The 72,089-nt window shown below is 34.0% G+C and overlaps 2 protein-coding genes and 1 pseudogene across 4 annotated transcripts; 2 read left to right on the top strand and 1 right to left on the bottom strand.

Annotated features, from left to right (window-relative positions):
- Window positions 1-24,361: 24,361 nt before the first annotated feature.
- Window positions 24,362-25,799, top strand: LOC108487901 (CAAX prenyl protease 1 homolog; annotated as a pseudogene).
- Window positions 25,800-26,496: 697 nt separating this feature from the next.
- LOC128282036 (uncharacterized) lies at window positions 26,497-28,366 on the bottom strand. The gene is made up of 6 exons (XM_053020257.1): window positions 28,189-28,366; window positions 27,951-28,072; window positions 27,308-27,474; window positions 27,130-27,218; window positions 26,975-27,067; window positions 26,497-26,891 (listed from the first exon to the last, which is right to left on the bottom strand). Exons 1-6 carry the CDS (start codon window positions 28,364-28,366, stop codon window positions 26,497-26,499), a joined length of 1,044 nt encoding a protein of 347 aa, XP_052876217.1.
- A 1,575-nt stretch (window positions 28,367-29,941) lies between these two features.
- On the top strand, window positions 29,942-43,381 carry LOC108489604 (signal peptide peptidase-like 5). Of its 3 annotated transcripts, XR_001872026.2 has the most exons (15): window positions 29,948-30,413; window positions 31,047-31,205; window positions 31,530-31,641; window positions 31,777-31,890; window positions 33,424-33,581; window positions 34,815-34,991; window positions 35,461-35,495; window positions 35,597-35,753; window positions 38,318-38,371; window positions 38,446-38,538; window positions 39,668-39,810; window positions 41,417-41,487; window positions 42,601-42,684; window positions 42,827-43,057; window positions 43,177-43,381. XR_001872026.2 is itself a non-coding variant. In XM_017794264.2 (14 exons), the coding sequence occupies exons 1-14, from the start codon at window positions 30,279-30,281 to the stop codon at window positions 42,925-42,927; spliced, it is 1,593 nt and encodes a 530-aa protein (XP_017649753.1). In that variant the 5' UTR covers window positions 29,942-30,278; the 3' UTR covers window positions 42,928-43,381. The 3 variants fall into 3 exon arrangements, 1 of the variants encoding a protein (XP_017649753.1); XM_017794264.2 differs by having other exon boundaries at window positions 29,942-30,413; window positions 42,827-43,381; XR_008272236.1 differs by lacking the exon at window positions 29,948-30,413 and having other exon boundaries at window positions 31,064-31,205; window positions 31,788-31,890.
- The last annotated feature ends 28,708 nt before the right edge of the window (window positions 43,382-72,089 follow it).

Genomic DNA, 72,089 nt, shown 5'->3' on the forward strand with positions numbered 1-72,089 from the left:
TTCACATGACATGTAACTTGTCATCTCCTGATGGATGATAAAAACTCTAATGGTTGGGTGTTGCTTTTATAGGAAAAGAGGTAAGATGAGTTTTACATAGATTGAAATTTTTAATTGCTTAACATTTTTTTTTTATCATCACAATGAGCAGTGGTATATGCCATTGAGATTTGGGTAACTATTTAGGGTTTTAAAAATTTGAGAGAAAATTGAAATTTTTAAAATTTTAAAAATTAATGAGAATTTAAAAATAAAAATTAATTAAAATTTTCAAATATTTATGAGGCATAGTTAAAAATTTTCAAACTCTTGGAGTGGCTTGCCCCCTCTAGTTCCAATGTAATTTTGCCATTAATTACAATATTAGAGGAGACGGAATGAGATGGTAATATTTAAAACCATATCATCTAAATGTCAAATAAAAATATAATTCACTATTCCAAATAAATCTTAACAATTGCTTAGAAATTTTAATTAAAAATCAAATTCAATTAAAATTAGAGTTTTTATTGATCACTTCTGAGTTGATATTCAGTTATTGCATGGGAAAAACGATGACGTGTATATCATAACGTGCATGGGCATGGAAAGTCATTCACATTACATTTACAACATATTAATTCAATGTGGCTCCAGACTTGCCATATATGAAGCGATTCAAAATAGTAGAAATGTTTGAGCCGTGTATAGCATCAAAATTTCAAGATTAGATTACTTGGGAAGATATTTGTAGATGAAATTTTTTTAAATTCAATTACAAAACATTTAACTGTCAAGCTAAAATTACAATGAGTAAAGTTGAAATTACTATGGATTAAAATAATTATTGTTGAGAAAGTTGTTATTGCTCGTTTCATGTTCTATTATGTTGGGTGTGTCTCATATTTTCAACTGAACAGACAGTGACATCACGACAAGAAGCTTCTCAACGTTGTGACGATAGATGACGTCGTGATGATGTGAATGTGGACGTTGAGATGTGGCGACGTGTTCCCCACATAAATTGGGTTTCTTCTCTTAGTTAAACTCCAGTTAAACTTTGATTACTTTAAGGATATTTTAGTATCTTAGCTAATTTAAAGAGGCCTTGTATCATTGTTTTGAGAGGCCAATTAAGAGGCAATTAAAGATGTAGAACTACAAGTCTTTTCTTCTAGGAGATGACAAGATGTAGTAGTAGATGAGTTTTGGTGAGAGCTTTCATAGTAACTATGGAGAGAATTTTGTACCTCTTTTGTAAGAATTTTATGAGAGTTAAAGTTTTGTTTTCGGGGTTTGAGTTTGTACATTTAGTACATTTAGGTTTATTTTTTCCATATTGTACTCTCGTTTGTTTACTCATTTTGTAAAAAGTCGAAGCCTCCTTTGCCCATTGTTTTTATCCTCTTTGGACGAGTTTTCTACGTAAATATTTGTGTTTGATCTTCTCTACATTTTCTATTTCGTTATTTATATCCCCAACAATCTAGTATCAAAGCTTGGTTCGAATTCTGTAATCGACCCATTTAGGGATAGCTACAACAAATTTCGACATCGAGAAGTTTAATGGAATCACAAATTTCAAATTGTAGCAGTTTCGGATAAAGTAGAATGTTTAAAGCAAGGTTGGTCACAAAGGGTGACATTCAAGTGGAGGGAGTTGATTTCCTCGATATTTTCTCTCCTGTTGTGAAGCACACGCCCATCTGTGTATCACTAGCTGTGGTTGCATTATAAAACCTTGATTTCAAGACTAGGAGTCTTTTGGTTTCCAAGTTTGAAAATAGTTTGGGCTTGATTGACATTCTGCAAAGATCGAGTTTGGCCCATGATGGGGCATAGAGAAGAAAGTTTGTAAATACAAGTTAAGGTGGAGATTTGAGGGATGTGCCTTGTATTTTTGACTGAACAGATGACGATGTCACAGCTAGAGGCTTCTCGACGTTGTGACGACGGACGACATCGTGACCACGCGAATGAGAATATTGCAAAGTGGCGACATGTTCCCCACATAAATTGAGTTTCTTCTCCCAGTTAAACTCTACTATCTTCTCCCAGTTAAACTCTAATTACTTTAGGGATATTTTAGTATGATTAGACCTCTAATCTTAGCCTATTTAAAGAGTCCTTGTATCCCTGTTTTGAGAGGCCAATTAAGAGGAAATTAAAGATGTAGTACTACAGGTCTTTTCTTTTGGGAGCGACAAGATGTAATCGTAAATAAGTTCGGTGAGAGTTTTCTTGATAACTATAGAGAGAAATTTCTACCTCTTTTGTGAGAATTCTATGAGAGTTAGGGTTTTGCTTTCAAGGTTTGAGTTTGTACGTTTAGTACATTTAGGTTTATTTATTACAAGAAAATAGACTTTTAGCGGCGCTTTTTTTATCCTTTAGCGGCGTTTTTAAGCGCCACTAATTTTGGCATATTTGCAATGCATTTTTTTCACCAATATCCAGCCCTTCCTGCATTAAATCCAACCAAATACAACAAATATATCATAAAATGCAGCAAAAAACAGCAAATTTTGCATAAAAAATACAACCAAAAACATTAATTCTAAATGATACTTCAAATTTAATGAAAGATATATGATGTAATTAATAAATAAAGTATAATTTAAAATATTCTTGCAATAATGTTAAACGTGACAAAGTTAAAAACATTCTTACAACGAGAAAACTAATGTCTAAGATGGCGGCTTTTACGACTCATCAAACATCTCGCATCATCTCGCTGAAGTCAGAGTGAAGGTCATCGTACTTTTGCTCTGCTCGCTACCATCGCTGCCGCCTCGCCTCCTCATTCTTTGCCTTGCCTCCTCTCTCTGCCTCCGCTCTAAGTTGTTCTTGGAGTTCTTCATATTTTCGTTGAACCTCGGTAATTTGCTCAACCGTGTTCGCTTGCATCCGAGCTATCTGGTCTCTTAACCTCTCGAACTTCACTTGAGCTTGACTTGAGAAGGCATGTATTGTTGGGAGCCGGATCCAAAATATTGGGTCAAGGTAACACCGGATCCTTGAAATCGAACCCGACCGTACTTTCAGGACCCAAAACTTCAAGGATAATTCATTATCAATGTTCTCAAGATTAACAGAACTATCGATCAAGCAATCGCTTCATATTCCACCTTCTTCTCCTTTAGTTTCTCCTAAAAAATCAATTAAAGAGTTAGAAACGAAATATATAATAAAAAAGAATGCAACATAACTTAACATTATTTAAAACTACTAATGATGAATTGAATTACACAATTATAATTAAACATTATAAATATTTAGAATAAATCAAATATTATTAAGTAAATATACCATAATTTCTCCAGCTTCGGATGTCATAGGAGATCCATCTTTCTTCCTATGCGTAATCTCAAAAAACTGAAGGCGTCCAACTTTTTGTCCAGATTTGACTTCCTACAATATAGTAGTAAAAATATTATTTAATAGTAGAAAGTTATTAATATTTGAAAGAATTAATAAATTCATAATACAGCGGCCTTAGCTACAGAAGCAAAACTTCTCGACCCTGCCGTGTGCGTGAATTTTTATTTTTGCCTGCTGCTTGTTCCAACTCACTCACGGTCCTACATAATGAAATTATTATTACGTATATAGTAAACACTATATATAAGAGTTTGGAAATACGTAGTACCTCTCCTTTTTTTGAATTCCAAAATCTAACCGCATCTTCCCATCGGTACCTCAGCATTCCCGGCGGGACATTTCTCAATTTTTCCTCGAGGCTTATGTCTTTCTTAAAATATTGTTTTTTTTAAAGTGCTTTTATTGTCTCTCCATTTTTTACCCAATGCCTTCTTGATATAATCATCGGAGACCTCTAAAGCAAATCTCTCCTAAAAAAACACAAGTTTAGAATGTAAATATAAATGAAACTTAAACCAAAGTATTATAAATTACATTCACATTCTGTTACCTTAATATTAGCGAGAGCCTGATTTTTGTTTCTATCAGGCATGTGATGCCATGATTCGTAGTTGATGGGCAACATATTGGCATTTCGTGCTAAAATGCCCAAATAGCCTGCTAAAAGTCGAGCTTTAGATCCAACAGGCTGACCATGAGTATTTCTACTTACTTTGACACGCTCGACATGATCTAAGTCGTATAAATCTCTAAGCAGCGTACGTCCTCGAACTCTGCGCGTCCCACCACTTTCAGCTGAAAAATGATATACTATTATTATATTAAAATTGACAAATAAATCAATAATAAAAGTCAACACATGTAAAATGAACTTAACATTACTTTGAAATTCTTCAAGCTCGTCAAGTGTCTCCGGCACATTCGAAGATCCAACAACTGTCTGCTGTTCACTAGTTGCTTCTTCTGAATTTGGAGTATTCTGGACAATACTTAAATCTCGTAATCTTCTTCTACGTATTTTTCCTGCAATACACATAAAATAGTTAAAATTTTAGTAACAAATTACAATAATAAGAGTACATATAAAATAGTTAAATTATATAACATGACCAAGATTAAAATTATAATATTACATATAATTAAAAAATCGTAAAATCGTACTACATCATTATTCGTAAATATCTTCATCCACATCATGTCGAACCCATTGATGTTGTGTACTAGTACTAGGGATATTTTCATCTAAGTTTTGTTCTGGAAAAGTTAATGTTTCTGATCTTTCGATGATGTCATCTCTACTTCCATTACCCATATCAAACAAGTCTCTAGGGGTGTTCCGGAGTACAACATACCAACCTTCATCAGTTGGATCTTTCGAATAAAAAACTTGTTTCACTTGAGAGGAAAATACATATGGCTCGTCCATCAATTGTTGTCCAGTGTGAATCAAGCGAAAGAAATTCACCATTGTAAAACCAAATTGATCTTTTTTAATGCCTCGAGCAGTATTAACATCAACCCAATCACACCGAAATAAGACAACTTTCCATCTGCCATAGTAATCCAACTCAATAATGTCGATAAGAAGTCCATAATACTCCACATTACCCTCAACCGGATTACTGTCCCTAGCACTAGCATAACTTGTAATTGAAAAATTAACAATAACTCCACAATTTTGAGTTCTCCTCATTCTCTCGCGATACTTTGTATGAAATTTGTATCCATTGATGAGGAAGGCATTATATCTTTTTATTACTCTGTTCGGACCTTGGGAAAGCCATTTAACTTCGTCATTGACGTCCTTCCCACTCCAAACCTATTAAATTGAAAGTAAATTGAATAATTATAAATGTATTATGTAAAAACATTCTTATTTGATTAACTAAATTTCGCGATTATATGTAACTTATTAACTTTAGTTACATACCGTTTGGCTTAACCATTTATGAAAAGATTCTGTGAATAACTTATTAATCTCTCGATGTTGTAATCTTCGAGAGCGTGCACGAGATCTCAAAATTTGTGTAATGAACCGAAAGTTACGGTATCGGAAATTGAGTCTTGAGTACTGTTTCTGTGAAATTTATTCATGAATATTTATTAGAAATATTTATGAATTATAGTTGAATGGTTATTTAGTGTTTAATTAAGTGAAGTAGCTTGAATTTAGTTTAAATGGCTAAATTGCATAAGGAATAAAAGTTTAATTATAGATTAAAGAAGTAAAAGGGACTAATCTAGTAATTAGACCCTAAGTGCCATGTGTGTGTTAATGAATAACATGTGTGATAGTTGGTATATATGTGTAATAGCTATAAGATATTCTATGTTATAGCTATTACATGTTAGTTTTATATTTATTATAGGTTAATAATAGTATAATAAGTAAAATTGATAAAATAGAAAAAAAAGATAGAAAGACTAACAGAGAGCAAACGTGAAAGAAAGAAAGAAATAAAAAAGGGAAATTTGAGGATTAAGGCCCTAAAGTTTGATTGGTAAGTTGTTTTAGCTCATTTTCTTATGATTTTTATGTTTATGGATGCCTAATTCAAAGTTCTACATGTATGAGGTTAAAATGAAGAAAAATAGAGAATTTTTAGATATTGATTTAGTTGAATAAATTGAGGTTTTATGGGTTAAATTGATAAAAATTGAAGTTAGAAGTGATTAGTTAAAGGAATTTCTAAGTTAGGTTTAAATAGGGACTAAGTTGAATAGAGCTCAAAATTTATGTTTTATAATGAATTTTATGAGTTAGAAATTGTTAATGAGTTGATTAAAAGAGAATATGAAGCTTAAGTTAAAGAAAAAAAGATTAGTAATGGAAAAATGACGAAATTGGAATTTTTGTAAAAGTTTGGTAGAAAGTGAAAATGTGTTTTATGAATTAATATATTGATGATTTTTAATTGTATGATTATTAGTAGCAAACATAGCACTGGATACGTCATCAAAGAAGGGAAAAGAGAAAGTGAACGAAGATATCGATTAAATTCGATAAATAGTGGTTTGTATTTATATAAAAACCGAGCTTAATCGTTATTGCTATATTTGATAGTTATATTGTATGAAAATGTGAATGAGGTAAGTATTTTTACCATATTGAAATGAATGTGATTTTGAATACTGTAATACCCCTACCCGTATTCATTGCCTAATAGGTGCGAGGCATTACCGAGTTTACTGAATTAATTTTTTTTATATTCAATATAGCCCTTTTATAAATATCTAACCTTCCTGTAATATTAAATCGAGACCAATCCACATCAACCAAATCAATTCAACATATTTTTATGATAGATTCATGCATTTATATAAAATAACGTCATCACATATCTATAACTGTGTTTGTTAACCATACTAATGGCTAACTTTACATTCATTTCACGTTAACATTTACTTTGTTAGCTTATACATGCCATTGATTTCCAAAATAAAGTTTCTTTATATACCAAAATCCTGAGGTTGACAGTGTGATGTGTCTCCGACCAAATCCGACCTCCGAGCTCTTAACACTACAAAACAGGGAAAAAGGAAACGGAGTAAGCACTTTGTGCTTAGTAAGCTCATGTAACAAGAATTATACTTACCTAATATTTTCAATACAATATAATAAACATTCATATATCCATTCAATGCATTATTACCCTAACATGCACAAACTCAACATTCAAGTTAGTACAATAATTTCCATGTATCAATAATATATATATATACCATGATTGATGTACTCATCAATACCATGATTTTCATTCCTTATTATTTTCATATTTATCCCGTTGAATTTATCGAATTTCAATGGATTTTCAGAGGTACACTTTTAGTGTACAATTCCGTCCGTCAATTCATATTCATGTGCGACATTTCCATTTCAGAGAGCACACTCATGAACCTCAACCTTGCGGCGGGATTACCATCGAGCTAAATCCTCGCAATATAAACTCATAGAGTATTGTCGGGATTACCATCCAGCTAAATCCTCAACGACAATTACTCTAATGAGCTTGGGTCCAATTACCAGTCGAGCTAAATTCAGACCTAATTGATTACCCGTCCGGCTAAATCCATTTTACACATATTCTTCGGAGGGCTATATCAGATAGGATCACCCGTCCGGCTAGATCCTTTTACCGTCAATTCCTTTTCGAAATCCATCGAATTTTCCTTTCATTCAAACGGGATTTCTTCCCATTTTATCAAATATATCAATGTTTCATAAATTTTCATACAATGAACATTCAAATCATATTCATATCAAAACATACAATCTCAAGTAATTTAAGAATATAATTCAAGTTACACGAACTTACCTTGATACTTGATTGTAAACAGTAAAAATCTATTAATCCCGAACTTTTTCCTTTCCTCGATCTAGCTTCGTATTTGAATCTTCTGGATCTAAATAAATAAATTTAATTATCAATTTAATACATTTCATGTTCATATGCAACATTCTCTATAATTCAACTATTATTTATAGTTCATTCAAAGCTGTCTACTTGAGTCATAGTCACTAAATTATTTATCACTTGAGCTACGGAACTCGAAATTAAGATTTGTTAATTTTCCCTGAAACTAGACTCATATATATTTTTACCATAAAATTTTCAGAACTTTTGGTTTAGCCAATCAGTACAGTTTATTCTTCAAAGTCACCCCTGTTCTGTTGTCTAACAGTTCTGACCCTTCTTCACTAAAAATAAATTATCTCTTTATACAGAATTCAAATGATGTTCTTGTTTGTTTCTATTAAAAATAGACTCATTCAGAATTCTAGACATATAAATTTAAGTCCCTAATTATTTTTATTCAATTTTTTATAATTTCTCAAAGTCAGAACAGGGGAACCCGAATTCATTCTGACCTTGTCTCACAAAATTCATTATATCTAAAAATTTACAAATCTATTGCTTACAATTTTTATTCTATGAGAAACTAGACTCAATAAGCTTTAATTCCATATTTTTTTCATCTTCTAATTCGATTCCTACAATTTTTGGTGATTTTTCAAAGTTAGTCTACTGCTGCTGTCCAAACTGTTTTAGTGCAAGCTGTTTATTACCATTTTTCCCTTAAAGTTTTAATAAATGATAATTTCGTCCCTACTCAATTAGCCTCTCAATTGAGCTGATTTTTCTCTATTAACATTTTATTCTATCACCTTAAACTAGTTTACAACCTTTAGGAATCAGAATTTCAGCAATAGACTTTAATTCCAAACATTTTCACAATTAGGTCCTAAAAATCAATTTCCATTGAAATTGCCTAATAAAATCATCTCATAAACAAATTAAAGCTTTAATTTCATTCTATTTCATCATAAGCTTACAGCACTCAACCATTGTGACTTTAAATTTCATCCATGAAATCAAAAACTAATGAATTTAATAGTAGGATCTAGTTGTAAAAGTCTTAGAAACACAAAAATTACAAGAAAAAGGCAAGGATTAACTCACTTGGTGCAAAAATTATGAAATACCAGCTTAGAGAACCCTCCTATGGCGTTTTTAGCTGCTGGAATTGAAGAGAAATGAAGAAAAATATAGATATTTCCTATTTAGTCCTAGTTTTATTTAGTTAATTTTGCAATATTCCAATTTTACCCTTAATTTATCAATTTTTCTGCTGATTGCATACCCTTGCCGTCCAGCCCAAATAAATTTTGGGTCTAATTGCCTTTTAAATCCTTTCTCATTAGACTAATAAGCTATTTAATCACTCTAGCAACTTTTACACCTATTACAATTCAGTCCTTTTCATTTAATTGACTACCCAAACATTAAAATTTCCTAACGAAATTTTAATACCACATTAATAACATTTCATAAATATTTATAAAATTATTTTCGACTCGGTTTTACGAGATAGAGGTCCCGATACCTTATTTTACCCAATTTCTTCAATAATTTCTTTTTCTAACTAATCACTAAATCGATAAAATTTTCCTAGCAATATTTTCATACGATTTTCCTATCATATAAATTTTCAAGCAAAAATATTGAAATAAATTTCTCTTTAAATCGGATCTATGGTTACGAAACCATTGTTCCGATAACCTTGAATTTAGACCATTACAAATACCCTATTAACAGTGTCGGGCTAGTCGGATATAGTTGACATGTCATAGGAATTGGAAGTATTGGGATATTCCGACATTGAGTCGATGAGACACTATGTGTCGACTACTGTTAAAGTTTCGGATTTGTTCCGATGAAATACTTTGTGTACTATAATGTTAAAGTTCTGGATTTATTCCGATGAAGCACTATGTGCTTATCCCGGAGTGTGGGTTGGATACATGTATCCGTCAGTGTCCGAGTTATGTTAATAAGGGTAAATAAAGTAAAGATTATTAAAGTAATGATTGATATTGAATAATAGCAATAATGTGTTTGAATTACCATGTTTTAAAGTTGATTAAGCTATTGTTTATAGAAATACCACTGAGAGTATTCTCAGCGTACGATTTGTTTCCGTGCACAGGCTAGGTACGAAAGTATAAGGACTCAGCATACAAGCCGATCCCCAAACACAAATTGGTGAAGTTTCTATCTTTTTGGAAAATGGCATTGTACCTAGGATGTCTTTTGGTCATTTTGAAAGTATCTAAGTTGTTAAGTGATATTTTGGTATGTTTTGTAAATGTTACCAAAAACTTAAGTATGGTATGTTTTGATATGTTAGTGAAGAGTAATAAGAGGAAGTGCTGGTAAATATTGTAGAGAGAAGAAATGAAGATGTTATAAACTTAGTTATCAACATTTTATACTAAAACAGATTTGGACAGTAGCGGTAGTCCAACTTTGAAAATATACCAAAAATAGTATAAAGTGAATTAGATAATGAATAAAATTTGTAACTGAAGCTTAATGAATCTATTTTTATGTGGAAGAAATAAAATAGGTAAAAGAGTTGTATTTTATGATATATTTACGTTTTGGTGAAATAGGGTTAGAACAATTTTTAGATTCCCTGTTCTGACTTTAGAAATTCACCATAAATTGTGTATTAAGAATTAGGACTCAAACTTTATTTGTATGGATTCCTTATTGAGTCTATTTTTTAATTAAAATAAATGGCATAGTCATTGGATTTCTGTACAGGAATAAATTTGATTCGTAGTGCACAAGGGTCAGAGTAGCTGAACCCTGAAACAGGGGAGACTTTTTCTAATAAACTGTACTAATTGGCCTAACTAAAAATTCTAGAAAAAAATTAGTAAGTAGATATATGAGTCTAGTTTCAGAAAAAATTTACGGAATTAGATTTCGAGTTTCGTAACTCGAGATATGATTTTTTTAGCGACCGTGATGCAGATGGATAGTTTACTACGAAAACTGTTTAAGTGCTAAGATAAGTTTTGTAATGTCTCCTGCTCGACTCCAGCGACGGTCTCGGGTAGGGGGACGTTACAATTTGTTTGTACTCACTATGTTAAAAACAAGTTTAATTGGTTAGAAGATAAACAAATCAAAACGACGAATATGTAAGGAAATTTTATAACTTACTTGCATAACGGTTCAATTGAATTGTGGTGAAAAAGTACATATCGATGTGCTTGTCAATTTTACCGATTGGTTCTCCATAACTTTGGAATAAATAAGTTTCGACCAAGTTATGATCATTGAGCCCAGCATTTCTACTTGGTCTATTCAATCGTGTTTTAGCATCTTCTAAATATCTAGAACAGAAGGTCATGCACTCCTCTGTCAAGTAGCCTTCAGCAATTGATCCTTCTGGATAATGCTTATTGCGACAATATGACTTCAATTTGCTTAAGAACCTAAACACGATATACAATATTTATCAAAAGCTGTAACTAAATGTATAAAGGTGAATGAATGAATACTTGAGAAATAAATTAGCACCTTTCTATAGGATACATCCATCGATAAAAAACCGGTCCACCAAGTATTGCTTCGTGAAGGAGATGGATTACCAAGTGCACCATAATAGTGAAGAAGGAAGGTGGAAAGATCTTCTCCAAATTGCATAAAGTCAAAGCCGCTCGATCCTGTACTTTCTCAAGTTCTTCAATATCCAAAACTTTGCCACAAATAGCTTTCATTATATTGGATAGTTCAATTATACAGGACGTTACATTTTTTGACATACAGCACCGTAAAGCAACTGGGAGTAAATCATGCATCAAGATGTGGTTATCATGTGATTTTAATGAATATAATTTTCAATCCTTGAAACTCACACATCGAGATATATTTGACGCATACGCATCTGGAACCTTTATATCCTTCAACACCATGCAGAACACTTCTTTCTCTTCCTTTGACATTGAAAAAATAGAAGGCGGCAACCGATATTTCCCATTCAGAAGTACTTGAGGATGAAGGTCACGCCGGATTCTCATGTCAACTAAATCAAGTCGGCTCTGAAGATTGTCTTTTGATTTTCCATCGACATTCAAAATTGTCCCAATTATGTTTTTGCAAACATTCTTCTTAATATGCATGACATCAAGATTGTGGCGTAAAATGTTGCGCTCCCAATAAGGCAACTAAAAAAAATACTCATTTTTTTTCCACAAGTCCGCCTCATTAAGATCATCCTCTCCATCAGATTCATCATCAGATTCATCCCTCGATCTTCTCTTTGTTTGCGTGTTAGGTGGTTGATTCATCTTCCCATAACTAAAATTGATATCTTTTAACATAAATAAGATTTCAGATCTAATGGTTTGCTCAGGAGCTCCTCTGCACTCTTCAGTACCTTCAAATACAGTCCTCTAAAATCTAAATTTATGATTTCCATCTAACCACCGACGATGGCCCATGTAAGAGAACTTCTTCCCATTGTACAACCACTTCGAACAAGTTTGTGCAGAAAAAAGGATAAGCATAACGTCCTTTAGTACTCCAACCTGATAAATTAGCATAAGCCGGGAAATCATTAATTATCCACAACAAAGCTGCACGTAAACTAAAGTTCTCCTTTCTCAATACATCATATGTCTCAACACCCGACGATAATTGTTTTAAATTTTCAATAAGTGGCTGCAAATAGATGTCAATATCATTTCTGAGACATTTCTCTCCAGGGATAATCATTGATAAAATAAATGAAGATTGCTTCATGCAAATCCATGGAGGCAAATTGTAAGGAACAAGCACTACAGGCCAAGTACTATACGAAGTACTCATGATTTTAAATGGATTAAAGCCATCAGCTGCTAGCCCAAGCCTCACATTCCAAGGATCGCTTGCAAAGCTTGGAAATTTACTGTCAAATGATTTCCAAGCTAAAGAATCCACAGGATGTCTTAATAATTCATCATCGGTCCATTGATTATTATGCCACCTCATAGATTCGGCTGTCTTTGACGACATGAAAAGTCTTTGAAGTCTTGCTATTAGGGAAAATATCGCAAAACCTTGACTGGCTTCTTTCTTAACTGTGCCCTACCTTTATCTGCATTCACATCTTCTGTATTACTATTCATCCAACGAGACTTACCTCAAACATGACAAGACTGTTGGTTTTTCTGATCACCCCAGTACAACATGCAGTCATTTGGGCAACTATGAATTTTATCATACCCAAGGCCCAAATCTTTTATTAGTCTCTTCATATCTTGACAAGACTGGGGGATTTTTGCAAATGGAAACATCTCTCTCAGAAACTCTAGCAGCATTGTAAAAGAGTTTATGGTCCACCCTCACAAACATTTTAAGTGAAATAGATGAATACAGAAGGACAATTTCGAATATTTTGATCCCTCGTAAAGTTTTTTGTTCATTTCGTTAAGTAAATTGTAGAACTTTGCCGCTTCTTCATTTGGCTCCTCATCAGGTGCACTTGTTCCCGTTTCGCCAAAAACATTTCCACCAATATTTCAATCGTCGGATGCAATAAAGTCAGGTGGAAATGATTGCTCACCATGACTGTGTGTATTAAATGCATCTCGCAACATACGTTCCATGTCATCTTGTCTAACATACTCATGGTAAGTAGTATCAGGATAAGTTGGATTAATTGTTGAAAAAGTTCCACTAGATGTACATTCTCTATGGAAAATCCATTTTTTATACCCCCGAATAAAGCCATCAACAATTAGATGTTCGTAGACAATTTCACGATAATGCCAATTGATGTTGTCACACTTCTTACACGGGCAAAGAATCATATTCTCTTGGCTTGCATTTTGAAATGAAAAATTTAGAAAAGTTTGTACTCCATTTCGATAGGCGTTGCTTACCCTTGACAATTTCATCCAACTCCTATCCATTTCGTAGTTCTTGAAATCTAAAATTTACAATAAATTACACAGGTAAGTTGTTTATTTATAAGTATAATTAAGTTATGTAAGTAAAGATATGATATATATTTATGTATTATGTAAGTTGTTTATCTTATGTAAATTATGTAAGATATGATATATATTTATGTATTATGTAAGTTATGTAAATTATGTAAGTTGTTTATCTTATGTAAATTATGTAAGATATGATATATATTTATGTATTATGTAAGTTATGTAAATTATGTAAGTTGTTTATCTTATGTAAATTATGTAGGATATGATATATATTTATGTATTATGTAAGTTATGTAAATTATGTAAGTTGTTTATCTTATGTACATTATGTAAGATATGATATATATTTCTGTTGATGGGATTGTGATTGTGTTCATGGGGAAACACAAGGAAAGTGAAGATTTGGTTATTAGATTAAAAATAAAATAAAAGTAGACAAAATATTTTTCGTGATTAAAATAAAATAAAATAACATATTAGAAATAAAACTTTAACTACAATTTAATTTAATTAGGTAATTTAAAAATAAAATAAAAGTAGACAAAATATTTTTAGTGATTAAATTAAAATCAAATAAAATATTTAAAATAAAACTTTAAATACAATTTAATTTAATTAGGTAATTTAAAAATAAAATAAAAGTAGATAAAATATTTTCCGTGATTAAATTAAAATCAAATAAACTATTAAAATAAAACTTTAAATACAATTTAATTTAATTAGGTAATTTAAAAATAAAAAAAGTAGACAAAATATTTTTGTGATTAAAATAAAATAAAATAACATATTCAAAATAAAACTTTAAATATAATTTAATTTAATTAGGTAATTTAAAAATTAAATAAAATATTTAAAATAAGGTTGGAGAAAAATCAGCCATTATTGTTATTTTAATAGAAACACAAGCTACTGAAATTAAATCAAGATTTTTAACTTTTAATTAAAAAAATTTAATCCAAATCCCATTACAATTTATGAATTTGGTTCTATTTTAGTCAACATTATATTTACTTAGCGTATGGCTGCTATATTGTCTTTGATTTTTGAAGGACCAAAATAATTTAATAAAAAGACATGGCAAATTGGATGCCAGATTATAATAGAAAACATAAGGAGTAAACTAGATAGCAAATGTAAAGTAAGTAAAATGATTCAAAAATTTTTACAAAAGGAAAACCAGTAATTAAATTTATACAAAATTGGAGCCCAAAAGATTAATTTTTCTAAAATCATCATCATAAAATATTATTGATTAGAATTTTGAACTAAAACTTACCTTAATAATTTCAACAACCTGGAAATGTACAGTCCACTTGCCTCCGTTAGCACAGACAGGGTCTTCCCACTTGGGCTCAATTTTATGTTTGAAACAATGGAAGTCCGCTCCCACAGCCAATTTACTTGGATGATGTATGTTATTGTAAAGACTGTAAAAAGAAAAGTTCAAACGTTTAACCCATAGCTGACATTCACTTGAGAAACAAATAGAAACTAACAAAATAAATTATTATAAACAGCAATAGTTAACTTCATTGTAGTGAGTGGACTAAATTAAAAAAAAAAATTGGAGTACCAAACACAAAATTAATTATAGATTATTTAAGGATTTGGTACTACAAATTCATCATGAAGCCCTATTTTAAATAAACCATATCAATTCATTAATTGATCAATAGTTCCACCAAGATAATAGAATAGATTAATGATATATTGTGTCGACAACTTACCCTAATTAATAATTATCACACACTTAATCATATAAGACCTGCATATAGATATTGAATTCACATTTGGGCAGTGAATTTAACATATTTACAGAAGCAATTAAATACAACAAAACATAAGTAACCAACCCCCTTTTGGACAGCATTTACACTCCAATTAAACAAGCATTAACAATATTCGGTAATCATAGGAAACATGTCCTGCTTTGGGCAGCTTCAATCTTCCAATTAACCATGCATTCTAACAACTTTTATTTCAAAAAAAATAAAATCAGCCAACATTTATTCACTGACTTTTTAGAAAAAAGAACTTACAGTATGGCAGATAACAGAAAAGTGGATGGCAGAAAATGCAGTAGCAGCAGTGGGTTGCCGATGGAGATGCAGCAGAGGGCTGCCAACAGCGATGCAGAGGGCTACTGAAGGCGATGCAGAGGGCTGCTGAAATTTACTTGTAATTAACGAAAAAAATTGAAAAAGCAGCCATTAAAATGGAAGCAGCCATTAAAATTTATTATTAGAATTTTCTAAATATAAAAATATACAATTTTAAAGATTCATATAAATAATATAACTTTATAATAAATAAAGTATATATAAATATATAATAATCATAAAATTAATTACTTTTAATTAAACTTAATTTAAAGTTATTTATCATCCACGAAAACAATTGGAGTGATCAATGAATCGAAATTTTTTTAAAGTAATCGCGAAATAGCACTTAAATTTTTATAAAGCGATAAATGTTGGCATCTCTGTCCCAAGTAAAATTAAAAGATGAAATGAAATTATTCACTCCCCCACTATCAGAAGCTAATCGGCCAGTTCAGAAAAGTAAAAAACAGATGAAAACCCAATAAAAAGCTTATTTTTGAAATGATTTACAAAGATTCTTGAAATTGTTTCTATTTATCAGCTAAGTAGAGGTTTAATACCAACTTTTTTAATTTACCAGTTCAATTTCATGACATAATAACATTACAATTCTGAATTTAAACACCATACTAACTTTGGAAGTTTGTGAAGAGGTTTAATATTAAGGCGCATTTAATTCGTTAATGTGAACTAAAAGGTTTCTATTAGCTTCAACAATACGTTTACTCCCCTCTAAGAGCCAGCCCAGTTTTTCTTTGACTTTCCATTTTTAATAATCTCACATAAACACACACATTTCAATTCAGTTCACATTCCAAACTATGGTCGCCGTATCATTATCCGGCAGATCAAAGCTTTGGGTTTTAATCAAAAGGTTCATAATGTTTTTTTTTTATTTGGTTTTTAGACCTAATATTTTCCTTTCTACATTTTTCAAACTTCTTGTTTTCGTGAACAGAATATATAAAGTCATTTGGTTTGCATCTTCTTTCCATAAGCAATTCTAAGACTAACAAAATAAAATGCAATCAAAATCATAAAATGAAATCAAACTTAATAACTTCGTAGCTTTTAAGAGTAAAATACCTCTACAAACCGAATTTCCAGCGGTAGCGGAGGAGAGAAGATGCGTCGGAGGAGAGAAGAGGCGAAAAGTTTCCTTCTAAAACTGAGAAGAGAAGATTGGATGTTGGGAAACTAGGGTAAAAAATTTGGGGGAGAAGTTGGGGGAAATTGGGGGGAAATCGGGGAAATTCACTTTGGCAGAGAGTAAAGCAAATTCGGGCCTCACAAAAATGATGTCGTTTAAGTTAAAAAACAGTAAAAGTTTGCGGCGCTTTCAGCAAACGCCACTAATACAAGCCTTCTGCGGCGTTTTAGAAAACCGCCACTAATAAAAAGAACAAAAAACGACGACGTTTCCCACCAATCCCCTAAAAGATATTCGTGGCATTTCCTTCAAAAATGCCAGTAATTCCAACTTTTTGCGGCGTTTGAAATAAAGCGCCACTAATAACAAAATACAAAACGACGCCATCTGCTGTCTCTTGACAGATATTTGTAGCGTTTTATAGGATTCGCCACTAAAAAAAGATAAAAAAGACGACGTTTCAATTGACAGAACTTTGTGGCGTTTTGGAAAACACCGGTGATTCATGCCTTTTGTGGATTTTTTACTAAAAGCGCCACTAATAACAAAGTTTCAAACGACGGTGTTTTGCTATCCATGGATATTTGTGGCATTTTTCTATAAAACGCCGGTAAATTTTAATATCATTTAGTCTTTATATTTTTATAATATTATTAATTAATCAAAATACTTAATATTATTAACACTAATTAATCAAAACTCTAAACCTTAAACCATTAAAATATATCCCCATAACCTTAAACTTTAAACTATATCCCCTAAACCCTAAACTATATCCCTTAACCATAAACCACAAAATAATAACCCCTAGCCTTAACCATAAAATGTATGAATTAATCATAACCCTAAACTATGTCCCCTGATCTTTAAACCACAAAATAATAACCCTAATTAATCAATACTCTAAACTTTAGACCATTAAACTATATCCCCTACTAAAGTACCCTAAACTATATCCGCTAAACCCTAAACTATATCCCCTAACCATAAACCACAAAACAATAACCCCTAAGCCTTAACCACAAAATGTATGAATTAATCATAACCCTAAACTATATCCGCTGATCCTTAAACCACAAAATAATAACACTAATTAATCAATACTTTAAACTATAAACCATTAAACTATATCCCCTACTAAAGTACCCTAAACTATATCCCTTAAACCTTAAACCACAAAATAATAACCCTTAAGCCTTAACCCCTAAACCATTAACCCATAACCCATAAACCCCTAACCACTAACCCATAACCCTTAAACCCCAACCCTTAAACCATAAGCCATAAACATAATCCCTAAACCCATAATCCATAAACCTTTAAATAGTAAATCTTAAACCTTTAACCTTAAATTATACACCCTAAACCATAAAATGGGCAAATAATGTAGTGTTTTAGTTTTTTTTTTTTAAATTGAGTTTTAAGCGGTCTAATTTCAATATTATTTGGGTCTAGTCGAGATTGATTTAAATAAAATTTGCCCTTCTAATATAATTACCAAAATACTTTTATATCTAATATTAGATTAAAATATATGATGATAAAATTCATATCATTATTTTCTCTAGCATAATGTTATAATTATAAAATGATTAATGGTATTGTTAAAATATAATAAAATTTTAAAATATTTGTTGTATTTTGATTAAAATATAAAAATTAGAATACATCATAACGTACTTATAAGTTATCTATTCTATTTTGATAAAAAGTATATATATTAAAAATTTAAAATTTTGACATAATTGCGGCGTTTATAACCCAAAACACCACTAACACGCATATATAAAAACGCTAACATTTTTGGTCAATCTTAAACATATTTGCGGCGTTTTAGAGGAAAACGCTGCTAAAGACAAATATATTGCGGCGTTTTTCAATAAACGCCGCTAATGCCAGTATAGCTCAACTACAAAACGACGTCGTCTTTCTCATCACTTTTGCGGCGTTTTCGACTAAGTGCCACTACTACTCGACATATAGCGGCGTTTTCCTGAAAGCGCCGCTAATTCCACGTAAGCTTAATTTAAATGACGTCGTTCACCTCAATATTTTAGCGGCGCTTTTCTAAAAACGCCGCTAATGCTGATCTTTTGTGGCGTTTTTGCCTAAGTGCCGCTAATTCCGTGGAAACTCAATGTAAACGATGTCGTTCTGCTGAATCTTTTAGCGGCGCTTTCTTTAAAACGTTGCTAATGCTAGATCTATTGCTGCGTTTTAGGGAAGCGCCGCTAATGTTCAACCTTTAGTGGCATTTTCTATTAAAACGCCGCTAAAAACGCCGCTAAAAACCTATTTTGCTATAGTGATTTTTCCATGTTATACTCTCGTTTGTTTACTCATTTAGTGAAAAGTCAAACCCTCCTTTACCTGTGGTTTTTATCCTCTTTGGAGGAGTTTTCCAATAAATATTTGTGTTCGATCTTCTCTACCTTTTTATTTCCTTGTTTATATGAGTCAATCCCCAACATGTTATAACAAAACTATTTCTTTGCTTAGGCCATCGTGTTAAGCCTTATACAGGTTTCAGTTAATCAAAATTCAACCCACTTGAGTGGGACATATTTGACAAAACAGAAGCATAGGTCGACTTGGATACTAAGTCTCCCAATCAACTTTCTTGACTTGAGGTGGTTTGATTAGCTTGAAAGTCTTATTATATCTTGATGATTAAATAGTTATTTTTTAAAGATAAATATCATATTTATTCAAGGGAGTTTTTCAAGGATTTATCTGTTGATTTAAAAGAGTTTATCTTGCTGTTATGATAGCCTATAAATAGGTTTCATTCTCTCTTGATAAATCACGACAAAGAGGGGTGAAAAATCTTTACTTTCTTGAGTTTTTCTCCTTACTAGCCTTTGTTTTTTTTATTACGTTGGGGTTGCAATTAATTTTTTTTTTTTGTATAATGATAGATTGGGCTTATTTAGATGATTGTAGATGATTATTGAATAAAATCATGAGCAAGGCTCCGCAGATGTAGGACCATTGTGTCTAAACTGGTTAACAAATATCGTGTGTTAATTTTTCCTCACTTTGCTTCTTGTGTTACTTTACATTTAATCTTTATACTCGTTTCTGTTCCAATGATAGTTGGAACGAAACTATTTTTCAAATGCAAATTGAGGACTTTTCAATTACATCACATATGATGTGATAATTCCTTTTCTCTAATTGGTTTAAAAATTGATTAAGAAATAAATAATAAAGTTATATTATCATTAGACCTGATCATGGACCAAGTCACCTGCCTAGGTCCAAAGGCTCACCCAAAAATTGGAAGGGTTTGAACAAAAATATAGGCCCCAAAAATAAGGCCCATTTTCTAAATAGGTCGAGCTACGAGTAAGATTTTTTAACCTAGCTTGGTCCGACCCGAATTTGCCTAATTTTTTTACTATTGTTTTGTCACTCTTTATTGCCATTTTGATGTTGTTTTGCAACCATTTTACTATTATATTGCTACTTTTTTATTGTTATTATTTGAATATTGTATAATTCTTATATTATTATTAATTTTGCTACTGTTTTAGAGATACATTTGTTTGCTAAGTTGTAACCATCTTAGTATTGTTTCAGTGTATTTTGATGTATTATATTTTTTAAATTTTTTTTTATATAAAAATAATATAAATTTTTTAATACGAGTGGGTTAGGCTGGGTTTGGGTTTAACATTTTTTTATCTGTATCGACTTGAATAAAATTTTAGACCCATTTTTCGTGTTGAGCTGAAACTTAGAAAACAAATCTGAAATTTTACATTAACCCGATCCAAACCCGAACCCAACTGATCCATGACTAAGTCTAATTATACTATTAAATTAAAATAATTAAGTGTTAATTAAAGTTGATAAATAAAATTAAAAAGGGTAAATTACACCAACAGTCACCCAACTTTGGGGTAGCTGACAAAACAATCACCTAGATTTCATTTCAGTCACTCAACTTTCAAAAAGTTACAAAACAGTCCCTTTTGCCGTTTTCTGTCACAGATGTCACGGCAAAGTATCATGGCAGGTGACGGGGTCTAACATTTTCTTCTTCCCTAAACCCGTTTCTCCCTCCCTCATTCTCTTTGTTCTTCCTTTAAAGAAATCCCTGTAATTTTCTTCTTCCCTAAACCCCACAAATTTCTTCTTGCTTTGAAGACAAAACAAACGCAATCCCGATAATTTACCTATCCCTTCTTTTATTTTTGCTTTTCAAATTAAAGTTTTGAGTTTCATTTCTCTCACAATCCCTCCTAAACTCTCTCCAATTGCAGTATACAATACTTGTTGTATACTTGTAAGTTGTAACGAGAAAATAGGCAATTCAAGCTTTTACAAAGATAAAATTTAATATGGAAATTAGGACTAAAAATCTCAATGAACGGTGCCTGCATTCAAACTTATAGCAGAGAAAAACACAGTGAAAGAAAGGACAAATTTCAAGCTTTTAATGGGAAAATTTTTTAAATGGCTGGTAAATGGCCATCAAGTTCTAATCCGGGGATGCTAATCAAGCAGCTGACAACTTGGCCAAATCTGGAATAAGAAGATCGTCTCACTCGCTTCTGCCAAATTCAACTTAATGCTTTAGGTTCTGCTTTCGTTCTTCGTTTTTACTTAAACTTTCCAACAGAAAAAAAAACAAAAGAAGAAGAGGAGGAAGAGAAGAAGAAGAAGGTTTAATGGTTAATATGTCGTGCACCTAGAACAAAAATTTCCCTCTTTTCAAGCTCAAGTTCTTTGTTTCTCCTCCTCTTTTTAATAACTTTTAATTCAATATTTTTAATATCTTCAAGCTTGTTCTTAACCAAAGCATCTCCAGTAGAGGTTTCAATCGCTGTAAATCCGGATAATTGCTCTTCAAGCAAAATTATCTGCCCCTTTATCTGGCTACCATTACTATTTTTCCTCTACAATTCCTCTATCAACTGCTTTGCCATGTCTAGCTGCTTTATTTCCATGTTACCCTACCTTATAATTTCTTGAAGATCCTTTATCTCAGCCTTAAGTGCAGAAATTGTAAAATTGAGCTTGCCAATTTCTGCAGTTTTGCCAGTTAAATCCTTCTGCAAATAAGCAATGCATGACAACTTCTCTTTTAGACTATGCAACTCAAGCAGTTTCCTTTCAAAGGTTAATTTCCTACTCTCCAACTCCTCAATGGGACTCTGTGAATGCTCTATTTCTATATTTGGGTTCAAATTCTTTGTGTTAACCACTTCAGTCCCCTCCTCATTTTGCATGTCCTCTTCCTGCAAGAACTTTGTTTTTTCATTAGACTTATGTATAAAAGTGAAAAATATTGAAAGGGATAAGATGAAGTAATGAAAATTAAAGAAATGGCGGAGGGAAATGGTGGAGCAAGAAAAGTGGTGATTAATGTTGCCGGTGAAGGGCCAAAAGGGTCTTCACCAAAAGATGCAGAGGCATTGAGGTGCACCCAACAAAGCTTCGATTGAATCTAGTGCTGGTACTACAAGTAAGCCACCAAAAGCCCCAGTTGCATAACCATGAAGCCACTTCACCAACGTGGCAAGTTAACTTGCCACATCACCTGGTTAACTTGCCACGTCAGCAATCCCGTTAACACTTTAACGGTAATTGTTAATCATGTGACTATTTTGTCACTTTTTTATAACGTTAGTGACTATTTTGTAACTTTTCGAAAGTTAAGTGATTGAAATGAAACCTAGGTGACTGTTTTGTCAGCTACCACAAAATTGAGTGACTGTTGGTGTAATTTACCCAATTAAAAATTGTCAATCTCAATTTATGCGTTCGAAATATATGATAAAAGATAATATATAGGAGATAAGATTAAGAAAAAAACATAAAGATAAATCTAGTCGTCATCAATTATATTTTCATCAATTAAGTTTTTATTTTTTAGTTAAATTTGGTTTTCAATATTTTAAAAGAGTTAAATTTAATCATTAATTATTAAAGAGGGTTGAATTCTTACTTTTAATAAAAATATCAACTAAAAGTTAAATTTTAAACATGAGAACCTTAATGGTAGTTCATATTATTATTTTTAAATTATAAACATTATATATATATATATATTATTTTTAAATATCTTTTATAAATTTTAAATTATTGATTAAAGTAACATATAAAATAAATTATGTTATATTAATATAAAGTATATATGAACTGTTATGATACTTGTGACACCAACCAATATCATAAAAAATAATATTTTAATTAATATTTTCGTAAAAAAACAAGGGTAAACTACAAAAATAGTCACTTTTGTTTGCCTCATGTTACATTTTAGTCACTTATGTTTGAAATGTTATGTTTTAGTCACTTATGTTATTATTTTGTTACGAAGTGATCACTCTTCCGTTAAGTTCTGTTATCTCCCTAACGGTAATCCTACGCGGCAGTCCAACTAGATATTAAGTGCCAACTTGGATTTCCAAATGGGATGAGAATAGATTTTTAATTAAATAAATTTAATTAATTTAAAATTTTAAACCCAAAATCTTAGTAGAAAAAACCGTTCATCTCCCCTATTTTTTTTTTAGCTTTCTTTTTCATTTGACTAAAAAAAATCTATTACCATCAGAATTTTTTACATGTACAAAAACAAAAAAGGATTCAATGGAGGTTCTAGGTATGTCTTCTTTACCGATAAATTTATGTTCTAAGACTTAAAATCAAGTGGCTTGTTTGTTCAATCCGATTTTTGTTTGTTTGTTTATTTGTTCTAAGACAAATTTATGTTTTCTTCACGTTCTTGAATAATTGATTTCTCAATCCGTTTGTTTTATCTGAACCGGCTTGTTTGTTCACAATCCCTTTGTGGGGATTCCATATTTTTCAAGTGTCCTGTTTAGTGATTATCAAAAGAGGACGGGGGTTGATCTACTAATTAAGTAGCTTACAAGTTGCAGGAAATTGGGCAATCATGATAATGAAAATTTTCACTCGAAAGTACCAAAACATGTACTTGCATTTATGCCACGTTGAGACGTTTTATGTTTTGTGTTTTTGCCCATGTGGGTACTTTTAGATATGATCGAAGGAGTATGTTTCATCATGCTTAAGTGGTTTGTATCTAGTTCTTTGGGGTTTATCTTCCTGTTGGTTGCTAAAAAAACACTGGAAACATAAGTAAAAGGATAATTCCAAATATTTAGATAGTCCTTGTTGTTGTAAACTGTTGATTAACTAAATATACCTTATTGGTTTTGAGGGTCCAATGATTTGTAAGATAATTTTAACCTGTTTATAAGTTTTATCTTTTGCATTTCAACCTCTTTGGCTTTTAGTTTTTTTTTTCTGCTTATTAAGGAATGTGTTGTGCAAAGTACATGACATAGGATGTGGGACTTGTTAATCACTCGGTTACTTATGTTCTTAAAGAAGTTTTTTCTCATTCTTGTACTAATTTGATGGTTATTTATAAGTTTGTAAGTGCTCTGTTCTTTTTCTCTCCCAACTTACCCTCTGTTATTTACAGGTTTTATGATATTAATGTACTTATTTGAAACTTATTTGGACTTGCGGCAACATGCTGTTCTCAAATTGACAACTCTTCCAAAAACATTGGAAGGAGTAATCAGCCAAGAGAAATTTGAAAAGTTTTGAGCCTATAGTCTCTATAAGAGGTTGGTTTGTTGTTTCTATTGATCATTTACTAGATTACATTGTTACATTAGGGAATAATCAAGCTTCCTTTTAACTTGATTTGACATAGTCCTTGATGCATCTCTCTTATTTCGTAGCCACTTCCATTTTGTTCATGAGTTTGTGACGATCCTGATAGATTCTGCAATTTTGTTCTTTGGCATATTGTCTTGGTTTTGGAATGTGAGTTGTTTGCTGTTTAATAAATGGATCATCCCTTTTGTTGATTGTCACTATCTTGTAAATTAATTGTTATTTATGGCAGAAATCAGGAATTTTCTTGCCTTTACTTGGTCTAAATGAAGAGAATGAAATATTACACACTCCTTCATTTTTGGCTGGTGTTATGATATGGCCACAAGTTAGTTCATGATCTTTTCTTTGTCTTCTTCATCCCTTAATACAATTATCATTTTGTGTAAGTTAACATAGACCATTTATTTGTGGTTTTATATTGCAGATCACTGACCTACCCTTTTCTCTTTATTCAACTTTTGTAATCGAGGCCCGCCATGGTTTCAATAAAGTTCGTATTCTTAATCGCTAAATCTCTTTCTTGTTTCTTTGTTTATTGTTATTTTTGGAACTTTTTTTTTAATTTTAAGATCACACTTATTTGCTGTTCCTAATTATTTTCTCATATGTTTGGCAGCAAACAATATGGTTATTCTTTAAGGACCTTATCAAAGGAATATGTCTTGCTATTGTACTTGGTCCACCCATTGTTTCTGCTATTATTGTCATAGTACAAGTAAAATTGTGTACATTTCTAGTATTTGGTCTCTCTGGTCAAATATTACCAGTCTTTTCTATTATAATCAGACAATTGTTAGTTTAACAATGAGATTTTATGGTCTTAATTACTCTCTAGTCTTTTTGCTATTATTGTTATCCTTTTTTTTACTATGGTGAATCTTTATTTTGTGATTACAGAGTGGAGGTCTTTATCTGTCTATCTATCTTTGGGCATTTATGTTTGTACTTTCTCTTGTAATGATGACAATTTACCCTGCTTTGATAGCTCCACTTTTTAATAAGTTCACCCCTATGAGTATTTCTTAACCATTGTGTCATAGTTTCATTCAAGCTTCCTCGTTTCCCCTAAGTCTAATTACATTTGTTTTGCTTTGGATGGCACTGTGGGAAATAGCTTCCTGAAGGAGAGCTCAGATTTAAGATTGAGAATTTACGTTTGTTGATGATCAAGCTGCTGCAGTCCCACCTACAAATACTTTTTATGCTTATGCATTGTCAATCCACTCCTACTAAGAACTGATTAGAAGAAGCTAACAGGGTCGAAGAGGACGAGGAAGAAATCATAGGTGTAAATAAAATATGAAACAGACATGTAAATTTAAAATTAATTACCAAATAATATGAGCAATTTCATACTAGAAAAATTAGAATCTTTTGTCTCGTAGTTAACAATTATTTTTACTTAATTAGCATTGTAAAAAGGAGAGAAAGAAATAAACAGGCACTGCATTACTTTGATCCTATATTTATATATTTTTTTTTACTTCAATTGGTTGTTGATTTGGTCTACAAAATGAAAGTAATCAATTTTAATTTCATATGTGGTTGCCTTTTCCATGAATACCTCACGTGTAGTTTATGAAAATTTTACTCTATAAGTTTGCTCTACAAGATATATATTTTAGTTTATCTATATATATTAGTGAGGATGAAAATAAACTTATGAGATATACAAATAAGATCCTTAAAAGAGTTGAACATAATGCATAGTAAGGCAAAAAATGGCATATAGATGATATCCTTAAAAGATGTAAGAAGAGTTGAACTATTTTGCTCCCCTTTGAGAGAATATGTATAATCTAACATTTCTCAAGTAATTTTCCAATAGTTTAACATTTCAAAAAAAAATTGTTTCAAACCCTCAATTAAGACAAAATGTATAATCTAACTATTGTTAACATGATTCAACAACCCTTCCAAAAAGATATAGTCTTTATTCACAAAACAAATTTCCTTTTGAAAGGTAATTTGGCCCTAAAATTTGCTGTAAGGTTTGAGCTTTGTTGGGTTAAGGGTGGTTGGCTTTGTTGGGTTAAGGGTGGTTGGCTTGATGTGTTATCCATTGAAGTGGCTTGGTTCGAAATTTGTAGGCTCGATGATTGGCTTGCCATTTGGTTACTCCCAATAATCCCTTTGCAAGTCCTTGTATTATGGCCCGGTTTGCCACATTTGGTGCAGTTAGCTTGCTGTCCTATCTTGCTTAATTTTGGTCCACTCTTTCTTTCTTCACCTACTTCCTTCCTCCTTGTTTGTTTGGGTCTTCCTAGGGGCCTTCTAATTATGGGAGGAAGAATGGGTTCCATGTCCCTCACATGTTCCCATTGCATAGGACCTATACACAAAAATTTAAAGATGTCAAACACATTTTATAAATAAGTAATATTTCATAAAGGTTTAGAGTTTTAAGGCTATTACCTTTTACAGGGTTAATCAAGTGGCTGTAAATATTCAACTGGGTAGTGACAGTATAACATGTATTGACGTAAGTTTCAGGGTTCATAGAAGTAACTGCATGCAAGAAACAACATGCTTACATGGGATTCCTGACAAGTCCCATTTTCTGCATGAACAGGAGGAGTTGAGGAGGTCAACCACATGCTTGTTGCCTAATCCACAGTCTACCTCATACTTCTCATTTCCAGCATATACCGGCCATATACTACAAACAAAGTAACATTTTAAAGTTAAAAAATTTTCCATCCAAGTAACAGAATTCAAGCTTAGTAAAAAAAAGTTAGCAAAACTTACTTATTGAACTGACTAACAATTTCAAACAACTTCTTCTGTATCCTTGGACATAAAGGTCCAGGATACTTCTCAGCAGCCTCTCTCATAGAAACCAACCTAGTTATGACTTTTCTTCTAATTATTTCCAACATCGTTAGGATAGGTTTATCTCTAGCTTCTAAAATGATCTGTAATGAGAGGAGAGTAAGTCCTTAAATAACTCTAACAATAATTATACAACATGAAGTGATAAATAGTCAGATTTAAAAAATAAATTTTAACCTTGTTGAAACATTCGTTGTTGTTGTTCAAGAGTAGATCGATTTGCATCTAGTTGAGAAGTGGGCTCTTGACCAAGTCATTGGATCCTTGTCACGCAGACCAAGCCTCGCAGATTCTCGACAAAGACCTCATTTCGGACATTGCTTCTTCAAATTGTCTTGGAAAAGTTGCTTTAGCGACTTTCCGATGTGAGACGCATAACTTGGCCTCTAAATCCTTCTATGTTTTTAAAATTGTTGTAAAGATGTCGGCACAATTTCTTGCTTCACATTAGGGAACAACAAAGATATCGCTTCTATTAAACCACGAAAAACAATTAAAACAACATGATAAGCAATCATTTTATATAAATAATTTAGCGTATACTATGACTTTATAATACCTTTTGTTTGTCAGACATGAAGCATATATTGTAGGAGTTGTCGATCTCCAAATCCCTCTGTAACAACTCGAGGAACCAAAACCATGATTGTTTGTTTTCACTCTCAACTGCAGCAAAAGCCACTGGATATACACAATTATTGGCATCAACCCCAACAGCAGCAAGCAAATGTCCACATAATATCCCTTAAGCCAACACCCATCTAACCCTATAATTCTCTTACAACCAGTTAACCAACCTGACTTGCATGCTTCAAGGCATATATAAAGCCTCTGAAATAGCCTACAGTCTAATTTACAGATGGTTGTTGTACCAGGGTTGCTTCTCCTTAACTCAAGTAAATAATCGTATATATTGGCATATTGGCCTTTGTGATTCCCTTGAACTAGTTCTAGAGCCCTAATCTTAGCCCTCATGCATTTAGTCCGAGACACTATTGTTCCAAAATCCACCCTAATATCATTTTGTAAAGATGTTAAGGAATAATTGGGATCAACTTGAAATTTGAGTAAATAATGTCTAGCCATCCACTTTGAAGTAATATTTTTATTTTTCATTACCTTGCCACACTTATGGTGGTTGACTAATGTCTTAATTTGCCAACTCCCATCCATTGGATCCTTGGGATTTAATTTGGATGCCCACAACGTCCATGGACAACAAAGTACACAGACTGCTTTCACCCTAAGCTTGTCATTCCTAGTTAGTTTGGTTACTACCCTATTTATCCTCCCATACTGTTTAACTGCATCTTTTAAAATGTCTCTACTAGGGAAAACCGAACCTTTTATCAATATAGGGTTCCTCATATCAGTTTGAGGATTGAATAGATGGTACTTTTTATTCCCATATTTATCATAATCCACATCATTATTCAAATCATCATCACTGTTACTATCAAAATCATCTTCTAAACCCTAACAACTTGAACCAAATAAGTGGTCTAACTCTTTCTGTATCATTTCACCTACTAGTTCAACCTTTGGTTCATCTACCCTATCACCATCAGACTCAAAATAATCAGAATAAGAAGTACTTGACTCATAAGCTTTATATGAACTATCATCTGAGTCAGACGCTTCTCCTCCAAAATCTCCCCTTAAAGTATTTTGTTCAACATCAAACCCTAAACCAAAAAAGGAAAATAAAACATTATACTAGTATCAACAAATTGCACAACAATTCAAACCTGAAAAAACATTATATCAATTTCAGTTCAATTTAAAAAAACACCACTAATGAATTCGTGAACATTTTAGGACATTCGGACAGCAGTCGATATTCACATTTAGACAGCATTAAAATACACAATCTAGAGCATGAAAATAATAGTCATTATTCACATTTTGACAACATAAATATGCGCATTAAGATACATTGTGACAGCAGCTGTAAGTTACATTTGAACAGCATAAATATGCACATTAAGAGACATTTTGGCAACAGCTATAAATTACAAGTGCAAATTGTTAACACATTGTGGCAAAATTGGGAAACTTCAATCTTTACTTCGACAATTAGAGTGAAGTTAACATTATATACATATTTAAATCAATTATTTTTTATACACTTGCATCAAACTACACCTGAGTTAAAATGAAAAGATGAAACATAAGCATAAAGGACTGACAAAAAATAAGGTTTGTTTTGCTAGAACAGCGACAAAAATTGAGCAATCACAGTTCATTACAAAAATTGAGCAACCATAGTACCTATAAATGATTAAGTTCAAGCTATAAAATTATATTAAAAATAAGATGATCATTGCAAAAAAATAAAAGGAAGGCTCTTTTCACTAGCAGTAACATGTAATTAAGTAAACCATGTATTTTCTACTAAGATTTAAGATTTAAATTTTTAATTAATTAAATTTATTTAATTAAAAATCTAGTAGTAAAACAATTTCACTCGAAAAGGTAATTATCAAATTTTGTAAAAACAAATTAACTAAATATGTGAAGGATAAATTTAAATAACATCAAATTTTAATTATGGTTGTTCTATACTTCTGTTACACCAGTTCTCCTTAATATTGTTGAAACAAGAATAAATTCCCCTAAAATTTACTGGTATAGTTGTCTTCCATACCCAACACCGGACCTTTCGCTTTTACTTGCGAAAGGAACGTGTTTTTCGGTAACGTGGTCGGAGAAAGAGAGAGAGAGAAAAAAAAATCAGCTAACAGAACAGAAACCAAACTTTATTTCTGCGGATGCATTCTCCTTCACCAATTTTCTTTAAGAAAGAGAGAGTAAAAAAGGAAGAATTTTTTAATTCCATTTTTCTTTCTCTTTCTCTTTCGCTTCAATCTATAGTCGCCACACCACCATGTCGTTTCCTCTGGGAAACCGACGCCGGGTTTCGGCGACTCTTCCGTTTTCGTTTCTCGTCGCTTTGTCATTTGCTGTTGCCGCCATCGCTGGTGGCTCCAAGTCTCCTTACTGTAACAATCCTGTTCAACTGGTAATTTCTTTTTTCTTTTCGATTATCATTAGTATTAACGGCATTGCTAAACTGGTTAATGTTTATTCTGAATTCCTTCATGATTTGCAACAGTTCTAATATCTATTAGCTCCATTAAGATTCTCTTTTTTTTTTTTTTTCATTTTGTGAAAGAAATAGGAAAAACGGAAATGTCCTTTTTCTTTAACCGGAGAGAACATTGGAAAGAAATGTTAGTGTACATAGATTAGATAGATTAAGTTTTGATTTCTGGAGGATTTGTCACTGACAAAGGATTAAATTTGGGGATACTTGTTGCAGCCAACTTGCATGCTGTTGGCGAATTCTATAGGCAAATTATTACAAACATTGTTCTGGGTAAAAGAATTCGAATAATCTGCTCGATTGGGATATCCTAAGTGGATAGGAGTAATCAGGGTTCTTTCAGGATTTGCATTTTGTATTAGTTTTGCAACCTTATGAAAGAAACTGATCGCTTTGTTGGTTGGTATTGAGGTGTATTCTAGAGAAATGTAGATACATAGAAGTAATGACTGAAATTTTTGACATGGTAGGCTCGTATGCAATTTATATGTGAATTGTAACAGTGTGTGTTTACCCGAATTCCTTAATAAATGAGTTTATATCTTCCAGGCCATGGTGAAGATCTGGGTTGATGGTGATGAAGGTGAATATTTAGCTGGGTTAACTGCAAGCTTTGGAGCAACATTGCCTGAGGAAAAGAATAAAGTTCCCAAATTGCCCGCTGTTTTCTCAAATCCCCTAAATGGCTGTTCTAGTTCTTCTTCAAAGGTTTTGTCTCAAGTTACCGGGTTCTCACAAAATTTTTGTTAACTTGCCTCCTCAATAATTATTTGGCTTTATTTTTATTATTATTATGAGTTAAGTACATCCTTGTTTGATTAAGTTAAATATAGTGAAGTGCATGGTTCATACCCTCTGAACTTCTCTAAGTTCCAGGAGGACCATTCCCACCTATGAAGTTGGGGACAGAGTTCAGATATAATACTTTATTAAAATTTTGAATAGTGTTTAATAGTTTCATAAGCACTGTACTCCAATGTAAGCCAAGTGAAAATTTTTAAAATGTCATGGTCAGAATTTTTTTGATTACAGCTATCTGGATCTGCGGCCTTGTCTGTACGAGGTGATTGTGACTTTGTAACTAAGGCAAAAGTTGCACAATCAGGAGGCGCTCAGGCCTTGCTGGTGATAAATGACAAAGAAGGTTATAATTTTTTTATTGATGGCATTTGTATTTGTATTTTAAAACGCCTTTCAAAGTTCAGTTGGATCATTTCATTAAAGAGTTGTAATGGTTTATTAGTCTCTTACTTAAGCTTCCTTTTTAATATTTATCTAGAGATTGAACAGATCGATTGTTCTGGTGATGTCAGTCCAAATATTTCGATACCTGTGGTGATGGTTCCAAAATCCGTTAGAGATGAACTTACCAAAACCATGGCAAACAAACGTGGTATGCTCTTGAGCTCGTATGATGTATTTTTTCCCCTTTTATTTTTGTTCTCCAGGTGTATGTTAGATAATTTCTAGCTTGTTAGGAACAAGATATCTTGTTCAAAAAATGGTTTATAATGTTATAGGGTGGAATGCACTTAAACCTCTAGATTGGATATGGGCGACCTTTATGGTGGAAGATTTAATCCTGCTAAATGCAACTATTTGGTTAAGCTGTTAAGGCTTAGTTGAGTGAGTTTAGTGTAAATATATGTAACAAGATATCTTGTTCAAAAAGTGGTTTATAATGTTATAGGGTGGAATGCACGTAAACCTCTAGATTGGATATGGGCTACCTTTATAGTGGAAGATTTAATCCTGCCAAATGCAACTATTTGGTTAAGCTGTTAAGGCTTAGTTGAGTGAGTTTAGTGTAAATATTTTTTTTAATGTTTTTTTGATAAAGTTTCCTTCTATATGACAAAACATTTCAAGAAACATTTTATCATCCTTTAATCGGGTAATAAAAAAATTAAGTGGTTCAAATCTAAGTGAAGAAATTAATTCCATTCATATAAGCTTTTCATTTGTAGTTATGTGTATGTCTTCCTCAATATGCAGGTTTTGTGTGACTGTACATGTATTTGTCTATGTATTGTGTGCCAGTGTAAGCAAACATTCAGCTTTAAGAAATATAAGAAAATTTGTTAGGGTTACTAAACAAAATTTCAATGTTATTTCTCTTATATATGGACTTTTAATATAAGAATCTTCAGTTTTCTGCTTTTTCTTGAAAGCAAACATCAGCATTATGTGAACTTTTAGTGAAATAGTTCTTTTTTGAATTTTCAAGCAGACAATAACATAACTGGGGATTTAAGAGTAGAATGCCTTAATAAGAAAGAGAATTTAGGTCTGATTAGAGTGTGGTACTTTTTCGGCAGAAGCTTTGAGACGCTGGAATTTTCTGCTTGCTAATAATTAAGCCAGGGAAAGTTAAGAAAAGAAGTAAAATACAGGTAGAAAGAATCTTATTTCTTGAATAGCTGTTGCAGGCTGTACTTCTTTGTGCTTCAGTTTGTACCATTTATAACAAAAAAGGTTCATGATTTTCATGTCTCTATCTTTATACTCATCTCTCTTTATTTTATTTTGTTTTTCCTGAATCCCTAATTCGACCCTCATTGAGTTTGACCTTAGTTGTTATTGAAACTTCTTTGCTTAAGGTTCACACTTTTGTTTAAGTTCTCTACTTGAGGTTTTAATTTTGCATTGGTTCTTTCTTTTTGGTTCACAATTTTGTTATTTCCCTGGAGCGATAGTCTACTTTTGAATTTTAGAAAGATAAAATTTTTATCTATGTATTTTACTTGAAAATGACATAACAATATATAGAAATAATGGTTTATCACATCTTCTAGAACCTATTGTTTGTTTATTTGAGTGTTAGTTTCAGCTTTGGGTATATTCACATGTGCGTTCTTTTGAATCTTTTAAGTTTATTTTCATTTGAAGATTCATATAAATAAAATCTTGCTAATTTCTGATGCAGTTGAACTTTTACTATATGCACCAACTCGTCCCATCGTGGATATCTCGGTGGTATTTTTGTGGGCAATGTCTGTTGGCACAGTTTTTACTGCTTCACTTTGGCAAGAGTTTGGTATTTCTGAGCAAACTGAGAAACGATTAAATGAATCATCTTCAAAGGTTTACCACAGTCTGGTTTCTATCATTGTTATGAAGCTCATAATTGCATTCTGTATATTGATGTGTCTTAGAGATATTTGTTGGTACCTGTTGATAGGGAATAATTGGTTATAATGTGCATGACTAACACGTCCTCTATGTTATCCTAAAACTTTTAGCTCCTATTAGTGTTCCTTTACAAATGGCTTTGACAGCAATTGCAGCTTTGATTTGTGCTCATAATCAGCTTGTGCTATTATAAAGTTCAGTTGGTTATTTGTATAACTGTTTTTCATCCAAAGTACATTCATAGAGGTCCTTAGTGTCTATTCTCTGATTGCTGGGTGGTGTCCTAGACATTATACAATTAGGTTTTTCTTTTTCTAGATATTTTTATATTATCCTATGAGTTGATGGTTCATGATTAGCATCTATACAGTTTCTACTTTCTCATATCTCTATAATGTTAGTTTGATGGGTTGAATGGTGTTTTCTTCCATTATTGCAATTAAATGTTTCATGTTCACGCATGACACTGCAACGAGATCTCTCGAGTTAAGGTCCTTTTCAAGGAATTAGGGAAATATATATGCAATTGACACTACATCGCAGCACTTATTGCACATATGCTTTCTCTTTTGAACTGATGAAGTCATAGTTTCTTTGATATAAAATAAGAAACTTTATTAGAGTTTTCTTGAATATTTGGTGTTGATATGTTCTCAAAGTACAATTTTTAAAATATAAATCTCGAAGCAGGTGTGAAAATATTTTAATGTTTAAATGTTCTAAGTGATCCATTAATGTTAGAATTGTGAAACTAAAGATGAAAGATGAAACTAGGGGTGTTGTAAGTTTTAATTATTGAAATTCATTTTGATATATCTAACTCGATAACTAATTACCTCTGAGTGAATTTTTTTGCATAAAACATCTTATTTTATGTTATATTATGGGTATTATAGATAGTTGATTAACCGGTCTCCTCATAAGCAATTACCCCTGGAATTTTTGAACTTAACTTTTTACTCAGAAATTATATCAGAAGACACCTCGGTTCTGCCAAAGAAAACTGGTTTATTGCCACTTGAATTGGTTGTATGTGAAGAAGCCATACCCATTTTATATTAATTTCTCCCTTCCTTCTCCTAGTATGCCTGAATCTTCAGTTGTCTTTCTGCTTCTACCATTTTAGCTTGATATCCCTGATTATTGAAGGAAATTGAGTGATGTCTTTTTACTTTTGTTGATTAGGAATCTTCCGATGCTGGAACGGACAGTGATAATGATCAGGAAACCATTGATATTAGTGTAAAAGGTGCTATACTTTTTGTGATATTAGCATCTGTTTTTCTGCTGCTACTCTTCTTTTTCATGTCTTCATGGTTTTTGTTGGTGTTGACTGTACTCTTCTGCATCGGTGGTGTCCAGGTAACATAGTTTTGCTTCTAATGTCTTTCTTTATAAGTTTATGTTTGTATGCATGTTTGAATCTGCCAATGATTAGACAGGAATCGTTAAAAACAAACTATACTTCTAAGTTATTGTTTTTTCTCTGTTCTATTACATTTTTGTTGCTGATGTTTGCAAAATGGAAATAAATGCACAAAATTTTAGCACCTCCAAATATATAGCCATGGCTAATAAATATATACAATTAACTTTTAGAAATGATGAGGGATAGGTTTAATGCTGTGCTTCTGCGTGTTTCTGTAGTAAAAACCCCAACTTCCATGTTATCTTGTTTCTGCACCATGCACATGAACAGAACTGAAGTAACTACCTTTCCTTTTGGTTAGAAAGGAAAAAGTAGCTATTTTCCTCCTTTTTTCTTTTCCTGTTTAATATCCTAGTGATATATTCTCTTATCAACCTCTGCGTTCTATTTTTTCCTTTCCAGGGGATGCACAATATCATTATGACTCCGGTAACAAGGTATGCTTGAAATTTGATTTTCACCACTAAACCTTTTAAATAGCTGTTTTACAAGATCTGGTTTCTTTTTATTGCTATTCCTAATATAAGTGTACAAGCAGAAAATGCAGAAATTGTCCTCAGAAGACAGTGAGATTGCCTGTCATTGGGGAGGTTTCTATTCTCTCACTTGGGGTTTTCCTACTCTGTGTGATATTTGCTGTTGCCTGGGCTGTTCATCGACGAGCATCTTATTCATGGGTGGGCCAAAATATTCTTGTAAGTCTTCTATACCACTACTTGCATTCCAGACTGATTATGGGGTCTTTTAGGAGTTGATCATTGCAAATATTTTTGCACTTTATGCAGCGGTAATATCTTGGCTTAATAATGTGTTAAGTATATGGAAGCCAATTGTTGTCGAGGAAAGCGCGTTGTATCAAATTAGCAACAAAATGTTGCGAGGGAAACAAGTAGGATTTTGAGATTAAATGTTAGGGTTAATGATGTAAGAGGATTGAACTTGCACGAGTATTACAAGAACTTTTAACAGTTAGTGTCCTAGGTGAAGGAATTGTTCTAAAGCAATATGTTAGGAACAATCGTGTTTTAAAAGACGTGGTATTTATGATCATATGGTTGCAATTTAGTTGATATCTTATTTGAATTCTTGGTGATATCTGTTGGAACTCCTTTTTATTGGCATTGTTGATGTTCCATCTACTTGTTTCTCTATTATTTTTAGTAACTTGAGACTACTATTAAGTTGATTCCTTTTGTTATTGCATAGAAATTGGTTCAAACTTTGTCTAGTATTGTTACGGTCTCGAGTTATGGATCAAGTCGCCAAACAATTTGTAGGAAATTCGTTTAACATAGTGGAGCTTTTCCCCTTGTTTTTGTTTCTTGCACACGATGCCCTATGGTGAATGTGTGAAACTCCTCAAAGGGAGTCCCTTACCTTAGACTCGTTAGAGAGTCTTAAACCTCTTAAAATTAAATTAATTTGATTTAACTTTATTGCTTGAATTAGCCTCTTAAAATAGAGATTACATAGGTTTACTTGTTTGAATAAAAGGCTTATAAGTTAAGGAAATTAAAACAATGACTCTAAATAAAGAAAGACACCTAATACCATAAAGATATTATGAATTATAGAAGATCTAATAAAACTAAATTCATCTCTCTAAAAATAATAATTAACATCTTCAATGTTAAGATAATAATTGACGTCTAACATTACTCCCCTCTTGGAACATGAGCATGTCCACAAGCTCATGATTGAATATGCATTTTTTTGGCCCATCATTGCATGCAAGGATATTTCAATTTCCCTACACCTCTTGATTCTGCGCAGCATCGACAGGATCTTTCATCTCCAACCAAAATAATTTTTTTTTACATTGGTGCCTAAACAAGTATGGTTTGTCACAATTGTAACAAACATCCTTGTCTCTTCGTTCTGCCATCTTTGCATGAGTCAACTTTTTAACAAAAGGAGGGTCTCTCTTGTTGGCACTGAGTCTCTTGTTGATACCCAACTCCCATCCAAATTGATTTTTGACGTTGATATGGGTGTTATGGCAGAAGTTCCCCATGATTTCAAAAGTGTATTTTGCCACGGTATTCTGCACAAGTCGGCAAGTTTGGTTAACTGTTGTTTTAATTTCAAAAGTTGTTGCCAAGTTTATTGCCTGAATTAAATTCAGAGGTTTTTGCATCTCCACATCTAACCAAATGGATTTGACAACCCTGTGGTAAATATGTCAAGTTGTTGGTCTACTAGCACAGATTTAGCACAGGCTAACAGCTTTTGAAATCAAAGTTGGTATTCCTTTGTCATTCCTATCTATCTCAACTCTATTAGTATGGTTGTATGGTACTCCTTGAAGGCAGCCCATGAGAGATTAGCTTCCTCCTTTTCCATCTGTTAAAACCACAACTGTGCTTCCCTCATCATGTGAAATGCTGCCAATCCCACTTTATCTACTTCAGCTGTTTTCTGATTTGAGAAAAAATTCTCAGACCTGTGTAGCCTAATCAAGGGATATTCCTTACCATCAAAGGTCAGAAAGTCTAACTTTGTATATGATGACACTATTCTTGACCCACCTGTTGACTCTGTCCTATTCTCTTGCCTATCCAGTCAACTACCATTTTGGTTGACACTGTCGTTTCTTCCCTCAAATCCTTTTTCCCTGTCACGATTCTGATCAGAAGCCATCAATTCTTGTATTTGCAATGACAATTGCTGTAATAGCTTATTACCCAACTTGTCAATGCTTTCAGCCATCCTAGACTCTACTTCTTCCAGTTTTGTTTCAAATTCCTGAGGTTTGAATCACTCATGGTGCCTGGTTTTGAGACCAAATTGATATGGTTCTGAGTAAGAAAATGGTTTAACTTAACTGGGCTTTCTCTTTGCGTTTGTTTCTTCCACGTGAATGGCCTATGGTGAATGTGTGGGACTCTTCAGAGGGAGCCCCTTACCTTAGACTTGTTAGAGAGAATCTTAAACCTCTAAAAATTGAATTAATTTGACGTAATTTTTATTGCTGCCAGTCAGCTAGGTTACATAGGTCTACTTGTTTGAATAAAAGACTTATATGATAAGGAAATTAAAACAAGGATATCTCCTACCTTAACTAGTGGTCGAGGGTTTGATCCTCGCCCTGGATATGGAGCGACTTTAAACCTCATGGCAAGCGTCTACCCCCTTATAAGCTAATATCTCTCAAAAAGTAATAATTAACGTCTACAATGGCAAGATAATAATTGATGTCTAACAATTATCTTTTGCTTTTCGTTTGTTGACTATCTTTTTTTTTTTTTTTGGTTTAAAGGGTATTTGTATGATGATAAATGTCTTACAGTTGGCTCGACTACCTAATATCAAGGTACTATGGTTTCTTTCATCATATATTTATGAATTGTGTTTCACTCCTTGCCCTGATTGTTCTTCATGATTCAGGTTGCTACGGTGCTTCTGTGTTTGGCATTTTTTTATGACATTTTCTGGGTCTTCATATCACCACTTATATTCCAGCAGAGTGTGATGATTGCAGTAAGTGCTCATCCCTTTGGTTGTCGAATTAAAATTTCTTGGTGTCTATTATTGTAAGGCATTGACTAGTCATTTGGTCTTGACTCCATTGAGAGGATTCAATATTTGTGTCTAATGGCAGAGCTGCGTCTTTTCTCATTATCACTGTCAGAGTACCAATCTTGGCAGTGTGTTAATTTAGGAAGGCCATGTTGTCATGATTTTCTTGTGATTAGCCATTCCAATAGTATTTATGAACATAAATAATAGCACACTGAAATATATGCTTATGGAACAAAGTATGGTTCCTTGCTTGGTTTGGTTGAAGCTATGGTTTTTGTTACATGTTTCTCATGTTTGACGTATAAGAAATATTTCTAGATTACAAAATAAGCACGGTTCTTACTGTTTGCATTGCAGGGCTCCTTCTTGGAGCTACTAAACTGATTTATTGTATTTTCCCTTTTTTTTTTTTTTTGTATGTCCTTAGCTACCTTTTTCTGGATTTTACATTCATTGTGTTCTTACTCTTTTATGTAAGACAACATTTCTATTCAGAAAGCATCTTGTTGATAATATAATTTATTGTCTTAATCTTTCCTGTAAAATAACTCTTTAGCCTGTGGTATTTGGTGACGGCCTGAGAACAAATTTTAACCTCAAACATCCTTATTGGCAAATAAGCCCCATGAAGTATAGGCCAAGCTATCCATCACATACTTTGTGCTGTGATTATTGATTAGTAGAAGCCTGTTTGAATTTAAATTTTAAACTGCTAGGTCGAGGAGGTTTGGATACCACATAAAAGAAACAATAGTGTTTGAGGGGTTACATATTCTATGTGAATTCGTTCAATTGGTAGGTCAATCTAGCTTTCTAATATTTTATTTTCAAAACATGCTAGAACTTGGCAATAGTTTATACTTAGTAAAATATAAGATCATACTGTTTGCCTTTCATTTAAAAAAAAGTGGTCTTAGCACATTGTAAGTTCCTAATTCATAAGCCAGGTTGACCCTCTTTTGTTTTCTTTTTCTTTTTTTAAAAAATAAGTGAACTAAACATTTAGTCAACCAAAATAAAGACTTGTAATATAAGTTCACAGTCCAAGGATGAGCTTTGATCTCTAACATTTTGCTCATGTTAATAGGTTGCTAAAGGAAAGAATACCGGTGGAGAATCAATTCCCATGCTCTTGAGAGTTCCTAGACTTATTGATCCTTGGGGTGGCTATAATATGATTGGATTTGGGGACATTCTCTTTCCTGGTTTGCTTATTACATTTACATACAGGTATTATGTTTCAAAATGCTGTTAGTTTCCGTCATCTGATACGAAGGGCAAAGTTTTCAGTTTTTTTATTGTAGTTCAGTATATTAAAAGGCTCTCCTTTTTTGGGTTTTCAGTATGCCCTCCCTAAATGGTACCATAGAAAACGAAGGAAAGAAGAAACATGTTTAACAGCATTCTAGTGTATATTCTATTTTCTTGGTTGTTATGCCTTTGAGAGTCTAGTTGGGTTAGGGCGCATCAGAATAGGTGAAATTTGTCTCTATTTGGACTTGTTAATTCTTTCCACTTCTAAAACTACGAAGTTAATTACACTCTTGTCTAACTGAAGCTTGACTAAGGACTATACCATGAATAAAGAAATTCTTAATGCTAAACACATGGTGTATTGACTGGACCATTTTTAGTATTGAAACCTTATGTACATGCGGGTGTGAAAATTTGTTTAATACAAGCAGCAGATAAGATGGTTGAAATTGTCTGAATTTTTATCACCAAAATCCCAGGAATTAGGAAAGCATTTATATTGCAGATTGAACAAGTTTGGGGTGTATAGCAGCATCTTTTTATTTAGGTTGCGAGGTAGCATATCTGGTTTGAAACATGGAATTGAACCGGATGTTTGTCAAGCTGTAACTGATCAAACACTCGGGTGCAGTGGTGAATTTTTATTATTATCATTTTTTTTTTTTGGCTGGCGGGTCTATAATTCTATTAATGCAGTATATTATTACTTTAATTTATGGTAAACTTATACTTTATCCCCTTGAATATTTTTCTTTTGATTTCATTCTTTAGATTTTTAATTTGATGTGATAAATTTAGTAACATTTTAATTTAAACCTCATTCATTTTATTAGCTTAATTTTGTCTATTTCCTTTACATAAAAACAAATAAAGAATGTAAATCATTACAATATATTTACATTGTACTTTATTTATGTATGTCATTTTATGTTTTCCTTTTATAATATGAAATAATTTTATGCTGCTTTTAATTATTTTAGTGTATAAATTGTTTAGTATCAAAACTTTATTTCATATTGAAATTTTACACATGCAGCATCAATAGCGATATTCAAATCTTAAAATTTTTATTTGATTAGAAGAAATTTATATATTGTGTACTATTTTAATACAACATTTAGTATTTAAATTTAACTATTTTCAAACTTAAGTTATTTACTGTTGAATCAAGCCAAAGTTGGATACCAAAAATTTAGTTCATCTGAAACTCGATCTAAGCCCTTAAGGCCTTTGTAACCATTTTAATATTAACAAATATTTTTTTTTTAGGTTTAGTATTTGGTACATTGACAGTGTACTTTTTTATTCCACAAGCAACCTAAAAAATTGTCACAAAATATTTTCCCTTTTTTCTTTTTATATAAATAGTTTTTAATATATTACGTCTTTTGTAATAATTTACCTTAAATCTCTGTGTGTGTATGGTAGAGTGGATTGGATTAGACTTTGACCAGTCCAGTATTTGAACCAGTTTTGGTGTTAAATAGCAGACTTGTCTGTTTCTTCTCTTATGCACTTGGTTTTGAAGGGTTTTTAATCTTTTTGTTGTATATGATTTATCATTATTTTTTGGATGTCTCAGATTCGATAGAGAAAGCAAAAAGAGTATGGGCAAAGGGTATTTTGTGTGGCTGATGGTTGGCTATGGATTTGGTGAGTGTGCATGCACCATCGTTCTCTAAGCTATTGTTTTTTTCTTTACTATAGTCAATAATAGTTTCATAGAACTTGCTCTCAAGTTTAAAACGAGATTGGCTGATTTTTTTGTTTTTCTTTGCAATTTCTGGTCGTCTAATTTACCTGCAAATGTTTTCAGTGATGCTTTTAGCCTGCATTGTTCTATGATTTCAGATCATGACATTTTTATCCAATGCAAATGCAAGTCTTCAGGCCAACATTGCTTAGTTATGTAATTATATTTGATTAGATTTTAATATCCGATTATAACATTACCTGCAAAGAGAGTTTTGTGATTTATTGGCATGTAAGTACGAGAAGTATTGGAATTACTTTTATTTGTTTCAAAATCATACCAAATTAAAACCTGAATATATTTGCCTGTTGAATTACCTACTTTATCATATCAAGTTGATTTTTTTTTTCTGGAATACATATGGTTTTATGCTGAAGAAGTTTCCTCTTGAAGGGAAAATTGGAAAAGGATCAGACCATCATTAACACACATGTAGACATGTAATGTTACCATTAGGTTCTAGTTTTTGAAATGTGATTGTTGATCTAGGGAAACGAATTTGTATATTTTCATGCATCATGTAGGTTGCTCGGTGTCATGGTCCTAAGAGGAGCAATGAATCCCATATCGATGTACTAGGGTTGGTCTTGAGATATGTGTGTTCATGCTACTTTCAACCTGTAAGGTGCCTTTTGTGGACAAAATTGTAAGGCCCAATGGGCCGAAGCAAACATTACCTTGCAAGTTGTGTGGGGGAGGATGTCATGGTTCTAGAGAGAAACCATGAATTTTGCATCCGCTGTATATTAGATTTGGTCTTGCAATATAAGTGTTTACACCACCTTCTTGAAGCCTTTTTTTAGGCAAAACCGTGAGGCCTAATGGATCGAATTGGACAATACCTTGCAGGTTGGTGTGGACTGTGACAACATGTTATATTCTGTAACTTGAAAGTACGAAATAACCTTGTTTTTGTGTGTTTTTGTATTTAGTTGGTTGGAAAGCTAGTTTGATAAGAACAAAATAACAAAGCTATATACTGGTACTTAGTAGTTTCAATTCACATATTGCAGGCCTCTTCTTTACATACCTAGGCTTATACCTGATGAACGGGAACGGTCAGCCAGCACTCCTCTATCTCGTTCCTTGTACACTAGGTAACGAAAGTTTACGATTCCACCCCAGCAGGCTACTTCTTGTAGCTTGCTTGTCTGAAAGGATGTTATATCCGTTCTTGTTTTAAACTCTTTTCTTTCCTTTCCCTTTCTCTTTCATGATTTGTTTCTTTTTCTTTTTCAGGAGTTACAGTTGTATTAGCTGCAATAAGAGGAGATTTGAAAGCGCTCTGGGGTTACAGCAGCAAGTCATCTGCCATGATAAATCCCACTGCAGAAGTTTGAAACCTGTAATTTTCTTCAAAGTGGCAATCCTGATCATCCAAAACTAACTAATGGTTTAAAAAGATGGTTACGGTGCTATCTATACAAGGAGTACAGGGTCGACGAAAAGTCACGGCTTAAGTTTTTTAAGGTCAACTTGCCATTCTAATTTACATTCCTGTCTCTTGTATTGTATATGTAGTGATGATCACATTGCTGCTAATGTTGTAATATTCTGGAATTTATAATGATTGTCATATTTTGTTTCAGCAAAAATTGTGGGCAGACAGATGTTACTTACATAACTTCCACTTTAAGGTAATTTGCCTACTTTTTTATTTTTTATTTTTTATTTTATTTTGTCAATTTATATTTAACTTATGCCATTGCCGACATGGAGTGGCATGTTGTACAAAGTTGTGATAAGAGAAGACTATAATTATATATATAAATATATTCATTTATGTTCCTTCGATTATGACGAGTATAAATTCAATTAGAGTTTATTTATTTAGAAAATGGGTGAACCAAACATAAATGTCTAAGAAATATAGTAAAAATCCAAGACGAAACTACAAGGATGCTAGTAATTTCGTTTAAAGAAATAGTAGATTAGAAAAGGCAGAATGAGAGAAAAGGGGAAGGTGAGGCCAATGGAACAAGTGGCAATGGCAATGCCTATTGAAGGTTCCAACACTGCATTAGAGCCTGCCCTGGAAGAAACAACCATGGCTGCCATTGTGAAAACAGTTAAGCCATCCGTCACTAGAATGCATTTTAGAACCAAGGAAAATGAAGACGCTGAGAAAGTGAAGGAAAATGGCTAGGAGTGAGGATACAAATGCCATCGCATTTGTCATAACGAAGGTTTTAAAGGCGGAGTTGTGACTCAATATTGCAGTGCCCTCAACGACAGTGCCCTTATCATCAGCCTTGTATACACCAGGTACGGCAATGGCAGCAGTGAATGCGACGGTTGCTACAAGCGCTGCCATCAACAAATGGGTTTCTCTCAATTTATCTACTACTTCCTTCAAGGTCGAGGGATTATTATCCTTCCCCATATTCTAACGGAAGGATTTGTGAGGTCGGATCCCTTCCACGCCTGCATTATTCCCTATTTCTTTCAATATTTCGCGCATCTGTTTCTGCAATATCAAATTATATGGAATAAAATATTTATATCAGTGACACTCTTTAAACACCACGGTAAAAACGAAACCAATTAAAAGGTTTTAATTTTCTTTTCAAGTATTTTCCATTTTGTCTGTATATATTCAGTAGACCCATTCACCTACTTATTTTCTTAATTGGGATCCGAATCGGCCATTGATTTTTCGAACCCTTTAAGTTCAAGGGAAGTTAACACATTAGACGAAGCAGCAGAGGGTCCAGAATGCAAAAACATGGAAAAGACATCCAACGGCGTGTTCCCATTGACATCCTTTTCATAGAAAAGATTCTGAATTGTGCTTCTGTGTCACATCGCTGCCCTGTAAAAGCGTACGAAATTCTCTCTTTCAAAGCCACCGCGGCATAGTGAAGGAAATTCCAGCCTCTTTCGTCCACGATTTCGCAGCTTGCGGGACAATGGGAGATTATGTGTTGCATGATGTTTGCGTTGCCTACCCAAGCTGCCATGTGAAGCTCCGTCATCTCTCTCTTTATCCCTTACGTAAGCTGCCGATGCATTCATTTCCAACAACTGTTCTACAGCTGAATAGCTGCCGAAATGCGCGGCGTAGTGAAACGGAGTCCGCCCTTTCTTGTCTGTTGCCGTTGTTAATTACTTTTTTGCTTTTACTAATCTTTCAATTGTTCCTATACCAAATTTTATATTGATACTTCAGTGTGTCTAATGCAAATGCTTTAAAAGAAACTCGATATTTTAGCTTACTTTTATTATCCCCGCCGCCTATGGCTGCATGCAAAGTGGTTATCTTCAGGGCCTCCATAATCTACAGATTTTCAATGATCCAATATCTCAGCCACCGCACCATAACTTGTCATGGCAGCTATGTAGAGTGGAGTCTCACCGCTTTTATTAGCAGACAATGAAAACTCAGGATCCAATTCCAATTCCTACACCAGCAGTCGCACCACATCAATGTCATCCAGAGGACATTCAACAGCCATATGGAAAGCAGTATTGTCCGCCTTATCCTTCATTCTCAGCATCGTCCTCCAACAGCTACCACTTGCTTCCGAATTCTCCAGGTCTTCATGTAGTTGTGGCATTACTTTGCCGCGTTCAATAAGGAATTTGACATTTTTGTAATGACCATGTCGAGCTGCAATATGCAATGGGATTTCTCCTGTTATCATTGGGTTCAAGCAACAGTGATGGGCACTTGTCCACCAGTTGTTCCGCGAAATGAAGGGAGAACTCTCCTTTGGGTTCCCAGTCCCGGTAACACAGGAACCTTATATAAGTTTTAAGTACTAGTTTGCATCCTACGGTTTATAGAGTAGATATGGAGAGCTGTGTTGCGCCTTCCGTCGAGCAGACAATGAAGATCGCCATGGTACTGTTAAAAAGTTCCATGTCACCATCTTCAGCGGCTTTTAATAAATCACAGTCCATAAAGGTGATAGCCTCTACTAGTGGCTGAGGCTGTTGAGAGGGAATAATTATGCATGAATCTTGCGCCATCATTGTACATTTAAAACTCTCTAACTATCCTGTAAGCCAAGGCAGGCACACCAATGTTTTTCTCAGGTAAACCATGGAATCCTCTTGCTTTTTTATACCTCTTCCTTCACTGCTATTTTTCCGATCACCTTTCTGTAAATTGCACTGTACAACTATTTGCCTGTAATATTTATCATTTTGTGGTTGGCTGAATAAGCCTTCGAGATGCTCCAATTAAACTAATAGGTTTAAGAGAAAAGCTGATGCATTAAGTGGAAACTTTGACAGAATTCTTTTATTATTATGTATCTCCTATCAGCTTTTAACTGTATATGGATATAAACCCAATCCATAAGTAGAATTTGATAAATGTGCTAGGAATTATATGAATCTCTGTAATTATTTTATATCTTCATTTAATAGTGGTCGTCTCGTTCTGTTGGTGTTATGAACAGAGTGCAAACAAGTTCAGCTTTGACTTGAGCAGCAAGACTCGAGACTTGAAGAAGAAACAAAAACAGAATTCAAGAACAGAATTGAAAGAAAAGGAAATAGTTGGAGTATATGGATGAAATCTGATAGATTTTCATTAAAAAACAAAGGCATTATGCCGTTACATACACCAGACAAGCTGGTCAATACAAACAAGTTTTCACCTAAACAACTACCTAACACCACTAAATTACATTGAAACTTGCTAAATTAACTTGTACATGTTGCTTTGCTGAATTTTCAGTCAATCAACACTTATTTACATCAAGAAAGAGTTACCAACTAAGTTCAATTCTAACTTAATTACAAAAATATGACTTGAAGTAACAAAACAAGTTCAAATTGGATAGCAACATTGAACTTCAGTTGCTGCATGCATGGCTCGAGTGCATGTGCTGCTCCTTGGCTGTGCTTCTTGGCTGTATGTGCTGCATGGAGACCAACTCCAACACTCCTCCTTGATTTCTGTAACACCCCCTACTCGTGTCTGACGCTGGGACCGGATACGAGGCATTACCGGACTTAAACATGTACACAAACGAAAATCGGCCCTAAAATTTCATTTAATTCAAAACTGTTCAGACACATGCATAACATCCCTTGTTTGGGTCTACGAAGCCCAAAACATACTTTGAAACGGTTTTGGGACTAAATCGAGAACTTACGAAAACCTGATAAATTTCATGCAACAACAAGTCTTTCATTTTAAACATATTTCACTTTAACCAATATTCATGACTATCAACCTCAACACAAGATATTAGCACATACATGAGTTCAATAACATTCAATATCATCTATTTTAATACCAACGTATCATTTTCCTACCATCATGTATGTAATGTACATTCTTACATTAACTAGAACTAGATATGCCAAATCTTATTCTCGTTTAATACCATCTTACTGTGGTTACCAATTTGTCCATTAAACATTCATGTTCAAAGCATTATTACTTATTTCCATTTAATTCATGATCCATAGGTATGCATTCAACTTACCTAATGTATCACCAATCATGCACAACAAACAAAGCTAACTACCTCATCACACCAGAAACATAGAACATGACATGATTAATTAAGCTTACAAACCATAGTGAATATGGGCCACATCCCATGGTCATATACGATAACTCAATGTAGATCAATAGGTTAGGCCAAATCATAATAATAATAATACATGTCATAAAACTAGCTTCCTATACATGCCACTTACTTGATATTTCTAATATTTGAATTAATTCTCCCAAAAGTGATAGCTTGATAGTGTGATTCTGCCTCCGACGATCTCCAACCCCGAACTGACCTGCCAATACTAAAGAAATGGAGAGGAGGGGTAAGCTTTACGCTTAGTAAGTCCATATGAAATTAATAAGCAATTACTAACATGCTTTTCAAGATAAAACACTATAATTGTACAATTACACATGTTTAGGTTAAGCTATTTTATCGAGTTAAAATTACTAAATCATTTATATCTGGATCTACGAAACTCCAAATTAAGTTCTGTTAATTTTTCTTGAAACTAGACTCATATGCCTTTCTCCCATAAAATTTTCAGAATTTTTGACTTATCTAATTAGTACAGTTTATTCATTAAAGTTTCCCCTGTTTCAGTGTTCTGCTACTCTGACCTCTGTTCACTACGAATCAATTTTCTCTCTGTACAGAATTCATAGGGCTATGCAGTTTATTTATATTAAAAATAGACTAAATAAAGAATCTATACATGTAAATTATAACTCCTAATTATTTTTTCACAATTTTTAGTGAATTTCTCAAATAGGAATAGGGGATCTCGAAGTCATTCAGACTCTGTCTCACAACAATTTAAATATCTCATAAGATAAAATTCAATTACATGTACCGTTTCCTCTATGTGAAACTAGAATCATTGAGCTTTAATCTCATATTTTATTCGGCCCATAACTCAATTTTCACAATTTATGGTGAATTTCCAAATTTGCATCACTGCAGTAACCCAAAACTGCCAAGGCTAAATTTACTCAATCACAACTATTATTCACTAAATCCATACAATATCATTTCATCCATCATGGAAAGAATGCATAATTATGCTTCATAGGCATAGATCCATAATCTCAATGTCATCAAGTATCAAGACTTATTCCTCATCATGTCATTTTCATCGTATTCACCAATACTATATACATCATATATCAAGGCATCACACATAAGTTTAGTGTACATACCTGTACAACTTGTAACTTAACTTAAGAACATACTCACCAATGGCTTGTCTCATTGGGACCATTATCGAATACTCCGTCAAATTACCCGTTGAACATTCGGAATATAATCAGATACAGGGAAGCCCCCAGCTAGACAAACTCAATAGCCTGCGGTTTATGTAGCAAAGCTACCATAATCTCACCAATAATGAACTTGGAATGCAACTCAACGAGCTCGGGTGTTCGCATCCATAATGAACTCGGAACACAACTCAACGAGTTCGGATGTCTCATAATTCTCACGAACTCGGACCACAACTCAACGAGTTCGGATCTCAATTTCCTAGTGACATGTCACTTGTATCCTAACCTATTCCTAAGGTTCAAACGGGCTCTTTCCTCGATCATACACCTTTGCCATCTTTCTCGGGATGTTAATATCGATACTCCGGTGGAAACTCATATTTTTCAAGTATTCCACATAATTTGTATAATAATTCAACAATAATCATAGCATGCAACAATTCGTAAATAATAATCATCATACCATTATAAAGACATCAACAACATATAGTAATGTTACATTATTTACATAATATCAAATTATTAACATATATGTATACTTACAATTCATATAATATCATAACATTAACATTAAAATACACATTGCATTATTAAAATCATATGAACTTACCTCGTATGCGAAAATAGTCATTTTTACCATTTTGTCCACAACTTGGTATTTTGCCGATTTTAGCCCGAATTTTGATTTTTCTTACTCTATCATTTCAAATATAGCCTAATTAGGACTCATATTATTCAAATCAACCCAAAATCATATTTTTTAAAAATTAAAATTTTGCCCCTAAACTTTCACATATTTACACTTTTGCCCCAAATCTCGTAAATTAAACTTCACCCTATTTTCTTATGTTTTATGACATGCTGATCATTTTTCCCTTCTATAGCAACATCTGATTCTCACTCTAACATGTATTTATGAACATTATGTATTTTTACCGATTATGTCATTTTACTCATTTTCACGTAAAATTGCTTAGCAAAAGTCGTTTATCTAACACCCAACCTTCATTTTCTATCATTAGACATCAAAATACATGCATATTTTTCATGGGTAAAATTTTAGACATGAACCTTAGCTCAAATTAATGGTAGAAATAAGTAGAACAAGTTACCGGGATTTCAAAGATGTAAAGAACTTCAAAAACGGGGTAAAGATGGACTTACAATCAAGCTTGGAAGTTTTAAAAACCCTAGCCATGTCTTCCATCTCCATATACGGTTATGGCATGAGAAAAATGAAGAAGATGACATATTTTTCTTAATTATTTTAGCTTTTTTTACCAATTTACTAAATTACCGTTAATGAAAAATAAATAAAAACATACCACGCCATGTCCATCTTTGTCCACTAATTAAAAAATGGGCTATTTACCATTTAAGGACCCTCAATTTAAAAACCCATTACTCACAAGTACTTAGTACCTTTGTAAACTAGAATACACATTTTGCAACTTTTACAATTTAGTTCTTTTGACTAAATTGAGTGCCTGAACTTCAAAATTTTCGAACGAAGTTTTCGCGAAATTATTTCGTAGAATCTTGGACCATAAAAATATAATAAAAATAAAATTTTCTTCATCGGATTTGTGGCCCCGAAACCACTGTTCCGACTAGGCCCAAAATTGGGAGATTACAGTTTCCATGCTGCAAACTCCTATTTGCTCTCTTAATTTGATAAATCTCGACACACTAAGGGGTTTTGTTAAGATGTCAGCAATTTGATCTTCAGAATTGCAATGAATCAGATCCACATCTCGAGCTAGCTCCATCTCCCTAACAAAATGAAACTTGATTTTAAAGTGTTTTGTCCTTCCATGGAAGACAGGATTCTTTGCAATTGCAATAGCGAATTGATTGTCACACATGATCCCTGTTGCTTCCCTTTGGTGCAGATTTAAATTAGCCAAAATTTTTCTTAGCCAAATGGCTTGGTTGACAGCTCCAGCAGCTGCCATATATTCTGCTTCAACAGTTGACTGAGCAATGATATTTTGCTTCTTCGAGCTCCAAAAAAAGATGGTTGAACCAAGGATGAAAACATACCCTGAGGTGCTCTTCATATCATCTAATGATCCAGCCCAATCACTGTCAGTATATCCAAGTAACTTCATGCTTCTTGTCTTGACATACATCATTCCATAACTCAGGGTCCATTTAATGTACCTGAGTAGCCTTTTTGCAGCTTGACAATGCTTCTCAATGCAACAATGCATGAATCTCGAGAGCAAACTTACAGCAAACATAATGTCTGGCCTAGTGGAAGTCAAGTACAACAAACAACCTACCAAGTTCCTATAAATAGATTTACTAACTTGCTCAAAGTTACCTTGGCTTGATAGTTTCTTTCTAATGGCAACTGGTGTGCTTGCTGCCTTGCAATTTTGCATGGAGAATTTGGTTAGGATTTTAGAGGCAAAAGCCTTCTGAATTAGGAAGATTCCATTATGTGTTTGTGACACCTCCATGCCAAGGAAATAAGTCATCCTTCCTAGATCAGACATTTCAAACTTCTGCTGCATTTTGGCTTTGAAGTCAGCGAACATTTCTTGATCTCCTCTTGTCACCAGCAGGTCATCAACATATAGGGATACAATGAGCTGTGTTTCTACTCCTTTCTTCTTGACATACAAATTTGGCTCACTAATGCTCCTTTCAAACCCCAAACTGATCAAGTAGCTATCGATCCTACTATACCAGGCCCTTGGTGCCTGTTTTAAGCCATATAAGGCTTTCTTTAGTTTGTAGACCATGTCCTCCTTATTAGCTACTTTGAAACCTTGAGGTTACTCAACATAGATCTGCTCTTCAAGAAATCCATTTAGAAAATCTGATTTAACATTAAGCTGGTAGATTTTCCATTTCATTTGAGCTACTAAGGCAACCAACAGCCTTATGGTGTCAAGCCTAGCCACTAGTGCAAAGGTCTCCAGGTAATCTAAGCCATACTTCTGGTTAAAGCCTTTCACAACTAGCCTAGCTTTAAGTTTTTTCAAACTCCCATCAGTATTATGCTTGGCTCGATAGACCCATTTCACCCCAATGATCTTCCCGTTGGCTGGTCTTTCAACTAATTCCCAAGTCTGATTCTTTTCAATCATCCTGATTTCATTAGCCATTGCCTGTTTCCTGCCTTGCTGAGCTTCAGCCTCTTCAAAGCAGCTTAGTTCCACTATGGCTACTTGAGCTCTTTCATAAATCTCAGCCAATGGTCTAGTGCCCCTGACTGGTTCATCATCAATGTCCATTTTAGGACCATTTTGATTAACCTTAGTCTGATCAACCATAATGTCTTCAGAAACTGCCTCTGGCTTATTCTTCTCCCAGTTCCAGCAAGAATTTTCATCGAGCACTACATCTCTACTAACAAGCACCTTATTTGTTTAAGGATTCAAGATCCTATAGCCTTTTTTGACTGAGCTGTAGCCTACTAGAATGCCGGGTTGAGCTTTCTTGGCTAATTTGTCTCTTTTCACAGCTGGGACATGTGAATAACATATGTAACCAAAGACCTTCAGGTGACCCAGTGATGGCTTGATCCTAAACCAGGCCTCAAATGGGGTTTTGTGAGCCAAAGCCTTGGTTGGGAGTCTGTTTTGGATGTACACAGCAGTGTTAACTGCCTCAGCCCATAAGGTTTTGGGAAAATTCTTCTCAAGCATCAAGCACCTGGCCATATCCATCAAGCTTCTATTCTTTCTTTCACTAACACCATTCTGTTGAGGTGTATAGGTATTGGTGAGCTGATGTTTAATGCTTTGTTCATGAAAAAAGGCTTGAAATTAAATTGAGGTGTACTCAGTTCCATTATCAGACCTTAGGGTCTTGAGTTTGCAACCTGTTTTAGTCTCAGCAGCAGCCTTGAACTTCCAGAACACAGAGGCCACCTCTGATTTGTGCTTCAAGAAGTAAATCCAGTAAAATCTCGAGTGATCATCAACAAAAAAAAATGAAATACCTACTACCATTCAATGATTGAGTCTTTATGGGACCACACACATCAGTGTGCACAAGATGCAGCCTTTCTGAGGCTCTCTAGGCCTTGTTTGAAGGAAATGGTAGCCTGGTCTATTTTTCTAGCTGACATACCTCACAAACTTCCTCCTTTCAACTGAGTTGATAAAGTTCTCAACCAAATCCTCTTTGGTTAGCTAGTCTATCAATCTATAGTTGGCATGACTAAGCTTTTGGTGCCAAAGCTTAGATTCATCTAATGAGGCTATGTAGGCTGAGTTTGAGTCATTTGTCCAGTCAACAACAAAGCTTTGTCATCCATAGTGACTGACATGAGCCTGAATCCACTTGGATCACTAATTTGGCACTCCTTGCCTTTAGACACAACAGAATAGCCTTTTTTTAGCAGCTGAGCTATGCTGAGCAGATTTTTGTCAATCTCAAACGCCAACAATACATTTGAAACAAGTTTTTGTCTTGTGGGAGTGCTTATTAGCACATCCTTTTTGCCTTCTGCCTTGATGAAGTGGCCATTACCAACTTTCACCTTTGTTTTGAAGCATCTATCAATTGACTTGAAGATGGTAGCATTATGTGTCATATGGTTGGTATAACCACTATCTAAGAGCCATCCCTTTATGGTTTTTTCTTTAGCAGCTGAGCATGAAACTGTAAAGACTTACTCCTCACGGTCACTGCCCTCTTCAGCTATTCGAGCCTCAGCCTTTTGCTGTTGTGGTTGATTCTGCCTGGTTTACCTTTATTTTTGCAAACCTTTTCAACATGGCCCATCTTCTTGCAGTATTGGCACTACACATCTGGTCTAAACTAGCAATTAGCTTCTGGATGACCAGGCCTTTTGCAATGTCTGTAGGGTTGATCCCTTCTTCTTGGAGCATCTGACATAGGCTTGTCTCTTCAAGTCTTTTTTCCTTTGTAGGCAGAAGTGCTCAAGGCAGGTTTCGTTTTAGCTTGGAAGGCACCTTCTTGGTGCTCCTCCAATCTGCTAGCTCTTATTTTCTCTTGTGCATAGAGATTATTAATCAACTCTATCAATGAAATACTGGTCAGGTCCTTTAAGTCTTCGATGGAGGATATTTTTGCCTCATACCTCTCAGGTAAGGTTGAGATCACCTTTTTGACTATTCTTGCTTCACTAAACTGCTCTCCAAAGAGCCTTATACTGTTTACGACAACCATAATTTTGTCTGAATACTGCTTCACAGTTTCTTCCTCCTTCATCTTCAAATTCTCAAAATCTCTTCTCAAATTCAATAGCTGTTGCTGCCTTGTTCTCTCAGTCCCTTGAAACTCCTCCTTCAATTTGTCCCAGGCCTGCTTTGGTGTCTCACAAGCCATGATCCTTATAAAGATCACATATGACACACAATTTTGGATACAAGACATGGCCTTATGCCTCTTGGTCCTTTCATCAGCATGCTGCCTGATTTGAGCCACTGTTTGATTGGCTCTAAGTGGTTCTGGTTCAGCATTTGAATTGACCACCTCCCATAGGTCGAATGCCTGCAGGTAGGTCTTCATTTTGACCACCCATTTATGATAACCATCTCCATTGAAGGCTGGTTGTGCAGCTGGTGAGAAGCCTGATGAAGCCATTGATTTTGAAGCTAAACTATAACAAGTCCATTGAGATTATGGCTCTAGATACCAATTGTTGGTGTTATGAACAAAGTGCAAGCAAGTCAGCTTTGACTTGAGCAGCAAGACTTGAGACTTGAAGAAGAAACAAAAACAGAATTCAAGAACAGAATTGAAAAAAAAGTAAATAGATGGAGTATATGGATGAAATCTGATAGATTTTCATTAAAAAAAAGGCATTATGCCATTACATATACCAGACAAGCTAGTCAATACAAACAAGTTTTCATTTAAACAACTACCTAACACCACTAAATTACATTGAAATTTGCTAAATTAACTTGTACATGTTGCTTTTCTGAATTTTCAGTCAATCAACACTTAATTACATCAAGAAAGAGTTACCAACTAAGTTCAAGTCTAACTTGATTACGAAAATATGACTTGAAGTAACAAAACAAGTTTAAATTGGATAGCAACATTGAACTTCAGCTGTTGCATGCATGGTTCGAGTGCATGTGCTGCTCCTTGGCTGCATGTGCTGCATGGAGACCAACTTCAACACGTTCCAATTACGTGTGCTTATGACTTTAATCTTTATTCCCTCAATTAACTTTATCATTATTCAATATATACATACCTTTTCCTAGTCTATTTATCATTTCTTAATACATACGTTTGCTTAGTGACTTTATCATCACTTAATACATCCATACCTGTTAAAAGTAGCTAACCATGCTGCTATAATGATTTTGTTGAGTGTATATAGCTTGTATGCATGCTGCAGCAAATGTGCATGCTGCAGTAACGTATTTTCTGTTTTAGTTGCAATGTAATTTAGTTTGGTTGAAAATGAACAAGCTTGATAACAGCTTGATGTGTTTTGGTAGCTGACTGACTTGTTTGGTTGGCTTGTTTTAGTGTACAAGCAATGTATTGTAACTTAATAGGCTGAGTAGTTGTATTTGATAGAGAAGATTGTCTATAAAAGTTATGTATTGCTTCATTATTGGTAATGAAAATCAGTTTTTCATTCGTTGTTGTACGTTTGTGAACAAGTAAATTATATCAAGCATCTTGTCGCTTTGTTCTTTGTCTTGTTCTTTGCTTTTATTGTTGCAAAACCCCAAAAAATGGTATCATGGACCTAAATCTTTGAGGGCCATTAATTTTGATTCTGCTGCTTGTTAAGAAAGATAGAAGCTCTGCCAAAGCCTGACACCTTTGAGGGCTACTTGTTAAGGCAGCGTCAACTCACCCTTATAAGACTTCCAAACAAGTTTATCCTAAGGAGGAGGAGTTCCAAGGTAAGCCAACAGTAGCTCACCCGTGTGAGACTCCCAAACAAGCTTGGGATAAGCTGAAGGAGGAGTTGATGAAGTATATGCATGAAGACACTCCACAGTAGGAGGGAGCCTGTGCAAGAAGAAACAAGGCTGTAATGTATAAGGGAACAAGGCAAGATGTGTTTGAAAGTAAGTTGTCAACCAAGGCTATGAAGGAGGAGAAGACTCTATTTAAAGAACAAATCTTTGGCATAAAAGACTGGGATAGTCAAGTGTGCAAGTCAGGTTTGGTTGAGAATGAGGCGAAGGTTGAAGATGAATTACTTGAGTAGGGTCAACTTCAAAAAAAGCATCTTAGGAGTGCCAAGATAAAAAAAAAATTGATGAATGATTGGTATTTGCAGCATGGAGGCCAATGAGGAGTGTTAAAAATGTCCAACCATGCTGCTATGATGCTTTTTTTGAGTGCATACAGCTTGCATACATGCTGCAACAATTGTGCATGCTGTAATAACATATTTTCTATCTTAGTTGCAATACAATTTAGTTTGGTTGAAAATGAATAAGCTTGATGACAACTTGTGTTTAGGTAGCTGATTGACTTGTTTGGTTGACTTGTTTTAGTGTACAAGCAATGTATTACAACTTATTAGGCTGAGTAGTTGTGTTTGATAGAAAAGATTGTTTATAAAAGTCATGTATTGCTTTGTTAATGGTAATGAAAATTAGTTTTTCATTCATTGCTGCACGTTTGTGAACAAGTAAATTATCAAGATTCTTATTGCTTTGTTCTTTATCTCGCTTTTTAATTTTGTTGCTGCAAAACCCCAACAATACCATTGCCTTGGGACTAGTTCATGTTTAACACACTTTATTCTAATCTTATCTCTCTTAGGCAAAGATTATTCACATAATCTAGATTATATTTAATGAAATTATTATAAAATTAATTAGAATACATAATATATGCATTGTTTGGGAAATTAATCAGGCTGGCCAGATGCAAAATGATGATTTTGAATCACCAAATAGATAACTTTATTGCTTTCATTTCATTTATTTTATTTATATAATGTTTAAACTATCTATAGTTTTCAAGCCTTAAAGTAGAGATTAATTACATTTTGAACTTATATCCTCTAAATTATTGCAACAATAATGATATAAATAGTTAAAACTCAAATAACTCTCATTTTAATCATTAATGTTTTCTTTATAACTAATCCATTCCTTCATATTATAATACCTTTACTTTTTAATGGAAAATTTCACAAATTACATATGTTTGTATTAATTTTTCCGCAAAGAATATGAATGAAAAAGACAATGTGTTAATTTTTCCTCAAAGAATATGAATGAAAAAGACAATCTAAGGTCCTTAGAAAATGTTTGTCTATTTAAATATTTATTTGACTAAATAAAATATTTTCATGTGTATACTTATTGAATCTTTGATAATTGCTAATGAAATTAATAAATTTGAAATACTTTTTCAAGCATTTTGAATAAAAATATCGATGCTTACTACATAATTAAATTTGAAATTGAAGTAGACTTGATAAAAAATTGTTTATGTTTGGTATTAACAAGGGAGGAAACGTAAGGGAAGATGTGATGATGTAAATGGAGGTTCACATTGTTTAGGCAGAGAACCAAAAGAGGAAAGTGAATGGGGAGATTAAGGTTGTGAATGAGTATGCCGAGGGCAATAAAAAGGCTGAATGCTTGAGGGTCGATCCTTTCTTTATCATGTCAAGGATATATATAAGGGAGCTTTCGTGTTTAGTGGCGTTGATATGGTGAACTTGCTATCAGGTTATCATTATAGATACATAGGGAGAATGTCTATGATGGGATGGATTTTGTCATTCCTTCTAAACCATGATGCAGAGTGGTTAAGCCCACGTAGGGTTTGGTGCCCGAAAGAGTCATATTCTAAATAAAAGAGTGGGTGTTGAGTGAAGACCTTCCATAGAAAGTAGGTAGCTACTTCTCAGGGATGGTCGACCAAGGTCTTTCCAAAGGAGATGAAAGGTTAGCTGAGATTAAGCCTTCTAGGCTATCATTTTTCTGGTGACTAGCCGACTAGTGGCGAGTAGAGAGGTGTCTTTTGGGTGGCTTGTTGTGCTTCCACATGTCACATAGGGGGTATAAAAGTATCCCCAAGTCTAGAGGTAGATCATAAAGTGGCCTGTCTTGAGGCAAACAACTCTTGCGATTTCCTTGGAAGGTGTAACATTTGAATGGTTGAAGACATAAGTGCAGCTTGTTGTGAAAAGTGAAGAGTTGCTAAGAAAGCTTCTAGAATATTTGCAATAAATATCATCGGAGACTGTGCCTAGAGAATAAGAATGATGATGAGCATCAATTTGCAGCATGTGTCAGATTGTTATTGGCTTCTTCAACAAATGATGAAATAGTGCATTCAAAATAATCTTATATATTATTCATTTGTTCGTCTTTTGGAACTATTTTTTCCTCTGTGTTCATTGAAATTTCTTTTACTTCTTGTTATCCAGTTGTTTTTTCAAAGGTTTTTTTATTATTTGCATTATAGGTTTCCTGCTCAATTTGTTTAGCGATTTTTGTTGCAAGGCTTTGCTATTTTCATTTTTTTGTTCTATATTGCTTTTTTATTCGCTTCTTTAGCATCTTTAGTGATTTTACTGTGAAAACCATAGCCAAAGGTATGGGTAGATCTAGAAGCGTTCCAACTAGAGACGATGGTGGATTCGATGTTGCTCCACCAAAGGGGGTAGTGAAATAGTGGAGGTTATTGTTAGGCCAACAAAGAGAACGAACGACAAGCTAGTAACAAGCCTCAACTATCCATGCCAAACTATGAAATTGGAGTTGCAAAGGTTACTGAGGTGTCACGAATTGACTGAAAACACTACAAGTGTGAGTTTGGAATCCTAGAGGGGACCCATAATTTCAGTGAAGTGTTTGAACCCAAATACAGTGGTGAGAAACTAGGTTTCCACCTCCCGATATATTTATTTGAAGCTAGGTTCACACTTCCTTTGTCTTACTTCATTTGGGACCTTCTTAATGACTATGGTGTGGCATTCGAGCAATTGGCAGGCATCTTTTGATGATTGATAGTTGGATACTTTATTTTATGCCAAAAAAGGAATATCCTTTCATCTTTGCATGTTTTTCAATTCATGTATTATTTGAAAGGGATGGATAGTGAAAAACTTTCAAGTATTTTCGTGATTTTCCTACATGACAACCATCTGAAGACAAAGTACTTATTCTTTGGTGAAGTTGTTGGGCTACATGTTGACTATAGCAAATACATTCTCGTTGAGTTAAAGTTCGATAGAAAATTGGACTTCCCCATTGAGTGGAAGCTGACTGCCATCTTCAAGTGTAACTTCCGGCCATGACTAGATGATACTCCAAGGCCACTCATCATTACAATATCATGAACTGAAAGGAAATACTGATAGCTCCCTTGACATCACTTTATGGAGTGTGTTTAAGTTTTGTCTTGTAGACAATGGGGCTTGTGGGTATACCACAAAGGATTTCATAGAAGGCTTCCAAAATAATAGGACCTAGTCGGCAGCTGCGTATGGCTTTCCCTTTAGCTCAAGGTTTGGACTGACGAAGTGTTTTCAAGGGTTAAAAAGGGAGCCTCTGGACTATATTGTTCATTTAACTTGTGAACTGCGAGCTCACCAGAACCACGAGCTCACCAAATATGCAAGCTCTACAAAACTGTGTGCTCACCAAAAAGAAAAAGTGCCAGCTCACGAAGATCGCGAGCTCTCTATAAGTTGCCAACTTGCCAACTTGCACTGAAATTGTGATAAATTTTGATTAGACATTTTGGCATGTGATTAGATAGAAACCAGCGAATGAAAAAGAAAATTATATGAATCTAGCCACTGAATTAAGCCAAGTTGTAATATTTTATTATTATTAGGTTATTTAAGCTTAATCCTTCATTTTAACTTTGTATCACTTTTTAATAAAACAAGTTTATCTGAAACTTTTTCTTCTCCATTTTTGATCACTTTTGCTTCTGTTTCAACCTTTTCCTCACCAAATTTCCAACAATTGGTGTCAAGAGCCATTTTATCTTTGAGGGCCTATTTCCATAAAAATGTCTTCAGCAAACTTTACACCACCACCACCCCTTGCTTTTACAGGAGAAAACTACCACATCTAGGTAGTAAAAATGAAAACTTATCTTCAAGCCTTTGATCTTTGGGAGGTTGTAAATGCTGAAATAGGACCACCAATGTTGAGGCCAAATCCCACACTCGCTCAAATGAAACAATATAGTAAGGAATGTACTAAAAAACACTATGCGATGTCCTGCCTACAAAGCAATGTTTGAGTCGTGATCTTTACAAGAATCATGGCATGTGAAACTCCCAAACAAGTTGGGATAAACTCAATGAGGAGTTCTGGGGATCACAGAAGACAAGGCAGTAGCAGATGATCAATCTCAAATGAGATTTTAAAAACCTCAATATGAAGGAAGCTGAGACTATAAAGCAATATTCAGATTGAATCATGGTAGTGGTGAACTAGATAAGAATGTTAGATGACTAGTTTACGGATAGTCGAGTAGTTGAAAAGGTGATTGTAACAGCCTAATTTTCAGTGGTGTCGGAACAGTGATTCGAGATCACTAAATCTGAAAAATGAGTAGGAAATATTATTAATTTAGTGAGTATAAATTAAACGTGAAGCTAGGAGAAATTTTGAAATAGTGAATAGTGTACTAAAAATAAATATTAAAATAATTAGAATAAAAAACAAGGTATCGAAACCTCGATAATTTTAAATCGAGCCATAAATATTTTTATGGAGTGTTAATATGTTTGTATTAAATTTTCGTCAAGAAATTTTAAAGTTCTGATAGTTAATTGAACAAAAAGGATTAAATTGTATCAAATGCAAAATTGTGGAAAATGATTAAATAGCTTAATTGATAAAAGAAAGTGGGTTTAAAAGGAAAATAGACCCAAAGTCTATTTGGGCTGGATGGCAAGGGCATGAAATCAGCAAGAAAATAAGGAGAATTAATGGTAAAATTGGAAAATTGCAAAATTTACTTAATAAAGCTAGGACTAAAGTGGAATTATTTAGATTTCTCTTTATTTTTCTGCATTCTCATCAGAAAAACACCATGGAAGAGTTCTATTAAGCTGGTTTTTCATATTTTTACCTCAATTAAGTTCAATTCTTGATTATTTCTTGAAATTTTTGTCTTTTTGTGACTTTTACAACTAGGTCCTATTGTTGAATTCATTAGTTTTTGATTCTATGAAAGGAATTGAAAGTTTCTATACATATGTGCTGGAAGTATATGATGATTTGGAATGGAATTAGAGCTTTAAATTGTTTATATGTTGATTTTATTGTAAGAATTGAATAGAAAGTGAATGTTTGGGACCTAATTGTAAAAGAGTTTGAAGTTAGAGTTTTATGTGGAAATTCTGAAATTCAATAGTTATGAAATAACTTATAATGTTTAGGAAAAGTATTAATTGAGAAAATTATCTTAATTGATGGGTTAATTGAGCAAGGACTGAATTGTATGAATTGTGAAATTTAGGGCAAAATGGAAATCAACATTTTGCACTAAAACCTATTTTGAACAGCAAGAAGAGTAGTCTAACTTTGAAAAATCACCAAAATTGTAGAAATGGAATTAGAAGATGAATAAAATATGAAATTAAATATTATTGAGTCTAGTTTCTTATAGAAGAAATAATGTAAGCAATGGAATTGTAAATCATGAGATATGATAAATTTTGTGAGACAAGGTTCCCTATTCTGACTTTGTAAAATCATAAAAAATTGGATAAAAATAATTAGGGGATTAAATTTATTTGTTTAGAATCCCAAATGAGTCTATTTTCAATAGAACCAAACGGGAACATCATTCGAATCCTGTACGAGGAGATAATTAATTTTTAGTGAAGAAGGGTCAGAACTGCCATACAGCAGAATAGGGGAGACTTCAATGAATAAACTGTATTAATTGGCCCAACAAAAAATTATGAAAATTTTATGGTAAGAAGATATGTGAATCTAGTTTCTGGGAAAATTTATGGATCTTAATTTGGAGTTCTGTAACTCAAGATAAAAATAATTTAGTGACTATGACACAGATGACAGCTTGAATATTCACATAAGTAGATAGTGAAAATTATAGATAATGTTACCTACAAGTGTGTTGTTTATACTAAGGATGTGGATGGAGAGGAGGAGGAGGAAAAATATACAAAAATATATGAATGACTCGTGTATAAATTGATCACATGCCCGATTATAATCGATAAGTGTTGAATTAGAAACGATATAATATTTTATTTGGAATATTTATTATGAAATTATGATTATCGCTATAATACAAAAATCGAACTTGTGAGTTTATATAACTAAATCTAGTGACCATTTGTTAATATTATTAAATTTCAATATTATTTTATGAATGGTGATTAATATTTATGCATGTTAATTGTTGAAAATAAGTAAATTATGTACAAAAGTTATGAAATTAAACCGAGAATTTGGAGGAACGGAACACGTGAAATGAGTACAATCTTTCAAAGAAAAAGACGAATTGATTGGTAAATTACCCAAGTAAACCGAGATTTAGCATTTGTTGCAATTCTCGTGTTTGCTTTCCGCTTAGCTCTTACGAGCTTCCGTTAACTCATATGAGTTTCAGCTTAACCCTTTGGGGTTTCAGTTCACTCGATGAGCTTTAATTAGCCTCCAAGCTTCGTTTAGCACTTATGTGCTTCAGCTTAGCCTCCAAGCCCGCTTAGCACTTATGTGCTTGATTAGCCTTCTAAGCTTCCGCTTAGCACTTATGTGCTTCACTAGATTTCGGCTTCAGATCATGATGTACTCAAATTGTAAGTCGTTCCTTGGATGGACAAGTTGGTAAGTCGTAAATGTAATATGTGGAAAAAGAAATGTAAGTAATGTTATCATTATTATTATTGAACTCAATTATGTGATTTTATCATCCAGAGATTGTGTTTGACAGGATATGCTAGTAAATTATGAGTATGTGGATCAAAGTGACAGAATTTAAACACCTAATGAGGTTGAGCTGATTCACACAAATTTGTCATTTGAAATTGTGATTGACAGGAAGAAACAGTAAATTACATGCTTATCAATGGTTACACATAATTATCTGAAAATAAGAAAAATGATGGTTATTGATATATGGAAATGTAAGTTATTGATATATGAATGTGGAATATGTTTGATAAATGTGTTCATTATTAACTATGGAATTATGTACCTCATGTGTGCTATTTGCATAAAGATGATATTTGAAATACTTTGGTGAGTAAAGCTTAAATATGAAATAGTATGAAATCGAGTCAAGTTGTTATGAAAATATATTTAAATTATTTGTAAGTGTTTTGTACTCCTCGGTAATGCCTCATACTCTGTTCCGGCGACGGATACGGGTAGGGGGTGTTACAGTGATTACCACATTTCTTGAGAGATACAAATCAAAGATATCCTCACTGGAAGACTCAAAGGATTTATCAACCATCTCACTCTCAAAGCTAATCAATGCTCTATATGCTCTAAAACAAAGAAGGGCAAGAAGAGAAGAATGACATATTGAAGGATCTTTTCAAGGAAGAAGTTGTTGCAAGCTTCTCAAGCCAGAAAGAAAAAAAGAGTTGGTCAAATAAGAATGAGAAGTCAAAGAAAGAATGTGGAAAGAAAAAATATCCACCGTACTCACATTGCAACAAGTTAGGCCATCTTGAGAAGTTTTGTTGGTTCAAGCCTAATGCTCAATGTAAAAATTGTAAGCAATTTGGCCATCTAGAGAAAGTATACAAAAACAAATGGCATGCTCAACAAAAGAATACTAAAGCTCAGACAATAGAAGCAGAAGAACTCATGTTCACAGTTTCTTGCGAAGTCCAGCTCGCAACACCCTGCAAACTCACCAACAGAGTAAGAAAGAATTGGCTCATAGATAGTGGTTGTGCGAGTCACATGACAGCTGATGCAAGCATCTTCAAGAATGTTGACAAAAGGTTTCATTCCAAGGTGAAAGTTTAAAATCGCCAGTATATTGAATCAGTTGAAAATGGAGATGTTTTGATCAAAAACTCCATTAGGTACTAAACTTGTCTCAGATGTTCTTTTAGCTCTTGACATAGACCAAAATATGCTAAGTGTAGGACAGTTGCTCGAGAAAAAAAACTATTTTGTTTTGTTCAAGGACAACAAATTTTTAATTCTTGATCCAAGTGGATTTGAGCTCATATCAACAAAGATGGCAAATAGAAATTTTGCTGTAAATTGGAACTTAGCAACTTCAACATTATATACCAACTTGCTGGATGAAACAAAATTGTGGCACAGAAGAATGAGACATGTTAACTACAAAACCTTAAGTCAAATGTCCAAGAATAAATTAGTTGAAAACTTATTAAATATGGTGGAACATGAAGATGTATACGAGGTATTCCAGGTTGGAAAATAGGCGAGGTCTCCATTTTTTGAGAACACAGCATGGCGAGCCATTGAAAAATTGCACTTAGTACATACTGTAACACCCCAAACCCGGCCCAGACGTTATGGCCGAATCTGACGTGCCACATTGGAGTTGAAAAACCTACGTTCCGTTTTTAGTGTTTTAAAATCATATATTTTGTTGAGTTAACAAAGTGTATGGAAGCCGGGCACCGTAGGTATCCGAGAGAGGAGGTGAGCCATGAAGGTCGCTTAAGTACCAAGCTCTTTAATTGGATCCAATCCTAGACATGCCCACAACCATAGCCACACTTTGTTATATCGAGTTTAAATTTGTTTAAGTGGACGTCTTTGATAAATCGATTAATCGTGGTGTTGAGATATTTTAAAAACAAGTATCATTTTGAAAACACGCCCTAAGTCTAGCCCATTTGAATAATTATTAACCAATTTTAAAGTTATTAAAATTAAAATAATTCAAAAGAAATAAAAGGAAAGTTAAAATTGGCCTTATTACAACCCAAAAATAAATAATAATTAAAGGAAATTAAATAAAAACCAACGCTTATTTAAAGGTCCAAAAGCGATCACCGTGGCCACTCTGAATCCTCTCCTACCAAGCCCCACATCAAGGCTCACCCGCAAGGTTAAGGAAAGGGGGTGAGTTTGGAAACTCAGTGTGCAACAAGCCCCTTCCAGAGCCCAAAAACAATAACAGCCTGTTGGGTCTAAGCCCAAATCCAATTTCAATATATACTGGGCCATAGCCCTTTTCATGTTTCATATTTCATAACACTGGGCCGAAGCCTTTTCATATTTCATATTATCGGGCAAGCCTTTATCAGAATCAGATGGCCCTTAGGCCCATTTCAATATCACATATAATTTCAATGAAAGAATGCAACCCATTTGGGGAGACTACTCAACCCACCATCCGCTACTCTCCACTGTACCAACCAACACACCATGTGGGATTAACTCGACCCACCCCGCCATACTCTCCATGGCAAAGATAGTTTGTTTTATCATATAACCGGAGGCCTAGCCTCTTTTAATAATCGGGCAAAAGCCCTTTCAATAATCGGGCATAAGCCCTTTAATAATCGGGGCATAAGCCCTTTTGATAATCGGGCATAAGCCCTTTTGATAACTGGGGCATAAGCCCTTTAATAACTGGGGCATAAGCCCTTTAATAACTGGGGCATAAGCCCTTTTACACTTCCTCCATCCATATAAAAACCCAACCCAATGCAGTTATAATTACCTCTTGTGCATATCATACATATCATGTGCATATCATACATGTCATGTGCATCTCATACATACCATATTTATCAAAATCCCATGTATTAAAATCATATATAAACCCTAGGGGTATAATAGTCATTTTTACTTAAGGGCAAAACGGTCATTTTCATGGTATAAGGGTAATCTCATAATTTTACCAAAAATTAGGGTTTCCATGTTCATTAACGATTACTAACAATCTATGGGTGCAAACAGTGATTCTGGCCCATTTTTAGCTAACGATTACTAACAATCCAAGAACGCCAAAAATCACATTCTTACCTTTTCCATTGTTCTCGATCACCGTCTCATCGATTCTAACTAACTAGTGAGCGTTAAACTCTCACAAGTCCTCGAAATGCCGAATTTCGGCATTTCGACTTTCGCATTTTATCGCTTTAAGCTATGAAAGGGTTCGTTACACACGATTTGCGATATTCCTTGACGAGATCTCCTATGCGATTTCTCCTATAATCAATTGTTAAATAGATCAGCTCGCAATAATTGAACCAAATCAAGAACTTTCCAATATTAACACTTACACATTCGCCACCATCTATAATGGCCTTAGGCACCTTACCTTTGTCGCGATTGATGACTAGGCCTAGCTACTCCGTGATCCAAGCTACTCCAAATCGACACTACACCTTGTCGCTCCTTCAATAAATAAACCAAAATATTAAAAGAAGACCCCATAAAGTCTATGCCCATATTCGCCATCTCCCTAAATTAGAGAGGTTTCGCTTTTCTTAAACTCCCTAATATTGAATTGATTAAAGCTACGAGCACTTACCAAGGTTCACTTACCCAAACAGTTTCAATCCGTGTTAACTCCGATTCAACGCATCATGCACTCTAAAACACTAGCAGAACCCGTACCACAAGGATCCTACGAATCGGCCACCAAGTCACCCAAGGGTGCTGTGCTTTTGGCTTTTGGGTCACTTTATAAAGCAATCGACTTCCTTTGACTCCTTCGGGATTTGGCTTGTTGATATTCGGTTAGCAATGAAAAGAATGATCGGTTCAACTTTTACTATAAATGAAAGAGAGGAAGAATGAGAGGTAGAGAGTTTGTGGAAGAAATAACGGAAGAGAAAAAGAGGATTAGCTTAAGAACAATCGGCAAGAGGAGAAAGAAAAGAGAAGAGGGGAATAGATGAGAGAAGGAAAGAAAATAATTAAAAAAAATGAGAAAATTGTTCAGCTTTTGGGAAAAATAGAAAATAATAAGAGCAAAAAGAAATAAGATTAAGATTAGAATAAAATAAAATCCTTTTCCAATTTTAATTCCTTCCTTATCTCCTTAATTCATGGCCATAATCAAAGTTTGAATTTAATTCAAACTCTCCATCACTTGAGCAAAGTCCCCATTCAATTAATCCTCCTGCACTGGTAGCATTTCAATCCCAGACGGTCCTTCCCACGTATGTTCAGCAAAAGAAACACCCTTTAGCGATGACGTTGTTCGAACACAGGACCTCCAGTTGCCCAAAGATCTTCTTGCCACCGACGACGCATTTGCTTTCAATAATATACCGTCCCATTTTATCTTAAAGGTTACTCTGAAGTCCGTTCATTTTGAAAATATAACATTAAAACATACCTTAGCTCGACTCGAACCCCGGACCTCCGTCCGCCTTGCGCCCACGCCTATGCTATTGGCCACCGCACTGGCTTCCTTCCTTGCTAATATATGGCCACAATAAATTATAAACCTTACCGCTTGATTCGCCCACTTTAAAAATAAAACAGATTCACTCACATACGGAATCGAACTGCGACCTCTTTAACACACACATACGTTGCTTGTCAATGCACCACGTGCTCTCTTTGTGTCAAACTTCATTCGTAACTTCCTTTAAGGCCTATTCCAACCGCAACCTATATACAAAAAAAAACTCACATTTGCGCACGCAGGAATTGAACCTCGGTTCCTTTCTGCCTAACACTCCTAACCAACGGACCAGACTCCTCCTTATGTCTAATTTTAGCCTAACTTATTAATAAACCTTAATGTCCAGATCCCTAAAGAAGCAAAAATAATAATTTTTTGCTAGAGTCTTGGTCCGAATTTTTCCCACACTTTAAATACTTCTAAATTTATTTAAAACTAAAATAATAATAATAATAATAATAATAATAATAATAACCATAATAATGAAGATTTCAAATACGATAATATATATAAATTTTTTCCTAATAATAATAATTATAATTTCCATAAATCAATGAAAATAGATACAGTAAAATTTTTTGATAATATGTTAATTTAAACACTAAATTAACAACAATAATTGTATAAATATATTTGTATCTAATAATTATAATGATAATAATTTTCATAAAAATTAAAATATTAGTACTAACATAAATATTTTATCAATATATATATTTAAACACTAGTAATATTCAAAACTTCTCAATATTCAGGTTTTCTTCTATCCGAATCCCAGACTCAAAGCCCAACTCTTCTAGGCCCAATTTTTGGGGCGTTACAACTCTATCCCCCTAAAAAAAATTTTGTCCTCGAAATTTCCAACTATCAACTAACTGTATTACTCAAGTCAAACCACTATGCTAATATGCTATCGCTGCGCACTCTGATCTAAATAATTTTAATACGACCCAGAACATCTAATTACCGAAATAAAGAAACGTGTAACACACACTCAAATAGAATAAACTTTGCAATCCCGAGCTCGATGCTCCTTGGACCCACATCTAAGACATGCTCCTGTCTTCCTATGGCATTCACCCGAATGACGCCCGTTGCAGTCTTTGCAGGTTGGAAAGTTTGGTCGTGCCTGAACATGTTTCACAGAACGAGGCTTAGTTTTCTGAGAACTAGAATCCTTCCTTTTCTTACACTCCAAGCACCCTGCTTGAAGTGCTTCCCTAATTTCCTTAATTTTTGTATCCAATACTTCCTCTACCACTTTCCTTACTAACTCGGCCAAGGCCTCAAGACCAAGCTCGAGTTACTGCATTGCAAGTTGGCGAGACTTTGCTTACCCGCAGAATCCATATCAATGCTTTACATTACCAGTACACATATCAAATAACTACAAAGATCTCAAAAAAATATACTATTTATTTATATGTCTTATGCAGAGATAGTATTTTAGAGTTTCTATTTTCACAGAATCATAGCCTAGCTACAGTCTCGATATTCTAGGGTTTTACAGCTCTACCTTATCTAGAGTATCATAGTAGGGTCTCAGTTCTATTCATAGCATCATATCAATATCACATAACGTAAAGAGAGTATACTTACAGACTTGGTGCCGGGGATTCAGTGCGCCACTTCTTTCTCCAATCCATTTAAAACTCAAAAAGCCATATTTTTGCTTATAGAGGGTAGAAATTTAAAAATTTTGATTTGAAAGCACCCTTATTTTGAAACTCTTGTTTAAAACATAAAAACTTGTACCATTTTAACAAATATACTCCGCAAAATATCTTTAAAATGAACTTTTCAAAAACCATCTCCAAAAATACCCTTCTTAGGCCTAAGTTTTCGAAAAAAATTTTGGACCCGATCCACAACCGAGTTGTTGCAACCTAGGCTCTGATACCACTAAATGTAACACCCCAAACCCGACCCAGACGTTATGGCCGAATCTGACGTGCCACATTGGAGTTGAAAAACCCACGTTCCGTTTTTAGTGTTTTAAAATCATATATTTTGTTGAGTTAACAAAGTGTATGGAAGCTGGGCACCAGGTAGGTATCCGAGACAGAGGAGGTGAGCCATGAAGGCTGCTTAAGTACCAAGCTCTTTAATTGGATCCAATCTTAGACATGCCCACAACCATAGCCACACTTTGTTATATCGAGTTTAAATTTGTTTAAGTGGACGTCTTTGATAAATCGATTAATCGTGGTGTTGAGATATTTTGAAAACAAGTATCATTTTGAAAACACGTCCTAAGTCTAGCCCATTTGAATAATTATTAACCAATTTTAAAGTTATTAAAATTAAAATAATTTGAAAAGAAATAAAAGGAAAGTTAAAATTGGCCTTATTACAACCCAAAATAAATAATAATTAAAGGAAATTAAATAAAACCAACGCTTATTTAAAGGTCCAAAAGCGATCACCGTGGCCACTCTGATCCTCTCCTACCCAAGCCCCACATCAAGGCTCACCGCAAGGTTAAGGAAAGGGGGTGAGTTTGGAAACTCGATGTGCAACAAGCCCTTTCGAGCCCAAAAACAATAACACTGTTGGGTCTAAGCCCAAATCCAATCTCAACATATCTTGGGCCATAGCCCTTTTCATGTTTCATATTCCATAACACTGGGTCAAGCCTATTCATATTTCATATTCTTGGGTCAAGCCTTTATCAGAATTCGGTATGGCCCTTAGGCCCATTTCAATATCACATATAATTTCAATGAAAGAATGCAACCCATTTGGGAGACTACTCAACCCACCATCCGCTACTCTCCACCCGTACCAACCAACACACCATGTGGGATTAACTCGACCCACCCCACCATACTCTCCATTGGCAAAGATAGTTGCTTTATCATATAACCGAGGCCTAGCCTCTTTTAATAATCGGGCAAAAGCCCTTTCAATAAGCAGGGGCATAAGCCCTTTAATAATCGGGCATAAGCCCTTTTGATAATCGGGCATAAGCCCTTTTGATAATCGGGCATAAGCCCTTTAATAATCGGGCATAAGCCCTTTAATAATCGGGCATAAGCCCTTTTGCACTTCCTCCATCCATATAAAAACCCAACCCAATGCGCTTATGATTACCTCATGTGCATATCATACATATCATGTGCATATCATACATGTCATGTACATCTCATACATACCATATTTATCAAAATCCCATGTATTAAAATCATACATAAACCCTAGGGGTATAATGGTCATTTTACCTAGGGGCAAAACGGTCATTTTCATGGTATAAGGGTAATCTCATAATTTTACCAAAATTAGGGTTTCCATGTTCATTAACGATTACTAACAATCCATGGGTGCAAACAGTAATTACGCCCATTTTAGCGAAATCGAGTTATTGGGCCTAAAACCCTAATGGGCCCTACTTAGCCAATTTCGTCATCTAGGCCCATTTAGCCTATATTCCATAACGGTTTTAACGGTCTTATCATGCCATATAACGATTTCGTTTTCTACCAATTTTACCCAAATGGGCCCTAAAGCTCAATGGGCCCCACTTGACCCTCGAGGCCCAACTTACCAAGAACGTCAAAATCACATTCTTACCGTTTCCATCGTTCTCGATCACCATCTCATCGATTCTAACTAACTAGTGAGCGTTAATTTGCTCACAAGTCCTCGAAATGCCGAATTTCGACATTTGCTTTTGGCATTTTATCGCTTTAAGCTATGAAAGGGTTCGTTACACACCTGATTTGCGATATTCCTTGACGAGATCTCCTATGCGATTTCTCCTATAATCAATTGTTAAATAGATCAGCTCGCAATAATTGAACCAAATCAAGAACTTTCCAATATTAACACTTACACATTCGGCCACCATCCATAATGGCCTTAGGCACCTTACCTTTGTCGCGATTGATGACTAGGCCTAGCTACTCCGGAGATCCAAGCTACTCCAAATCGACACTACACCTTGCTGCTCCTTCAATAAATAAACCAAAAATATTAAAAGAAGACCCCATAAAGTCTATGCCCATATTCGGCCATCTCCCTAAATTAGAGAGGTTTCGGCTTTTCTTAAACTCCCTAATATTGAATTGATTAAAGCTACGAGCACTTACCAAGGTTCACTTACCCAAACGGTTTCAATCCGTGTTAACTCGATTCAACGCAATGCAGACTCTAAAACACTAGCGTAACCCGTACCACAAGGATCCTACTGAATCGGCCACCAAGTCACCCAAGGGTCTTTGTGCTTTTGGCTTTTGGGTCACTTTATAAAGCAATCGACTTCCTTTGACTCCTTCGGTTTGGCTTATTGATATTTGGTTAGCAATGAAAAGAATGATCGGTTCAGCTTTTACTATAAATGAAAGAGAGGAAGAATGAGAGGTAGAGAGTTTGTGGAAGAAATAACGGAAGAGAAAAGAGAGGGATTAGCTTAAGAACAATCGGCAAGAGGAGAAAGAAAAGAGAAGAGGGGAATAGATGAGAGAAGGAAAGAAAATAATTAAAAAAAAATGAGAAAATTGTTCAGCTTTTGGGAAAAATAGAAAATAATAAGAGCAAAAAGAAATAAGATTAAGATTAGAATAAAATAAAATCCTTTTCCAATTTTAATTCCTTCCTTATCTCCTTAATTCATGGCCATAATCAAAGTTTGAATTTAATTCAAACTCTCCACTGCTGAGCAGTAGTCCCCCATTCAGCCGAATCCTCCTGCAGCTGGTAGCATTTCAATCCCGTACGGTCCTTCCCACGTGCGTTCAGCAAAAAGAAACACCCTTTTGCGCATGACGTTGTTCGAACCTGGGACCTCCAGGTTGCCCAGCATGCTGCTGGCCACTGGGACGCGCATTTGCTTTCAATAATATGCCGTCCCATTTTATCTTAAAGGTTACCTGCTGAAGTCCCGTTCATTTTAAAAATATAACATTAAAACATACCTTAGCCTGGACTCGAACCCCAGACCTCCGTCCGCCTTGCGCCCACGCCCATGCTGTTGGCCACTGCACCAGGCTTCCTTCCTTGCTAATATATGGCCACAATAAATTATAAACCTTACCTGCTTCAGTTTTGGCCCACTTTAAAAATAAAACAGGATTCGCTCACGTACGAAATCGAACCTGCGACCTCTTTAACACACACATACATTGCTTGTCACTGCACCACAGGCTCTCTTTGTGTCAAACTTCATTCGTAACTTCCTTTAAGGCCTATTCCAACCGCAACCTGTATACTAAAAAAAAAACTCACATTTGCGCACGCAGGGAGTCGAACCTCAGTTCCCTTTCTGCTGCCCAATACTCCTAACCACTGGACCAGACTCCTCCTTATGTCTAATTTTAGCCTAACTTATTAATAAACCTTAATGTCCAGATCCCCTAAAGAAGAAAAAATAATAATTTTTTTGCTAGAGTCTTGGTCCGAATTTTTCCCACACTTTAAATACTTCTAAATTTATTTAAAACTAAAATAATAATAATAATAATAACCATAATAATGAAGATTTCAAATACGATA

Source organism: Gossypium arboreum, chromosome 10 (assembly GCF_025698485.1).
Source record: "Gossypium arboreum isolate Shixiya-1 chromosome 10, ASM2569848v2, whole genome shotgun sequence".
Classification (NCBI taxonomy): domain Eukaryota; kingdom Viridiplantae; phylum Streptophyta; class Magnoliopsida; order Malvales; family Malvaceae; genus Gossypium; species Gossypium arboreum.

Bases quoted from the DNA above. Each gene is read 5' to 3' on its own strand.
- LOC128282036 (XM_053020257.1), bottom strand. From the start codon at position 28,366: ATGAGGGCTAAGATTAGGGCTCTAGAACTAGTTCAAGGGAATCACAAA. The intron at 27,475-27,950 runs GTATTATAAAGT...CTCTCATTACAG, and splicing joins TCATGTCTGACAAACAAAAG to ATCATTTTAGAAGCTAGAGA. The intron at 27,219-27,307 runs GTAAGTTTTGCT...CTTTGTTTGTAG, and splicing joins ATTGTTAGTCAGTTCAATAA to TATATGGCCGGTATATGCTG.
- LOC108489604 (XM_017794264.2), top strand. From the start codon at position 30,279: ATGTCGTTTCCTCTGGGAAACCGACGCCGGGTTTCGGCGACTCTTCCG. The intron at 35,496-35,596 runs GTATGCTTGAAA...GTGTACAAGCAG, and splicing joins ATTATGACTCCGGTAACAAG to AAAATGCAGAAATTGTCCTC. The intron at 39,811-41,416 runs GTATTATGTTTC...TGGATGTCTCAG, and splicing joins CTTATTACATTTACATACAG to ATTCGATAGAGAAAGCAAAA.